The sequence below is a fragment of the Eucyclogobius newberryi genome, unplaced genomic scaffold (assembly GCF_026437365.1).
Source record: "Eucyclogobius newberryi isolate DKJ021-1_F unplaced genomic scaffold, fEucNew1.0.hap1 SCAF_9, whole genome shotgun sequence".
Taxonomy (NCBI): Eukaryota; Metazoa; Chordata; class Actinopteri; order Gobiiformes; family Gobiidae; genus Eucyclogobius; species Eucyclogobius newberryi.
In genome coordinates this window covers 39,413,649-39,485,150 of record NW_027316532.1, presented here as the reverse complement: position 1 = coordinate 39,485,150, position 71,502 = coordinate 39,413,649, and the positions used below count along the sequence as shown (strand labels likewise).

General features: G+C 44.8%; 3 protein-coding genes and 1 long non-coding RNA gene across 9 annotated transcripts; 1 reads left to right on the top strand and 3 right to left on the bottom strand.

The window, feature by feature from the left end:
* Positions 1-5,989: 5,989 nt before the first annotated feature.
* cldn34a (claudin 34a) lies at positions 5,990-6,823 on the bottom strand. The gene has a single exon (XM_072437871.1). It carries the CDS (start codon positions 6,772-6,774, stop codon positions 5,992-5,994), a length of 783 nt encoding a protein of 260 aa, XP_072293972.1. The 5' UTR covers positions 6,775-6,823; the 3' UTR covers positions 5,990-5,991.
* A 4,900-nt stretch (positions 6,824-11,723) lies between these two features.
* Positions 11,724-53,690, bottom strand: shroom2a (shroom family member 2a). The gene is made up of 13 exons (XM_072438097.1): positions 53,483-53,690; positions 35,967-36,115; positions 26,596-26,697; positions 25,591-25,713; positions 23,227-25,134; positions 22,579-23,117; positions 22,194-22,531; positions 21,392-21,480; positions 16,755-17,219; positions 15,573-16,070; positions 14,647-14,806; positions 13,291-13,563; positions 11,724-13,051 (listed from the first exon to the last, which is right to left on the bottom strand). Exons 1-13 carry the CDS (start codon positions 53,687-53,689, stop codon positions 12,779-12,781), a joined length of 5,124 nt encoding a protein of 1,707 aa, XP_072294198.1. The 5' UTR covers position 53,690; the 3' UTR covers positions 11,724-12,778.
* Positions 53,691-56,769: 3,079 nt separating this feature from the next.
* Positions 56,770-57,527, top strand: LOC140353360 (uncharacterized). The gene is made up of 3 exons (XR_011925921.1): positions 56,770-57,013; positions 57,105-57,223; positions 57,320-57,527. It is a non-coding gene; the product is annotated as an uncharacterized lncRNA (long non-coding RNA).
* A 106-nt stretch (positions 57,528-57,633) lies between these two features.
* LOC140353357 (AP-1 complex subunit sigma-2-like) lies at positions 57,634-70,837 on the bottom strand. Of its 6 annotated transcripts, XM_072437874.1 has the most exons (6): positions 70,652-70,837; positions 67,870-67,978; positions 67,188-67,325; positions 66,661-66,691; positions 62,138-62,203; positions 60,042-60,136 (listed from the first exon to the last, which is right to left on the bottom strand). In XM_072437874.1, exons 1-5 carry the CDS (start codon positions 70,828-70,830, stop codon positions 62,151-62,153), a joined length of 510 nt encoding a protein of 169 aa, XP_072293975.1. In that variant the 5' UTR covers positions 70,831-70,837; the 3' UTR covers positions 60,042-60,136; positions 62,138-62,150. The 6 variants fall into 6 exon arrangements, 5 of the variants coding, with proteins under 5 accessions (XP_072293977.1, XP_072293976.1, XP_072293975.1 ...); XM_072437876.1 differs by lacking the exons at positions 60,042-60,136; positions 62,138-62,203; positions 66,661-66,691 and adding exons at positions 57,634-57,962; positions 65,557-65,613; XR_011925920.1 differs by lacking the exon at positions 66,661-66,691 and having other exon boundaries at positions 60,045-60,136.
* Positions 70,838-71,502: the final 665 nt, after the last annotated feature.

The window sequence follows — 71,502 nt, the reverse complement described above, 5'->3', positions numbered from 1 at the left end:
CGTCCTGAACGTCCTGAACGTCCTGAACGTCTTGAACGTCCTAAATGTCCTGAACGTCCTGAACGTCCTAAACGTCCTGAACGTCCTGAACGTCCTAAATGTCCTGAACGTCCTGAACGTCCTGAACGTCCTAAACGTCCTGAACGTCCTGAACGTCCTAAATGTCCTGAACCTCCTGAACGTCCTGAACGTCCTGAACGTCCTGAACGTCCTGAACGTCCTGAACGTCCTGAACGTCCTGAACGTCTTGAACGTCCTAAATGTCCTGAACGTCCTGAACGTCCTAAACGTCCTGAACGTCCTGAACGTCCTAAATGTCCTGAACGTCCTGAACGTCCTAATTGTCCTGAACGTCCTGAACGTCCTAAACGTCCTGAACGTCCTGAACGTCTTGAACGTCTTGAACGTCCTAAATGTCCTGAACGTCCTGAACGTCCTAAATGTCCTGAACGTCCTGAACGTCCTAAACGTCCTGAACGTCCTGAACGTCCTGAACGTCTTGAACGTCCTAAATGTCCTGAACGTCCTGAACGTCCTAAACGTCCTGAACGTCCTGAACGTCCTAAATGTCCTGAACGTCCTGAACGTCCTAAATGTCCTGAACCTCCTGAACGTCCTAAACGTCCTGAACGTCCTGAACGTCCTGAACGTCCTGAACGTCCTGAACGTCCTGAACGTCCTAAATGTCCTGAACGTCCTGAACGTCCTAAACGTCCTGAACGTCCTGAACGTCCTGAACGTCTTGAACGTCCTAAATGTCCTGAACGTCCTGAACGTCCTAAACGTCCTGAACGTCCTGAACGTCCTAAATGTCCTGAACGTCCTGAACGTCCTAAATGTCCTGAACCTCCTGAACGTCCTAAACGTCCTGAACGTCCTGAACGTCCTGAACATGTCCTGAACGTCCTGAACGTCCTGAACGTCCTGAACGTCCTGAACGTCCTAAATGTCCTGAACGTCCTGAACGTCCTAAATGTCCTGAACGTCCTGAACGTCCTAAACGTCCTGAACGTCCTGAACGTCTTGAACGTCTTGAACGTCCTAAATGTCCTGAACGTCCTGAACGTCCTAAATGTCCTGAACGTCCTGAACGTCCTAAACGTCCTGAACGTCCTGAACGTCCTGAACGTCTTGAACGTCCTAAATGTCCTGAACGTCCTGAACGTCCTAAACGTCCTGAACGTCCTGAACGTCCTAAATGTCCTGAACGTCCTGAACGTCCTAAATGTCCTGAACCTCCTGAACGTCCTAAACGTCCTGAACGTCCTGAACGTCTTGAACGTCTTGAACGTCCTAAATGTCCTAAATGTCCTGAACGTCCTGAACGTCCTAAATGTCCTGAACGTCCTGAACGTCCTAAACGTCCTGAACGTCCTGAACGTCCTGAACGTCTTGAACGTCCTAAATGTCCTGAACGTCCTGAACGTCCTAAACGTCCTGAACGTCCTGAACGTCCTAAATGTCCTGAACGTCCTGAACGTCCTAATTGTCCTGAACGTCCTGAACGTCCTAAACGTCCTGAACGTCCTGAACGTCTTGAACGTCTTGAACGTCCTAAATGTCCTGAACGTCCTGAACGTCCTAAATGTCCTGAACGTCCTGAACGTCCTAAACGTCCTGAACGTCCTGAACGTCCTGAACGTCTTGAACGTCCTAAATGTCCTGAACGTCCTGAACGTCCTAAACGTCCTGAACGTCCTGAACGTCCTAAATGTCCTGAACGTCCTGAACGTCCTAAATGTCCTGAACCTCCTGAACGTCCTAAACGTCCTGAACGTCCTGAACGTCCTGAACGTCCTGAACGTCCTGAACGTCCTGAACGTCCTAAATGTCCTGAACGTCCTGAACGTCCTAAACGTCCTGAACGTCCTGAACGTCCTGAACGTCTTGAACGTCCTAAATGTCCTGAACGTCCTGAACGTCCTAAACGTCCTGAACGTCCTGAACGTCCTAAATGTCCTGAACGTCCTGAACGTCCTAAATGTCCTGAACCTCCTGAACGTCCTAAACGTCCTGAACGTCCTGAACGTCCTGAACATGTCCTGAACGTCCTGAACGTCCTGAACGTCCTGAACGTCCTGAACGTCCTAAATGTCCTGAACGTCCTGAACGTCCTAAATGTCCTGAACGTCCTGAACGTCCTAAACGTCCTGAACGTCCTGAACGTCTTGAACGTCTTGAACGTCCTAAATGTCCTGAACGTCCTGAACGTCCTAAATGTCCTGAACGTCCTGAACGTCCTAAACGTCCTGAACGTCCTGAACGTCCTGAACGTCTTGAACGTCCTAAATGTCCTGAACGTCCTGAACGTCCTAAACGTCCTGAACGTCCTGAACGTCCTAAATGTCCTGAACGTCCTGAACGTCCTAAATGTCCTGAACCTCCTGAACGTCCTAAACGTCCTGAACGTCCTGAACGTCTTGAACGTCTTGAACGTCCTAAATGTCCTAAATGTCCTGAACGTCCTGAACGTCCTAAATGTCCTGAACGTCCTGAACGTCCTAAACGTCCTGAACGTCCTGAACGTCCTGAACGTCTTGAACGTCCTAAATGTCCTGAACGTCCTGAACGTCCTAAACGTCCTGAACGTCCTGAACGTCCTAAATGTCCTGAACGTCCTGAACGTCCTAAATGTCCTGAACCTCCTGAACGTCCTAAACGTCCTGAACGTCCTGAACGTCCTGAACGTCCTGAACGTCCTGAACGTCCTGAACGTCCTAAATGTCCTGAACGTCCTGAACGTCCTAAACGTCCTGAACGTCCTGAACGTCCTGAACGTCTTGAACGTCCTAAATGTCCTGAACGTCCTGAACGTCCTAAACGTCCTGAACGTCCTGAACGTCCTAAATGTCCTGAACGTCCTGAACGTCCTAAATGTCCTGAACCTCCTGAACGTCCTAAACGTCCTGAACGTCCTGAACGTCCTGAACGTGTCCTGAACGTCCTGAACGTCCTGAACGTCCTGAACGTCCTGAACGTCCTAAATGTCCTGAACGTCATGAACGTCCTAAATGTCCTGAACGTCCTGAACGTCCTAAACGTCCTGAACGTCTTGAACGTCTTGAACGTCCTAAATGTCCTGAACGTCCTGAACGTCCTAAATGTCCTGAACGTCCTGAACGTCCTAAACGTCCTGAACGTCCTGAACGTCCTAAATGTCCTGAACGTCCTGAACGTCCTAAATGTCCTGAACCTCCTGAACGTCCTAAACGTCCTGAACGTCCTGAACGTCCTGAACGTCCTGAACGTCCTAAATGTCCTGAACGTCCTGAACGTCCTAAACGTCCTGAACGTCCTGAACGTCCTAAACGTCCTGAACGTCCTGAACGTCCTAAATGTCCTGAACGTCCTGAACGTCCTAAATGTCCTGAACCTCCTGAACCTCCTGAACCATGAAAACATCGTGGGATTAAATCCTCATCACAAGTGAAACTAACTCTGACCCAAACCATCACTGACCAATGGACTCAACTGGAAACCGGACAAATTTGACAGAAAGTGGACTAAATGGGAAATCTTTCTTATATATATTATTTATATATATATATATATATATATATATATATATATATATATATATATATATATATATATATATATATATATATATATACATATATATATAAACCCTTTATAATGTTTTTAACATATGGTGCTGTGCTCATGGCCCTTTCTTCTTACATTTCTGTATCAGCTGTTTCATTCTGATTTATAGAACTAATGATGGAGCAGATTAGATAAAGAAGAAACACATGAGTCTTATCTCTGACTGACGAGTGTACGGGACGTCCCTGAGCGACGTCCCAGAGCGACGTCCCTGAGCGATGTCCCTGAGCGACGTCCCTGAGCGACGTCCCAGAGCGACGTCCCTGAGCGACGTCCCTGAGCGACGTCCCTGAGCGACGTCCCAGAGCGACGTCCCTGAGCGACGTCCCAGAGCGACGTCCCAGAGCCTTAGCATGAGAAAGGGCTCTTTTAACTACAAATAATATAATAATAGTTTATTTTATCTAAAGAAACAATTGATGTCTGCCCAATGTTTGCTGGTCTCTTCAAATATAATTTGTTTATGTTTTTAAGTCTATTTTAATGATTTATATTTTCTAAATGAAGCCTAGAGTAATGGGACAATATGGATGAATCATAAAAAGATCATTTGATTGCATTTGTGGCGTGCAGGACAAACTTTCACACAATCGTCTGCTTTGTCCAACTAAAGCCAACAAACTGGAAACTCTTGTTGACTAAGTTTCCATTATTCATTGTTGTCACAAGAAATAGTGTCATATGTAACCAAGACATTTGGTCAAACAAATAAAAAGAGGAATATGTCAAAATGATTGTAACTTGTGCAGCAGTGAAGTGTCCAGCAGTGGTTTCCTGCCCCGTGCTGCGGTCACTGCAGGTCCACAGTTCAACCCTTCGTGGGACTTGTGTGTTTTTGAGAGAAAGATGTTGCTGGAGTGAAGAAGCCTTTTGTTCCTCAGCCGCTGGACGCCTCCGGAGAGGTGCACATGCCTGCTCTGGTCAGCCTCCCACTGGGTCACACGAGCAGCAGAAGCCCCCCCCTCCCGCTGGGACAGGTCTGAACCAGGACAATAATGATCAGACACGAACAACACAGAGAACAGATAATCTTTATTATGACATGTGCACACACCCAGCCATGAACTCTGGAATAATCATATGAGTTTACAGCACAGTCCAGAGCTGTGTCTACAAAACACACACAGTTCATGGTTTTTCACAACTAATGCACACACCTCCACCTGCACCTCCACCTGCACCTCCACCTCCACCTCCACCTCCACCTCCACCTCCACCTCCACCTCCACCTCCACCTCCACCTCCAACTCCACCTGCACCTCCACCTCCAACTCCACCTGCACCTCCAACTCCACCTCCACCTCCACCTCCACCTGCACCTCCACCTCCAACTCCACCTCCACCTCCACCTCCAACTCCACCTCCAACTCCACCTCCACCTCCAACTCCACCTCCACCTCCACCTGCACCTCCAACTCCACCTCCACCTCCACCTGCACCTCCACCTCCAACTCCAACTCCACCTGCACCTCCACCTCCAACTCCACCTGCACCTCCAACTCCACCTCCACCTCCACCTCCACCTGCACCTCCACCTCCAACTCCAACTCCACCTCCACCTCCACCTCCAACTCCACCTCCAACTCCACCTCCACCTCCAACTCCACCTCCACCTCCACCTGCACCTCCAACTCCACCTCCACCTCCACCTCCAACTCCACCTCCAACTCCACCTCCACCTGCACCTCCACCTCCAACTCCAACTCCACCTCCACCTCCACCTGCACCTCCACCTCCAACTCCAACTCCACCTCCACCTCCACCTGCACCTCCACCTGCACCTCCAACTCCACCTCCACCTCCACCTCCAACTCCACCTCCAACTCCAACTCCACCTCCACCTCCACCTGCACCTCCACCTCCACCTCCAACTCCACCTCCACCTCCAACTCCACCTCCAACTCCACCTCCACCTCCACCTGCACCTCCAACTCCACCTCCAACTCCACCTCCAACTCCACCTCCACCTCCACCTCCAACTCCACCTCCAACTCCACCTCCACCTCCACCTGCACCTCCAACTCCACCTCCAACTCCACCTCCAACTCCACCTCCACCTCCAACTCCACCTCCAACTCCACCTCCAACTCCACCTCCCACTCCACCTCCACCTCCACCAAGCCTATCTCACAATGGACATAAGGCCTATTTGAAGCTTATTATGCAATAGCAATATAGGAAGCCTGATATGGCAGAACTGTTTACTTTCATCTTACATTAGCAGAACAGGCTCAAATATTTCCTGTCCTGTATCGTAATGCGTAATCGTAATGAAAATCGTTATAAAAATTGTAATCAAATAAATCCATAGTCTGCTTTGTTCATTACAACAATGCTGTATCTCTGGGTGTCGTTAAAAACACTTTTAAGGGTTAAAGTTTCCCATCATGACACTTGTTCCATATGAAAAGCTGGATTATTTCTGCCCTTGTCTCCTCCTGTGGGCCGTTGTCCTGAGCTCGATCCGAGACTTGTTTGAGTCCAGGGACCATGAAGAGGGTCCGCCGGGTCATCTGGGGACTCTGTTTTTGGCGTTTGCCAGACGTAGCGATAGCGCAAGAAAATCAGACCACTTAAAAGCATTAGCACGGAGGCAAAAATGCCCACTCCTATGGCATTGCCCACTGTCTGTCTGACCGGAGCGGCAGGGAAGTGGTACTCTGGAGGAAAGTCTATTGTGCAGTTGTTGAGGACAGAGTTCAAGTTCCAGGCCAGCGGCAGCAAAGAGCAACAACCAGTGAATAAGTATGAAGTCCCAGCCAGGAGAAAGACTAGCTTGATTCTGCTACGATTTTCCACGGAGAAGTACGCCATTCTCATCCCATAAGCGGCGATCATGTTCCCGCTCAGTCCCGTAATCACAGCCAGCATCATTAGAACTTGCCCTAGTCTGATCTCTAGGGGTAAAAAGGATTGTGTAAGACTTAGATACTGGCAATACTCAATTTCAGACAGTACGTGGCTGTAGAAACACGCACTCCAAATGCCGACCCAAGCCACGCCCGAGTCTACGATTGTCGTGTCGTTGAGAAACCACACGCGCCATTCGTTCAGCCCGACTGTGGCTAAAGTGAAGATCCAGGAGAGGAACCCCAAAACCAGCGCCAAGAACTGCCAGTGGGCCGTGTGGGCGATGTGCAACATGCTGACCAGAGGCGGCGAACTCATGCACGGGCTGATCGAGTCAGGAAGGGCATCTGTGTCATCTTCAGACGTTACACCTGGAAGCAAGAACAAAATGTGTCACTAGATCATCCGGTTTAATCACGTTTTAAATGCAAAAGTCCCCAGAGCATTCTGCTAGCATCTATCTAATGTTGAGACTCTTGACTCCCCCTACTGGTTTCTAGGGTACAAAATTTGCACAACTGTTACCACAAATCAGAGCAAATTTGCATCACTTAAAGTCTTTCATTTCATTCAAAACACATGAACTTAGCCGTCTACGTAGCATTTTTTCCAAAGGTATTATCTAAGAAAAATGAATTCTTCGACCTGTTTATTTACTAATCCATTTGCCATATTGAGCCAAAGAAATGCACATATTGAGAATCATTTACAACTGAATCCATCAAAGGAAAGTCAATTGCACCAAATGATTATAAATGAATGTAATCCAAAGGCAAACTAGTTTATTCACATCACACATCTTACCTTATCCACTCTTTGACAGCGCATTATGAGCACCACTCCATTTGTCATCTTCGCCAGGTAAAGAAAGACAAGGATTGATGATAAAAACCTCCCGTTTGGTCGATAATGTACGACAGTTTGAGAAGACAGAAGTTCTTTGACGCTCTTGGCAGCTGCTACAGTCACTCCACACCAAACATGTGAATGTGGTTAATGATTGTCCGTTTAAACCTGCAGCAGCTGTAAAACACACACCTGTTATATTGTTACCTAAAGATAGACTTTATTCAGCTGCTGCAATTCACTGTCAAGGCTAATGTAACGAGTTATATGCACATTTATAAAGTTATAAAAGCAAATGTTATGTTTCCTAAGTAGATCAGGGATGGTCCAGGAGTCAGTGATTTACTACCGTTTTATGTCAAATAATAATCAGTTATTATTAAAAGTAGAAATGCTGAAGTGTGTCTTACTCTGGTGTCAATCACTACAATGTCTTGATTTATTCATATCCAGACAAACTAGTTTCAAACTGGTGTAATATCTGATACACACAAGTCCATAAGTCAAGTAAGACCAATGTATTATTAAGTCACATATTTATTAGTCCTCTCCTTGAACCGACACCTTAACGTGGTGGAGGGGTTTGAGCGCCCGAATGATCCCGGGAGCTATGTTGTCGGGGCTTCATGCCCCTGGTCGGGTCTCCCAAGGCAAACAGGTCCTAGGTGACGGGTCAGACAAAGATCGGTTCAGAAGCCCTCTATGATGACAACACGAACAAGGCAGTTTACGTCGCCCGGATCGGCGTCACCGGGGCCCCATCCTGGAGCCAGGCCTGGGATGGGTGCTCCATGGCGAGCGCCTGGTGGCCGAGTCTTACCCCACGGGGCCCGGCCGGGCACAGCCCGAAAGAGCGACGTGGGGCCACCCTCCCGTGGGTCCACCACCCGCAGGTGTAGAGAGATCTGGGCGGCAGTCGACGGCAGGGGCCTCGGCGACCAGATCTCCAGACACAGAGACTAACTCTGGGGACATGGAATGTCACCTCGCTGGGGGGGAAAGAGCCTGAGCTTGTGCGGGAGGTTGAGCGATATCGACTAGATATAGTCGGCCTCACCTCCACGCACAGTTTGGGCTCTGGAACCATCTCCTCGAGAGGGGCTGGACGCTCCACTTCTCTGGGATTGCCCGCGGGGAGAGGCGGCGAGCTGGTGTGGGCTTGCTTATAGCCCCTCAGCTCAGCCGCCACGTGTTGGAGTTTACCCCGGTGAACGAGAGGGTCGCGTCCCTCCGCCTTCGGGTGGGGGATAGGTCTCTCACTGTTGTGGCGGCCTACAGGCCGAACAGCAGTGCAGAGTACCCGGCCTTCTTGGAGTCCTTGGGAGGAGTACTGGACAGTGCACCGACCGGGGACTCCGTTGTTCTACTGGGGGACCTCAACGCCCACGTGGGCAATGACAGTGACACCTGGAGAGGGGTGATCGGGAAGAACGGCTTCCCCGATCTGAACCCGAGCGGTGTTCAGTTATTGGACTTCTGTGCCACGGATTGTCCATAACGAACACCATGTTCAAGCACAAGGGTGTCCATCAGTGCACATGGCACCAGGACACCCTAGGCCGGAGGTCAATGATCGACTTTGTTGTCGTGTCATCAGACCTCCGGCCGCGTGTCTTGGACACTCGGGTGAAGAGAGGGGCAGAGTTGTCAACCGATCACCACCTGGTGGTGAGTTGGATCCGCTGGCGGAGGAGGAAGCCGGACAGACTTGGCAGACCAAAGCGCATTGTGAGGGTCTGTTGGGAACGTCTAGTGGAGCCCTCTGTCAGTAGGGTATTCAACTCGCACCTCCGGGAGAGCTTCTCCCATGTCCCGGGGGAGGCTGGGGACATTGAGTCCGAGTGGACCATGTTCTCCGCCTCCATTGTTGATGCGGCTGCTCGGAGCTGTGGTCGCAAGGTCTCCGGTGCCTGTCGTGGCGGCAACCCCCGAACCCGGTGGTGGACACCGGAAGTAAGGGATGCCGTCAGACTGAAGAAGGAGGCCTATCAGGCCACTCTGGCTTGTAGGTCTCCGGAGGTCATCGACGGGTATCGGCAGGCCAAGCGAGCCGCGGCTCGTGCTGTCGCAGAGGCAAAAACCCGGGCCTGGGAGGAGTTCGGGGAGGCCATGGAGGAGGACTATCGGTCGGCACCAAAGAAATTCTGGCAAAACTCAGGAGGGGGATGCAGTGCCTCACCAACACCGTTTACGGTGCGGGTGGAGGCCTGCTGACCTCGACTGGGGATGTCGTCGGACGGTGGAAGGAATACTTTGAGGATCTCCTTAATCCCTCAGTCACGTCTTCCGAAGAGGAAGTAGAGACCGGGGACTCGGAGGCTGGCTCATCCATCACCCAAGCTGAAGTCACTGAGGTTGTTGGCAAACTCCTCAGTGGCTCCGGGGGTGGATGAGATCCGCCCTGAGTACCTAAAGTATCTGGATGTTGTAGGACTGTCTTGGTTGACACGTCTCTGCAACATCGCGTGGCGTTCAGGGACCGCGCCTCTGGACTGGCAGACCGGGGTGGTGGTCCCTCTGTTCAAGAAGGGGGACCGGAGGGTGTGTTCCAACTACAGAGGGATCACACTCCTCAGCCTCCCGGGTAAGGTCTATTCCAAGGTACTGGAGAGGAGAATCCGACCGATAGTCGAACCTCGGATTCAGGAGGAGCAGAGTGGTTTTCGTCCCGGTCGTGGAACACTGGACCAGCTCTATACCCTCCATCGGGTGCTCGAGGGTTCATGGGAGTTTGCCCAACCAGTCCACATGTGCTTTGTGGATCTGGAGAAGGCTTTCGACCGTGTCCCTCGGGGTGTCCTTTGGGGGGTGCTCCGGGAGTACGGGGTCCGGGGCCCTTTGCTCAGGGCTGTCCGGTCCCTGTCTGACCGGAGCAGGAGCTGTGTTCGCATTGCCGGCAGTAAGTCAGACCTGTTCCCAGTGCATGTTGGACTCCTCAGGGCTGCCCTTTGTCACCGGTTCTGTTCATTGTTATTATGGACAGAATTTCTAGGCGCAGTCAGGGGTCGGAGGGTGTGGTCAGGGGTCGGAGGGCGTCCGGTTCGGGGACCACAGGATCTCATCTCTGCTGTTTGCAGACGATGTTGTCCTGATGGCTCCATCAAACCCGGACCTGCAGCTGCACTGGGACGGTTTGCAGCCGAGTGTGAAGCGGCTGGGATGAGAATCAGCACCTCCAAATCCGAGGCCATGGTTCTCGACCGGAAAAAGGTGGCTTGTCCTCTCCAGGTGGGTGGGGAGTCCTTGCCCCAAGTGGAGGAGTTCAAGTATCTCGGGGTCTTGTTCACGAGTGAGGGAAGGATGGAGCGTGAGATCGACAGGCGGATCGGTGCAGCGGCTGCAGTGATGCAGTCGCTGCATCGGACCGTTGTGGTAAAGAGGGAGCTGAGCCGAAAGGCAAAGCTCTCTATTTACCGGTCGGTCTACGTTCTGACCTCACCTATGGTCATGAGCTTTGGGTAGTGACCGAAAGAACAAGATCGCGGATACAAGCGGTCGAAATGAGTTTCCTCCGCCGGGTGACTGGGCGCTCCCTTAGAGATAAGGTGAGGAGCTCGGCCACACGGGGGGAGCTCGGAGTAGAGCTGCTGCTCCTCCACGTCGAGAGGAGCCAGCTGAGGTGGCTCGGGCATCTGTTCCGGATGCCTCCTGGGCGCCTCCCTTGGGAGGTGTTTCAGGCATGTCCCACCGGGAAGAGGCCCCGGGGAAGACCCAGGACACGCTGGAGAGACTATGTCTCTCGGCTGGCCTGGGAACGCCTCGGGATCCCCCCGGAGGAGTTAGAGGAAGTGTCTGGGGAGAAGGAAGTCTGGGAGTCCCTGCTCAGACTGCTGCCCCCGCGACCCGGCCCCGGATAAAGCGGCAGAAGATGGATGGATGGATGGATGGATATTTATTAGTCCAATTGAATCATTTGTGCTAAATTCCCCTCAAAAAACATCTGGAGTTTTGTTAAATTTTCATGATCATGTCCCGTTATTGCAGAGTCCAGAGTCTTATATATAAGTCTTATATTATGAGGAAATGACTTTGAGAAGCTGAAGTCATGTTGGAGTATGTGATTTATTGTACAGTTAGTATCGTTCTTAAAACAAATCTATGCATTGACTCTGTGGAAAACATGACACAACAAAACACATGGTTTAAATTCTCAGCTGGTTTCTCATTTGTCTGTGATGCAAAGTGAAAAGACGCCGTGCAGTGGTGGATAAAAGGCCAAACATGAGGCGTTCCAGCCTCTGAACTGAGACACTTCTGTGAAGCGCCGAGTGGAACAAGTGCTCTTCAAAACAACATGAAAGCTGCACATTCCTCCCGTCTCCAAGGTTTATTATTGCAAAAGTATTGAGCATTTTCTTTAGGGCACAATCGTTTAGTAAAAAAGGCCACGGTTCTTTTTTTAGATAAATGACAAATGTTCATTAGACAAATGTTCATTCCATTGACTGAAATATACGGTCGAATGTTATAGATAGTTTTGTAACAATGTGGACTTAAATCTTGATAAATACTACTAAAAACTGAAATGGCAAAATCAGTTAAAGAAAATACTGTCCTCTCCTGCGCGGATTCAAAAAGCTACAATAAATTACTAAAAAAACAACATTAAAATAATAAAAACAAAGCAAAAACGGTGGTTAAGTAAAAGACAAATTGTAGTGGTTCATTGAGGCTTATAACATCTTTTATAATAGGATGTGGCTCCAAGTGTTTTTTATGACAGTTCATTTTAAAGTAACAGATAATCTTTGTCACAATTTGATAAGAAAAAACAGAGAAATAAAAATTGACTCATGAATTGTTGATACTTTGTCTGGACAAAGATGAACTTGATCTGATCAAGTGATTATTCTGCCTCTTCTGGACATATTCAACAAATAAACTCAGTTCTTCAGTCTCTCTTTTAAAGGTGCAGTATGACATTTTCCACAGACTGGTCTCCATGGCGATGTTAAACTTACAGTAGAACTCTAGCATTACAGGCGTTGCTCTTATTTATCCGTCTTGTAACTTATGAATACAGAGCGAGATAGTTTAATGGGATGTGGATGATTCTAGACACATAAATAACATCTCCATGGAGACGAGCAGATGGTGGACCCTCCCTCAGAAAAGTGACATGGTGCATCTTTAACAACAGATGAGAAAATGAACTGGAATACTTCAGAAACTCAAGCCATTGCAAGCGGCGTATCGTTGGAAACAGGAACTGAAATGTGTAAAAAATGTCAGAAGACGTATCTTTTAAACACAGTATTAGAGAAGACCACGATACAATACAATACATTACTCCATGTCTCCCCCTGGTGGACACAATGTACTGCAAATCACTCAGATAACGTGAAATTAAAGTCGGTCTCTTGTTGACATAGATCTGTCGCCTTAAATGAGAAACTGAAGACACAACCAAAGACATGTCCACTAGAAAGAGACACGAGGCGGTTTTGCAACTCAAAAATAAACGAGTCCTTTTTGTTCACAGGGAGAGCCTCTGCTCGATGGGCAGGCTGTCCAGCAGACACTTGAGCTGCTCCTCTCCCAGTTTGATCTTGTCTTCGAGTTTGCGCTGTTCAATGATCAGCGCTGACTTCATTTTGACAAAGTGCTCATAGTCCGTGAGAGTGTCCTCCTGAAGGTAGTTGGCCAGAATGTCGTACACAAGTCGCTCCCTCCGGTCCAGGTTCTCCTTCAGCTCCTTGGCGTCCTCGTGCTGCCGGATCAGCAGTTTCCTCTTCTCAGTTAAAGTGCGCTGGAGATAGAAACAATGACTGTCAGTGTCGGGAGAGTGGATTTGTTTGATAATGGTTAATCATATTAACATGAATAACACGCGCCATTTCAAAATGACAGTTGCATAATTATCTGGGAGGACTAAAGTTTAATCAAGGCAAAACAGTAAAGAGTCAATGTTTTTAGGGGCCATAAGTACATTTCTATACAAGCAGTGACACTCGACTTGTTGCTTTAATGATGGTACATTCTCCTTACCCTCTCCTCTGGTGTAGTGTCCTCCTCCAGACTGTTGAGGGCGTTCTCCACTCGGGCCAGTCGTCCAGACAGAGACAGCAGCAGAGACACCACTTTGTCCAAGTCTCCCACAAACATCCTGAACTTATCGAGCTCGTTGGGCTTACAGACCTGCTGCACCTGCACCTCCACCTCCTCTCCCAGAGCATTATTGTCCAGAATGTCCTCCTGGAGACTCTCCCGCGCCTCACGTAAGACCTGCAGCTTCTTAGTCAAGCTGTCGATAAGCTCTTGCTGCAAAACATACAAGATGATATTAGACTTCCTCAAACTGTGATCATGATGAGCTCTAACTCGAAGCCCACAGCAGCGTTTCTCACAGCTAAAGTTAATGAGCTAATGAAATGTCTATAATATAATTATATAATAATATAATCTATAAAACATTAAGTAAAGACAATCTGATTGTTTTATGTGAAGAGTTTTTTATTTGAAGTTTCAAGTGTCTTTGATGAAGTTTTAACCCGTTTAACATGTTGGACCTGGTCACTGAGGTCAGCACTGAGCAGGTCCATTTCCCTTCAGTGTTTCAATGCAAACGTCCCCATAAAACTGCACAATATAATAATGTGTTCAATTCAATTGTAATTAAATCCTAAACATAAACATTTATAACAATGATATTGTTAAAAAATATTGTGTCTAGTCTCAGCAGAAATCAATGAATCTTTGACCAGAGCCTGTCCTGCTGCAGCTGGAGGCGTGTCCACGCTGGACAGTGACTGCAGCTGGAGGCGTGTTCACGCTGGACAGTGACCAGTGACTGCAGCTGGAGGCGTGTTCACGCTGGACAGTGACTGCAGCTGGAGGCGTGTCCACGCTGGACAGTGACCAGTGACTGCAGCTGGAGGCGTGTCCACGCTGGACAGTGACCAGTGACTGCAGCTGGAGGCGTGTTCACGCTGGACAGTGACTGCAGCTGGAGGCGTGTCCACGCTGGACAGTGACCAGTGACTGCAGCTGGAGGCGTGTTCACGCTGGACAGTGACCAGTGACTGCAGCTGGAGGCGTGTTCACGCTGGACAGTGACCAGTGACTGCAGCTGGAGGCGTGTCCACGCTGGACAGTGACCAGTGACTGCAGCTGGAGGCGTGTTCACGCTGGACAGTGACTGCAGCTGGAGGCGTGTCCACGCTGGACAGTGACCAGTGACTGCAGCTGGAGGCGTGTTCACGCTGGACAGTGACCAGTGACTGCAGCTGGAGGCGTGTTCACGCTGGACAGTGACCAGTGACTGCAGCTGGAGGCGTGTTCACGCTGGACAGTGACCAGTGACTTCCTCCAGAGCCTGAAGACTCTAAAGTGAATTGTCATTACCTTTTTACTGGCCAGGTCCAGGTCCAGCTCCTCCTCAGAGTCCTCCTCTTCCTCTGGCATGTCCTTCATCTTGATGAGCAGCTCGGCTTTAGGAGCAGAAGTGCTGTAGTAAGTGGCACTGGTCACCATGGTAACAGCTGCCATCTTGTCTTCTTTTTCCCTGTAATTACATAAAATAGAGGATGTAATTAGTATAGTAATAGTAAAGTATAAATGAACTGTTGTAGACATCTGGAGTCATTCTCAATCTGGAACAAGTCTTAATGATAAAACTGAATATTTTCTACAATGGAACAAACTCTTGTACAAATGAGGATTAAACCGACTGTTAGAGACTAAAGGTTATTGACACGAGCACTTTCAACATTCATTCCACATATCAAATATCCATGGGTTTCAAAATGAGGAGGAATTAGCCACTGCGTTTTAACCATTTAAAACAGAATATTAAATCTTTTGAGTGGTGAAAACGTCCTCAGAATACACCGTGGCTGTGGCTGCAGTAGCAGCTCACCACCAGCAGGTGTGAAGTGAATGAATAATGCCATTTTGAAAGTACTAAAGCTAATTTATGGGAGTACTTTTAAGGACTACGACAGAGTCTGAGGAATAAAGTCTGGCGGTAATGCAACACTTGGATGCCAACCGCCATAAAACAACAACAACAACAACAACAACAAAGCTAATTTATGTGAGATAAATTTCAGGCCTTGACCATATGACATTTGTCATAATTTATGATAATTTGGGCCAATCTTAAAAATAACCTATTTATTACTACAATACTACCTACTACTTATTACATACACTTATTTTTACATTGCCACTGACTCTGCAACAGCAAAGTTGACAGAAAATGTTTTAGTTTCAGTTTTCCTCCAGCCTGACAGCGGAGCACATAAATGTTCAAAAGGCAGCAGACTCACCTGTTCTCCTGTGGTCGGGGCGCGGCTTGTTTCACTGAACCTTTACGCCGCTGGTGAGAGCCCTCGATGAGCTGCTCTCCTTCAGGGAAGATTCCCTCCATCAAGTCCATGGTGGTCTTCATCCGGCTCTGGTCCAGGATCTCGGCCAGGGTCTTGTCTTTGCCCATGATGTCCCTCGCCAACTCGGCCCTCTTCTGCTCCTCTGCAGAGCGGTGATTGTTATTAACCTGCTCGTCAGAGTTCATATTGTGGTCTCTTATAGTGTCTTTCTGAGGAAAGTAGTCCTGCTCTTTCTGCCGAGTGAAAGCACAAAACACAGAGTCCTGCCCTCCGGCGTTGAGGCTGCCGAGTCGGGCCACAGTTTGTCCCTCTGTCGGGACGGGGTCGGGTTGTCTCAAAAAAGGACAGTTCTCCTTCTCGGCGGCTCCTTCAGAGTGGACGATCCGAATGGGAACTTTCTTCACTGCTGGATTTTGGGCTTCCACCACGTGCTCGAATCTAAAAGAAGAATATAAAGAGACAAATGACTCTGATATCTCGGATTTGAGCAAATCTGTTCTTCAAATGGATGAGTTTGAAGGTTTACATAATCAGACAAATGTGAAATGTTTGTAAAATGAATCCCAAAAGTGTAAGAATTTCACCGTCACGCACCATTATTTAAAAGTTTACAGCAAAACCTTTCATTTTTATTTCTAATTAGCTCTTTTTGTAGCATTTTACTCCAAACAATATAGTCAATATTCAAATGTTGCATATCTTCAAAACTACATTCATGATATTGTCTAAATTTCAATATTGCCCACATCTATGACAATATTTTCAAACTCCCATCACCAGAATTCAAAACTGAACTAGAGACTCAATTACCACTTTCCAAAATGCTCCAGACCTGATGCCAAAAGGAAAACCCCAAACATCACTTTCCTATTTTTGCTCATTCAAAACATCAATTTCCCCCGTCATTGCAGCCGGCTGCTCTTTTCCAAGCCTCTGACTTTGTGCCAGCCTTAAATATCAAACTCTACAGTCACGCGCCAGCACAGATGACATCAATTAGTCCTGAATCAACAAACGTCTTAGCGATAGAAGAACTGCACTGATGTGGCGGTGGATTGTACAATACACTCCTTTGTACAACATGAATAGAATGAAATGCATTGCAGGCGTTCGTCTTCTTACCTGTTGCAGTTGGAGTCTTCGTGCAGAGAAACGGGGGGTTTGTCACTGAGCTTCTGTGGGGAAAACTGTGGAGAAGGGGATCGATGTGTCTCCATATTGTCTGACCCTGTGTGGGACAATGCTGGGACCGGCTGCTGCTGCTGCTGCTGCTCTGCCCCTTGTCCTTTGTCCACGAGTCCCTTTCCCGGCTCACGCTCTGTTTTTAGGAGCGGGGCGGGCGGAGAGGACGGGCTAGGATGACCCGCGATATCACAAGTATTAGAAGAAGTTATGTCTTGGCCCGCACTCCTCGGTTGGAATCCTCCGTCGTCTTGTCTGGGGTCTTGGAGGTTGTGGGAGAAGGCAGTGGGTTTATGGCTGCTTACAGTGGGACCACCTCTGGTAGACGCTGTCCCGGGACGTGTGGGCGGTGCCGCGTTGGGCTCCAGCTCGACAGGCTGCTGCTCCCTCAGTCTGTCGGCCGACCTAAAAGCAGAGACAAAGCTTTTAATTACACATCCCTGCACCGTGGGCTGTCATCTTCAGCTCAATGGAATAATACGCTGTGATGCATTGTGGGTAATATGGGTCGGCGTGACATGGCACACGTTCCTGTGCGAGAGTCTGCAGTGTTTGGTTGGCAGGGCAGACATGCATACTTCAGTCCCACAAGTCCACGCAGAGGAAGAAATAATCACTTTTTCCTCCAGTTTCAGGTTTAACTCTTTGGAGACGGAGATAATTCTTTACTTTTAAACGACTATTCATTTTAAAACAGATTGACCGATGCAAATATTCACGATTGCAAAAAGGCATCATTTAGATATGAATATGTCGGGTGTTTTGTGATTATGCAAACACTGAACTTTATGACACATCCGAACATATGAATTTCGAATTAAGGTTATTATTTATTTTTTGGCTGACTAGAACATACATTTAACTTATGTGATTCTGGACAGGATTTGCTACTATAACTGTACTTTAGTCAAGAAGAAAGAAATAAAAACTGCTCAAAGTTAAAATCGAGACATTTTGAAACAGCTACAAAAGCAAAGTCTGTTTTAGTGTTGTTTATTTCCTTAAGATTAAAACCTTCCAAAAAACAACTAAATATTTAAACCAAAACCCAGAAATTGCTACTGTTATAAATGCACTGCCTTCAGTTGTGTGGTGTAGATGGTGTAGATGGTGTAGATGGTGTAGATGGTGTAGATGGTGTAGATGGTGTAGATGGTGTAGATGGTGTAGATGGTGTAGATAAATATATTGTAGATATTCACAGGTGTCGTCAGCTCGATCACAAATGAACCATGGATCCTTAATAGAACATAGACTTCTTCTTTAGAGGAGTCTAGTCTGCACAGGAAAGACACACAAAGCCTTCGGACTCTCCGTCAGCACTAAAGTCCTTGTTCACATGTTAATGCTTTGGGGGAATAAATTAGCACCACTTAAAGCTCACATCAGTTCACAGCCAAGTCTTTAGTCTGAAAAGGCCATAATTCAAGCTGGACGGGAACGTGTCCCGACATGAAGACTTTAATGTGGATCATTTAGGATGAGATGAAACGTGATGCTAAAAGACCAGGACACTCCAGTAATACAAGTACATGCCATACATTATTTAACCTCATCTTCATTTGAAAACGCAGATAATAAATGTTTTACTCGATCAATTTTGGATGACACATATTTACATTGAGTGAAAAGAAAGTAGACTTTATAAAACATAATCAAGTTTGAGCAGCACTTTCTCTGAAGTAGTGATGATCGACCCACAAATCACTGAACCACTAAAAAGTCAGAATAATACCTTCAAATTTACTCGTACGCCTTGAAATCATCAGCCAATCAATTTAGACCTCGTACCTCAAAGTATCTATTTGAATTACAAAGGGAAGTCACGTCTCACCAGAACGCTTTCCTGACCGCGGTCATCTCCTCAGCACTGACACTATGAGCTGCTGCTGGGTCTCCTGGTGTCTCCTGGCTTTGTGACAGGGACCGCCTGTCCTCCTGTCCACAGATCAATATCAGTGGAAATGGGCGGAGCCTGACTTTTCAATGACAATAACTCTGCAGCTGTTGTTCTGATGCTAATGGTCGTCATATGGACGGGCCGGGACAATGGAGACACTCTACACGAGACACTCTACACCCTTCACTCAGTTACACCTCTGGGAGTTAAGAGACGGCATCAGGACTCCTGAAGAACCGGTTCTGAAGTGTGAAGTCATCTGGGTTAGTAGTGCTACAGGATGAATGATGCACGGTGGTCACGCCTTTATCACATCCGTCCAAGTTACAAGCTTCATTAAAAGCCGTTTACTGATTACTTTTAATCCACTTTAATGAAAAAGACAAACATCTTGTAGTAGGACGGACTGAGCGGAAAAAGTAATATTTACTGGTGCTGCTGGGAGACCCATTTAATGCCATTAAAAATAATGATCTGAAAATAGGGGTCATTTCATGTACTTTGGTAAGTGTGTTTTATTCATTATTTGATATGTTCCCATATCATATTACTTCAATGAGACGGTTCGTAAAAGGCCCATGTTTGGACAGGACGGTCTTAAATAAACTGAACTCAACTAATCCCATTGAAACTGTTCAGAGGGAGAAACATATGATATTGCACCGCCGCCACGCCTCTGGCACCGCCCGGCACTGCTCACCTCCTCTACGGCTCGGCCCGTTTACTCATCAGCCCAACGGGGAAATCCCCGAATGCCAGTCCAACCTGGCCCGTCACTGAATCACATTGTATATATTTTTATGTGTTCAGATTGTTTTCAATTCAGGTTGGATTTTTATTTTGTGCACAGTGCATATTTCCTGAGCAGTGCATATTTCCTGAGCAGTGCATATTTCCTGAGCAGTGCATATTTCCTGAGCAGTGCATATTTCCTGAGCAGTGCATATTTCCTGAGCAGTGCATATTTCCTGAGCAGTGCATATTTCCTGAGCAGTGCATATTTCCTGAGCAGTGCATATTTCCTGAGCGCAGAGACATTTGAAGAAGCAGCTTAAAGGGAATGGAAACAAACTGGAGTTTATCATAGAGCAAATATTTGGTCATCGTCAGAGAGAATAATGTGATTTAATTCTCGTAAAACTTAAGTGAATTCATAACAGTTCAGCTCAAGGTGACCTGAGAATTTAAGATTTAACATTTTCCCATCCAAATGCAAAATGAGAACATAAACATAAGCATCTTAATCCATACAACTGTGGGAAGACAGAGGTGGAAGAAGTACTCTAGTGTGTTACTTAAGTAAAAGTACAAAATACAAGTATTTCATACAGATTTTTGATGATAAACACATCTAATTAGAGATCTCGATTAATACGTGTGCGATATAGACATTGTTATGCATAACTTTGTGTCAAAAGAATTTAGTGAAGTAAAAGTATCGATGTAAAATTGACTTAAGGGCAGAATGTTTATTTTGTCTTTATACAGTTAACGAAGACAAACCTGGCACATTGTTTGACTTTATACATTGGTGTTTTAATGCTGTTAAAATCCCTCTGACAGAGCGACTGTAGGAGGATCACAGACTCACTGCTGTGCCCACAAAACAAACAGTAACCACGGCAACAAGCCAGCTCAAGCTGACTATACAGCAAATGTGCAATTTCATTCATTACAGATACAGAATACTGCGATTATTGAGTTTTCTATAAATATAACTGTCACATTTTTCTATATTGAGATTATAAACAATTTAAACCTATAAAAGAAAAATAAATAAAATGAATCTGATTGCAATGATGTGTAGCCTGCCATGAAATACTCACAAAGACAACACAACTAAATATGATAATTCACTTTGATAGTTTGTAGTTCAAAAATGGAAAAACTTGGGATTTTTATTGAATAAATAAATGGGACATTTTGACCGTGTCGTGAGGTCATTTTGTTGCGTTTGAAGAATGCTGCATCATTTCTGCCGTTATAAACTATAATAGATCTCAGTGATAAGTCCATGCCCTGAGGCCCCTGAGGCCCCTGAGGCCCCTGAGCTGCACAGTGCACTTCCTCTTTAACCCAGATGCCTCGCCCACAGTCGCTCCCTCTATGATCTTATTGTTCATCCAGTGTCTGCACAATAACTCAACTAAACGTCTTATTAATGATTAAATGTCAGTTCCAAACACACTAAAAACACACAGACATTATCACGGGAGGCTTTATACTTTTAAGATTTGATTTACACATCATTTATAAAACATATTTAACTGGACTCAGGGTAATGGAAGGGTCAGTACTGACCTCTTGTGGTTGAATGATCGATATTGATAATATTGATATGAATATTCAACAGTATGAAAAATAACACACTTTATCTGCTTTTATTGGCCAAAGTGTAAATACTTTATTTCAATACAAGCGTTTGACTTTTAATTGATTCAAAACAGATCTTCTGTCTGGCTTTACAACAAATCATCTTGTTTCACATTTAGTTTAGTAAATACTGCATGTACTTTTCATCTGTTCAGACTTTGGACTGGCATAAGAATATGCAGTTTATTACCCTGGATGTCTAGAATAATACTGCAGTTCAGTGTCTTATTGACTCAAAGGTGTAAATGTGTAAATCTACAGCTAAATGTGCCTCATGGGCCTGAGGAGTGTGAAAGTCACTCACCCTGTGGCTGCACGGAGCTGCTCAGCAGGTTTACAGTCCTCCGTCTGGGAATATTCACTCTCAGACTTTCGCGCAGGAGCAGGAAACTTCTATAAACAGAAAAGTAAAGCAAACACATGCGGTCATGCTAAAGTACACAAACCCCCACCTGCTAAAAGTGACACCTTCTGGATTCTGGCGAATTAAAAGCAACAAAGACCGGGATTTTAATGCTGAAGTGAATTTCCGCAGGTGGATGCCCCTTCCCTCAGAACCGGGTGTGTCCTTATGAGCAAACATGGATTCATATTTGACTTGGCTCCTTTACTTAAGCTTAATGCAAGATATGGCATTATTTCAAATCAAGGTAAACCATTTAATCCCCTAATAGCAGTGTAAAAGAAATCAGGTGAAAAGACGTCATCACAACTTAGCCACTGTGGATTTTAATATGAAAATGTGCAGACAGGAAGTTATGGTCAGTCACAGGCTTTGGTTAGATCATCCAATCACAGTGAACCTGCCAGTGCCCAATCAGATCACATAAAGAGTGACATTTTAGTTTTACGATTATTGTAAAAAGAAACATCACAATTTGACGATTATTGACACCAAGACCAAACAGCAGTAACATACTTGATAAAGTAAAGTTAATAATAAGAATAGGTTTACTTTTGTAGAACAGAACCTTGCTTCTAAAATGGTCACAACTAATTATATTTTTCGTACGATTACATTATGACCTGAATAATCCTGATTATCGATTAACTAAATAAAGTTGCTATAGTGTTATGAGAATGCAGTTGGGAGGAACATGCCTGACCTGTACATAGACGTCTGCTGTGGGGGAGGATCTGGACCTCTCGTGGAAGCAGGAGCTGCTCTGGTGTCTCTCCTCCGTCCCGTGATCTAAAATATTATCAGCCGATCTGTATCGTCCCGACGCCCTTTTCTCCACCGCTGGCTTCTTCTGTACGCTCCACCTCTCCTCATACTCTGCGAATGTCCCCAGCCTCTGGTGCTCGGGGACGGGCTGAGTGTTTGCGGAGCCTCCCTGGATCTCCTCCGGGCATGTTGGAGGAGGTGGAGCTGCAGAAGACTGTGGAGCTGCATGAGACTGTGGAGCTGCATGAGACTGTGGAGCTGCAGAAGACTGTGGAGCTGCAGAAGACTGTGGAGCTGCATGAGACTGTGGAGCTGCATGAGACTGTGGAGCTGCAGAAGACTGTGGAGCTGCAGAAGACTGTGGAGCTGCATGAGACTGTGGAGCTGCATGAGACTGTGGAGCTGCAGAAGACTGTGGAGCTGCATGAGACTGTGGAGCTGCATGAGACTGTGGAGCTGCAGAAGACTGTGGAGCTGCAGAAGACTGTGGAGCTGCATGAGACTGTGGAGCTGCAGAAGACTGTGGAGCTGCAGAAGACTGTGGAGCTGCAGAAGACTGTGGAGCTGCAGAAGACTGTGGAGCTGCATGAGACTGTGGAGCTGCAGAAGACTGTGGAGCTGCATGAGACTGTGGAGCTGCATGAGACTGTGGAGCTGCATGAGACTGTGGAGCTGCATGAGACTGTGGAGCAGCATGAGACTGTGGAGCAGCATGAGACTGTGGAGCTGCATGAGACTGTGGAGCTGCAGAAGACTGTGGAGCTGCAGAAGACTGTGGAGCTGCAGAAGACTGTGGAGCTGCATGAGACTGTGGAGCTGCATGAGACTGTGGAGCTGCATGAGACTGTGGAGCAGCATGAGACTGTGGAGCAGCATGAGACTGTGGAGCTGCATGAGACTGTGGAGCTGCAGAAGACTGTGGAGCTGCAGAAGACTGTGGAGCTGCAGAAGACTGTGGAGCTGCATGAGACTGTGGAGCTGCAGAAGACTGTGGAGCTGCAGAAGACTGTGGGCGGACGTCCGTGTGGCTCGTGGCTGTACGGCCGACATATGAAGTTGGTCCACTCTCTTCCTTCATCCCGACGTGATGGATTTGATCAGGTTCGGAGAATGATCGGACCTTTTTCTCGGTTGAAAATCGCTTGCGTCCTCCGATACGAGTGACTTGAACATTAACTGGGCCCGATTTGCTCCGCACCGACTCGGAAACAGGAGGCAAAGCAGGGTTCATTTCTTTGCGAACGACCGATGTATAATTTGTAGAAGGCTCTGAAATGGGGTGCTCTATCAGAACCGGCTCTAGGTCTCTCCTCCTGAACGATGTGGCTTTGAGGACCCGAGCTTGCATTTCCTTCAGATTGTCCTTGTAAGCGTTAGAAGTTGGCGTTGCGTTTTCCAATGACTTCCAAACATCTTGATCTTCTTCGATCTCGGTTTCGTTCGCCGGGATAGTCGCAGCGCTTTTACTTTTCTGCAGTTTAGCCCTTCTCATCTGGATTTCATTCCTCAACTTTGTGGCGAAACGATCATTACGTTGCATGTTCTTAGCGTCTCCCGGCTCGTCCAAGTTCGTGCCAGCATCCAGAGACAAGGAGTGGAGTATGGGCGTAGCTTTGGGGCAGATTTTGTTATTTACCGGTTGCTTTAGGTCTAGTTGTGCCGCGATGGGTTGAACTGGCATTGACCGGCGCTGTTCGGACGTCTTGTTAGCAGGATAACTCATGTAGGGCGTCTCTGAATTCGGGGCTGGGATTTCTCTGTCTTCCATGACCTTTGCTTGTGTGGCGTGTTGAGGCATGGGCAGACTGTACCTCATTTTAGAGACGGTTTGTGGACTGAGACACATGCTGCGCTCGCTGGAGGTTGAAATCCTCCTGTCCTCAGCTACAAACGGCTGCTGGACGCTGGGGTGCGTGGGCTGGTTCGCTGTGACGCAATAGTAACGGTTTGAGCTTTCGTTGCTTTGCTCTGACGCTGTGATTGATGAAGAGCTGCTTAAGTTTCGTCTGTGACTTGGATGTGAGGAGCCATTACTTTGCATTTCCTGTGTGTTACTGAAAGGTTTAACGGCAGAGGACGTCCACGGTTGAGGGTAGAAAGTGCTTTTGTCACTATGATGTCCCTGCTGAACATTACTGGGCTGCTGCTTGTTAAGGCCGGGGACATTTGGACTCAAATTGTCAAAGTCGTTTTTCGGGGAGAGATTGTAGCTCCGTCTATGATCCATGGCCATCTTACTGTGGTGATCTTGTGCCGCGTCAAAGTGTGCTACACCATGTCCCCTTTCGTGTTGCTTGGTGGCAGCAAAACTGTCACTGCGCGCGGGCGGAGCGGGCGGAGGCGGAGACGGGGACGAAGTCTTTTTGTTCTTTTCCGGGACGTGCCACACCGGGCCAAAGCTCGACCGGCTCGAGGTGGACATCCTGGAGCCCGCTTGCTCGTCATTGTGTTGCCCATCACATCCTGGCATTTGAAAGTACGTTACCCTGTCCTCCTGCCGCGCCCTGTCCTCCTGCCGCGCCCCGTCGCTTCTACTACTAATATGTTTGCCTCCCGTGTCCCATTGGCTGACTTTGTACAGGACGTTTTCTGTAGAGGCGGCGTTGCTTTTGGACAGAGTGTAGTCTGGAGTGCCTGAACTGGTGGAGAAGGAGCTGTAGGCAGAGTCCCTCTTCCCCCCACCTCCTCCACCTCCTCCACTTCCTCCTCCCCCCAGGTGCTCCATGCTGTTGTTAGACTTGGCGGGGGTGAGAAGGCCGGCTGAGTAAGGGTGAGAGGCATGTTCTAGACTGTCCATGCTGCCCAGGGAGCTGAACTGGTCTGAGACGCGCCGCAGGTTTGTCTGCTCCCAACTGGACGTGAGGTCAGCTGATGACGAGCTGGAGGCGGGAAGAACACGGCGTGTGAGGATATAGTGCTGACAGTAATAAAGCACACACACAACGGTAATATGTATACTAGAAGTTCATATTTATGGAGAAAGAACACTACAAGCTTTGATGCATTCATGTGTTTGGAGTAGGAAATGCCGTAGGCTTTGTCTACAGTGAGTGAGCCAAGTTTGCATAAGCTCGCAATGCAAAACGTTACAATAAGTTTCGATGCAGAGCTACAAGTTCAAGGCAAGATGTGAGTTTAAATTAATACGTTTTTCTAGAGTTCTACCATTTTTCTATGCGAAAACCACAATTTCCTAAAGGAAGTTCTTAAAGGTTAATCTTGGGGATGATATACAGACACTAAAATACACTTCATGTCAAACCTAATCAAATATGTGTATTTGGTGGATGCTCCTTTCACTGTAACAGATGCAAAGTTTCAGGCTGCACACTTACCTTGCATCATATCTGGTGTGCCAGGCTTGAGTGGACGGGGACTGCGTTTTGGCTGGCTCTGATTGGTTTTCGTTGAACTTGGTGGAATGCCAGGAGTGAGGCCTGCTTATGGGTTCATTCCGTCTGCAGAAAAGGCAAAAAAACAGCGCTGGGATTAGAGACTTGGCCTTATGGAAAACGCTGTGTGCTTCCGCTTATGAACTTCAAAAACGTGCATGCATGAAAAAATGGGGTGGTTTAAATGATACAACCACAGACACTGGGAACACAAACAACATTTTTGCAGCACAGAAAGTTTGGACTGGTTTCAACCTTACCCTTTGAAACAGTGCTTTCTGAGATGCATGTGGAAAAATGCATAGACAACTTTACTGAATTCAAGCTTAATATTTAGAGGATGTAGAAGAAATGACAGGATGCTGCACAATACACTCACAAAACACTCGCACAAATGTCAAAGCAAGCGATCATAGGGCTATGCCATTCATTTCATTACTATTTAGACTATTACTCAAATCAATTACAAAATGTTTTTTAAAACATGAATTTAAAGACATTAGTATTAAATTATATATATGAAATAAAGGTCTATGCTTTCTCTTCAGGTTAACTTTTGACAGACCATAAATAAGTGTTTCAAATGATCATGATTTTCATTACGATGCAATAATCATGATAGTGATTTCCCCCATAATCGAGCAGCAGCCCTGGGTAATAAGTTCCAGCAGAGGAAGGTTAGGCATGGTAAAGGATGAATGGATTTTATGATTCTAAGTGGAGATGGATGTGGGAGGGGCAGATGGATGTGGGAGGGGCAGATGGATGTGGGAGGGGCAGATGGATGTGGGAGGGGCAGATGGATGTGGGAGGGGCAGATGGATGTGGGCGGGGCAGATGGATGTGGGAGGGGCAGATGGATGTGGGCGGGGCAGATGGATGTGGGAGGGGCAGATGGAGGTGGGAGATGTACAGTGACACATTCATGGTTATGCTACAGATCCATACCTCATTGAACTGCGCAAAATCTTCGTGAGAAAGCTTCTGGCCACATGCACGTCATTCTCAGAGGGCATTTTCTGAGCTACAAAATCCACCATTTTCATTTTCCTGGGCAGCAGGGGAGGAACACAACACACTAAGAGCTTTGGCACAGCAAACTCGCTCTCGACAACTACGATAAGACAAACACAGCACGGGTCAACTTATAATGTTGCTGACAAAGTGCTTTTTGAGACTAAATTACAACTTCCACTCTGAGTTTACAAGTGGAGCTGTGGCGCCCTCTTGTGGCCACACCGGTCGCTCCTTTGATGGTTATTGGGGTTAAAAAACTTGACCGACATCACTCAGACAACAAAGAAGGCATCATTTTGCTCATCGATCATAAGCTCATGATTGGACCGGGGGCCGAGCGGAGGTGCAGACCTGTGCCATATGGTCCCAGAGGAGAGCACAAAGCCGGCATGGGGCAGGGGGCTTAGGAATGAAGAATCTTACACAATCAGATGGGCCCAAGCTGTCGTCTGAAGCCTGGTCTTCCTGTGCCGCTCTGAGCTGGCACCAACGCACAAGCCACGGTTTAACCTCTAACTTGGAACAGACAGGACGTGTTTGACGACAATTATTTACACTTTAGGGGCAGAGTTTTTTAAATATTGTACATTTCTTATCCACTACTTTATTTAGAGTGAGTATTTCACTTTATACTTCCATAATTATTCTGGGAGATCATTATTATGTATCGTTTTGAATGGGCGGCTAATAAAAATAATTACATTTGCATTTAGATTTGTATCCATCATGATTTGTTTAATGATTACACTCTATGACTTGTTGTGACAGGGCCAAAATGTGGTCTATTTTGAATTAGCTTTGAAAATGAATCTAGAGTTACTTTCTAGTCAAGACAATTTGAAAAGCAGTCCACTTGTAAGTGCAGTTGTAGATTTGAGACGGTCGTGTTATATTACTTCTTTTACGTGTTATTTTGAACGCAAACACACCTAAACTATGCTAATTTTACTCTACTTATTGGAGTTGTATACATTGACCAAAACGAAACATTCCAAGAGTGAGAAAGCCTGGACAAAGCTCTCTCTCGTCCTCTTGGACTGGGACAGGTCGACAAAGCTGAGGTCACGAGGTCCTGGCCCCTGAGTCACCTCCAAAGCCCTGAGCTGATCTGCACTGAAGAGGTGAGAACAACTGCTTCTTTCACCACTTTTTATTCACAGAATCATCTGCACCTCAAAAGGCTTCATAGTATTTTTGGAAAATTATATTAGATTCACAGAGTGAGAAATGATTTTCATACGATTTTATATTTTGTCTACAGCTTAAGTAAAGTACTTTACTGGAACAGTATATTACATGCTAACGTCTAGGGCTGCAGCGAATTGTATATTGAGACTTTTAGACAGAGAATAATTATGGAATAATGTATGATTGATGAAAATCTGAAATTGCTTATCCTTTGACTATTTGGTTTAATAATTCCACAGTCTTTGTTATAAAAGGGCCTTTTAAAATGTGTTTTAGAGCCTGTATAGTCCAGATAACAGTTAACAATAAATATATTAGTTATATTTTGATAATAGTCACAATTAGTGAATTTGTGGTTGTAGCCCCACTAATATTAAAACATGCAGATCATCACAGTTTCCCCCTCTATTCTCTAAAGTTAAACTAAACGATGCCCCTCTGATTAATTTAAGATGATTGAGAAGACAAATTTCCTCAAAATGTCATGGATTGGAGTACAGGCCTATGTAGGAGACAAAGGGGACCCGGAGCCTGGAGCCTCGCGTTGTGCCCGGCCAGCCCATGTTTGTGGGGCACTAGAGCCTGCCACACATGGCGCTGCTATTGGGATGTAAATGAGGCTGGTTTTATTAGGCCTATCGTCCGGGCTACAGCTGGGTCGGCACAGATATGCTCGGAAAGTGAATCAGGCTGACGGGATGGGGGGCAGGGGCGCACCACTGTTTTCTCTCACTGATCACTTCAGGAGCCACATCTCACTTCCATGTCAATCCAAGACCCCCAAAATACTACAATATGTGACTAATAGATATCAAAGCTTAATATTTGAATTTGGTTGGTAAGACTTCATAATAAAAACTAATGGAAAAGTAAAGTACAATACATTAGTTTGTTTTTAACCATTGAGATTTAAAGTGTAATATACTAATCTAAACTCAGACCCGAGTTTGGTGACAGTAATATTCAAAATTTGATTTCTATTCTGAGATAAACCTTTGTTTGAAAGAATAATTTGGTTTTGAAACGCTAAATCTTACTGATCATGGCTTAACCTACATGATGTCTGACCTCATGTCTGATGAGGAAACATTAACAGTATTAAGGTCATAAAATTAGGTAAGCCTCGTGTCTTTGCCTCCGCCGCTAATCTACAAATGTTAGAGCGAGGTGTGGGCGGTGGGCACGGTCAAAGACCACCAGATGAAAGCAACACAACTCACCCAACATCTGGATCAAAGTCTCACAGATTAAAGGAGGGAAGAGGTAGTCCCAAAGAGCATGAAAAACCTGGACTAGCAATCAATTTGGACCAAAGGAGGCGTCCAGTTGCAGGCGGCGACATTCCCTGCTCACTTCAAAGACGAACCAAAAGAAAAGAGACATGTTTAGGCCCAAGCACTTTGCAGCAACAAGTCCCTATACTCCCGTGCACGCAAGGAACTGCAGAGTGCTAATGCTGCTGCCCCAAAGTCCAACACATCAAGGACTTTTCACCAAACTAACTTGGATCAGATTGAGTTGGGGGGGTGAGATTTCCGAGTGGATTACAGAGATTTTGCCCCTGAAAAACGGGGGAGGAAAAGTGGCCAGGAGAAGGAGGAGGGCTATTGTCACGGCCAGGCGCTCCGGAGAGTCCCTGCACCTTGTGGCGTCTCATTGGCTATCGGGGCTAATATGCTAATGACTCCTCTCGTCCGTCTCCTGTTGTGAGAGAGACATGCATTCTTCCATTACTATGGCAACAGGTTGATCTTTAAGAGGGCGGGGCCAGTCGTGCTTCCTGAAATTGACACAGGGGTTTAAGCTAATGTTTACCAAGACAGAGTTCAGATTTTGTGAATGAATACATCGTCTACAAATTTAACCAGAATCTCAACTTGGACGATTGACAATAGTACATTTAAAAAGGCCGGTAGGTAAAAGAAAACCTTTATTTTGTGGTCTAAACAACACGTTGGTTAATCAAAGGAATACTTGCTAGATTAATTGAGTAAAACTAATTGTTGGTTGCAGCCGTCTCTCATCATTAGTTTTTAGCCTCTGAGGAGACTCCTTAAGTCACTCTAAAGCTTTTAGCAGTAGCAAATAGCCACATTATCCATGGCATCCGCGATGTACATCTCGATACATCATCAACGATATGATCTAGCCCCAATTACTGATCATTGTAATCTTTTCATTTCAACAATCTAGCTTTATTTATTTTTTGCAGTTTAAATATACCAGATTCTATTCAAAATCGGGTTTGTCCTTTTATGTAAACGTCACATACATCATACTGCATGTATAATTCCTTTGTGTGTTGTAACCTAAGCATAATCCACAAATCATATTGAAATGTCCAGTGTTCTGGGTGAAAAGGTCAGAACTATCCGAGCTTCAATAACACCATAAAAAGTCATTTGGAAAACAACATTTTCCCAACACGTGCCCCAGGGCCAAAACACACTGGGTAAGTTCAGCTCGAGCCTGGCATGAGTAACGACCTCCTCACCTGCTGCTTTAGAGCAGAACATTTGGCTCAGACAAAGATTCTCCCTCAGGAACTCATGGCTTTTATTGGTCAAACTCTTCTGGCAGCGCAAGAAATCTGGTGACGAGACGATTAGCGCTGGGAATAGTTGCAGTGTAGAGCCACTCAACCTGATCCATTGTGAGGGATTTAACTAAGGACTATTGGAAAAAGATGTTAATATTTAAACCTTTGATATTTTAGATATTTTATACCTCATCTATACGGTGAGAAATCTGTGCAATTTTGCACTGTAAAACTTTGACTCACTTGTAAAACAAAAATCAAGACTTATTCTAGACAGGGTTTAGTTCCAGGTTTTGAAATCTAAATATATTAGGAAAAGTTTTGCCTTTTAATCAAAATTGAATGATACAATCGTGGGGGAGAAAAAAGGTACTGGTATTTTCTTTTAGCTATAAAAATGTGTAAATTGGAACGAAAAGGGGTAATTTAAAGTAGCCAAAATAACCATGCAACCAATTCAAGACCCCCTCACTAAAATTAGGTTTATTAGGCACAAAAATGTTCACACCTCTAAAAATCGTGCCTCTCTACATTCTGTCTATTTCCCTTTTCTAAAATAAAAAAAATGTGCGCGTCAGCGCCCCCAAATGTACCAAAAATGCATTGAGAGATGGGAAATGACCCAAAAAAAATCTGATCGTAGAATCATGAAATTTGGCGCAGAGGTAGATGGTGACAAGAGAAGTAAAAAATATTATTACGGCAACGCCGTCCGCCCAACCAAATGTCGGCCATATTGCTTCAAAAATGGCTAAGCATGACTCGGGAGTTTTTCCATACGTTGTACTTTTACGAACTCCTCCCAGGGCGTTGGCCCTAAAAAGCTGAAATTTGGTGAAAATGGTGCTGAGGAGTGGGACATCAAAAGTTATCCAAATGACATTGACCCTGTCACGGTCTCTGTGCGGCGAAGCCACAAACTGTAGCTAGAATTTCAGAAATCTCCCAAATTTAACATTTCTGCCGTTTGCGCAGATAAAGTCTGAATTGCGTCAAATTAGAATCAGTTGTTAAACTCTTTGCCCTAAACCTACTTGAAGTGAAATTAATTAATTTGGCGCCACAGCGCCCCCTACAGATTTTATGTGGAGGTTAAATGTTTAGTTTAGCGAAATTTTACGAAATTTGACATAAAACTCAATTTTAGTATCCCCATCAAAAAAGTCAATGAGACCCATGTCATAATTGTTACGGATTTGCCGTAGCGATGACCGAATGGTCGCACGATCGCACGATATTCTAATGGGGAAATCGCCAGAACATGTTTATACTTTACACTTTCACAAACTCCTCCTCGGGCGTTAGACATATTAACCTGAAATTTGGTGAGACTCATCTTCGGGGGTAAAAGTTGTACAAATTTTTATTCAAAATAAAATAGCTTTTTGAATGGTAAAACAAAAAGGAGAAGATGTGACAGCGTCACAGATTCAGCTGTAGATGTAATAAAAGAACAATTGGGGCACGTTAGCAATTTCACTAAAACACAGTTTTCAATAATAAAATTGATTTAATACAGTGTCATAATTTTAAATGTACATCGTTGAAATCAACCTCGCGACCCCCACTTTGGGAACCACTGATTTGGAACACCAATTCTAATAAATATATTTTATATCCAACAAGTGACCATAACTGCTTGTCAACCATCAATCTCGTCAGATCTTGGATACATTTGAACACAAAATATAAAAATATGAAATGAATAAGACCAGTAAACTTTAAACAAGAATTTAATAATGCTTTTAAAGGCCTAAAATTTGGCACAATCAACTTTAATACGTTTTTTAATGCATTTAAGACCCCGTGCTCTGCTGGACCGCTCCCATCCCATAGCCCTAAAGTGCCCTTCCCTCTACAGGACTGTACCCCTCTGTGGCTGGTGCCCTTCCCTCAACAGGACTGTACCCCTCTGTGGCTGGTGCCCTTCCCTCTGCAGGACTGTACCCCTCTGTGGCTGGTGCCCTTCCCTCAACAGGACTGTACCCCTCTGTGGCTGGTGCCCTTCCCTCTGCAGGACTGTACCCCTCTGTGGCTGGTGCCCTTCCCTCAACAGGACTGTACCCCTCTGTGGCTGGTGCCCTTCCCTCAACAGGACTGTACCCCTCTGTGGCTGCTGCCCTTCCCTCAACAGGACTGTACCCCTCTGTGGCTGGTGCCCTTCCCTCTGCAGGACTGTACCCCTCTGTGGCTGGTGCCCTTCCCTCTGCAGGACTGTACCCCTCTGTGGCTGGTGCCCTTCCCTCTACAGGACTGTACCCCTCTGTGGCTTGTGCCCTTCCCTCAACAGGACTGTACCCCTCTGTGGCTTGTGCCCTTCCCTCTGCAGGACTGTACCCCTCTGTGGCTGGTGCCCTTCCCTCTGCAGGACTGTACCCCTCTGTGGCTTGTGCCCTTCCCTCTGCAGGACTGTACCCCTCTGTGGCTGGTGCCCTTCCCTCAACAGGACTGTACCCTTCTGTGGCTGGTGCCCTTCCCTCTGCAGGACTGTACCCCTCTGTGGCTGCTCTTACAATGAGTTTCTTCAGCGGCTCCTGACAATGGGGCCAGTCATGTCACAGGTGAGGGAGGTGAACCGTGAGCACTTTAGAAAGGCCAGCACATTCCAGAGGCGAGTTGCACACCAGCTGTCAAGTCCCAGTCCGCGCTGACCTCGGCCCCACAACAACAGCGGGGGCCCCCATTGTTTTAAATGCACTCTCTCACATACATTGACATTGTCTTCCCCTGCGCACACCGTCCTCACACATTGTTAACAGCAACAACAACAAACGTGTCGGACTTGAGGCCCTTTGTAATGATTTACCATAAAAGTGTAAAGTAATAGGAGTTAATAAATGCAGGATGTTTGAGGAAGGGCCAATGCCGACAAAATGCCTAAGGGTTTGTGGCACTTTAAAATGGTAATTATTTGCATAAAAGATTACAAATACTTCACAAAAACAGTGCATTGTGCTTCAAAATGAATATATGATTAGGTAACATGCAAGGACAAGTACTGGTAGATGCATTTTGCTTTTACAAAGCTGCTCAAATGGAAAACTGCTACACAAATTGCACATTTCTTTAAGAGATATACAGCATGGCCAATATTCAGAATGTCTAAATCACATTTTCATTTTATAATAAAACTAACGCTCTTCTCATAGGGCCACAAATATATTTAACCTACCTCATAAATGTATAATCAGCCTCTTCTTATGCCAAGCTGACAAAATATTTCACTTTATACCTTTGTTCCTGTCAGGACCGGCTTTAATGCCTCACCTTGGCTTGGAAGGAACCAAATGAAACCACGGGGGTGCATGTTTGACTAATCCACCTTGAAAAAACGCTGTATCCTTTTTGAGCGCACAGCAATTTTAAGAAATCCACTTACAGCAAGAATTCAGAGCAGTGCATACCAAACATACTGCGTCGGCTTATTAAGAAACACAAGCCCCTCCCTTTCATTAAGCTTTTCCAGGTATAATTGGATTGTGCATCAACGCCCATTAGAGCAGACGCCAGTGAACAGAAGAGAACACAATCTGTACAATTAGAACGGGCCAAATGGGTGTGAAATGCCTTGAACGACGACACGGCAGAATCAAGAGGCTGTGGGTCAGTTCCAAATGAACTCTTCCCTCAACTCTTCAGGAGTAAATTATTTTTCCATTGAGCCCCATCTCCTAATGCAAACGGATTGTTATATTAAGATCTTTTGTGGATTTGTCAGAGGCTAACTAAATGTTCACACATCACATAAGATTATCCAGCTCTTCAATTGAACCACTTATTTAACTACATTTGTAATATAAAGTAGGGCAGTGACCAGATAAAGATGGTCAGTCCAACATAAATGTGTTATCAACGTTTATACCCTTTTGAAATTGTATTATTTATTAAATTTTTGATCAGCCGTTTTTCTAGCATTTATTTTACTATAAACTATATAAAATTCTGAATATCATCTACATTTTAATATGTTGCCCATCTCAAATATAAAATATCTATCATGTATTCAAAGTTAAAGGCTGTCTTACTTCTATTTACCAGAAGGGGGAAACCAAATGCTTCCCCTGTTTAAAGAACCGGCTTCGCACTGTGTGAAATAAAAGCATGTTGCAATAACTGAATTAAAACAGCATTCATGATTTGGTAGTTTACATTAAAGTAACAGTGTACACGTTATCTATGGATCACACCCTTGAATATTACATATCATGAAGAAAAAATGCAGAATAAGTGTCAAATATGTGGAATTTTAAAGTATGGGAGAGTTTTGTCTAGACATGCACACGATAAATGATTTTAACAGGAGATGTTCCCACAGAAACCACACCTTTTGGGCCGCCGTGGCTGACGTGCAGCTGGCCGCGCCCTCGCGCCTGTGACATAGCAAACGGCACAGGTGAAACTCTGCCCCCTTCAGTAAAGAGGACACCTTTACAACGTTTGCAGAGCTGCAGGTCGTGACAGCTTCCTGATTGCACTTTGCCTGCTTTGACTAAGCATGAGCACACAAAGTGGATATGCTACTATACTTGGACATATTTTCTGACTGTAATGCTACCGTCACAACACACCGTCTCCAAAATCAGACACCAACTTGTGACTGTGGCCTAGACATGACTTGGCTGTAGCTGCTGTTGGACATGGACAAAACAAAGTCAAGCTAAAGCAGCAAGTCCGATGTCCCATGAGGCTAAACGTCTGCTAAACACAATCTGAACAAAGACATCGCCTTGTAAGGAAAGCCTTTTCATTACACGCTGAAAAAATGACAGTACCCAGATTGTCAGCCAGCAGCCTTTAAGGAGGATTATCTGCATGTTTTATAGCAATCAACTGGACTTTCAGATTGCCGTTACAAACAATTCTGTATCCTAGATTTCCCAGGCCTATTAAGAAGAATATACACTGTGTGAATAACAGGCTTGTCCTAAAGATAAATGGTGGGCTGACTTCCTTGTACGGTAGGATTTGTTTAGGGATTAGGTTCTGATATGACACAATGCAGAGTGAAACGTGCAGAGCCAGAGGAGACAATGAGCTCAGTGTTCACAAACAACAGGGTCATTTGCAGTTTGTCTCCAAGCCCTGTGTTGACAAATGATTCATCAGTTTAACATGATATGAATACAATATACTGGAGCGCATAAACCACGCAGCTGCCTCTGATAAAAAAGACTCAATGTAATCATTTATTGTGGCTAAAGAGCTACTGGTGAACTGGATACAAACAGCAGCGCTTATCACAGGTCCTGAGTGTGACCTGTGCGTCATGACTCCCACTGCTGCCCCGCCCACACCCGCGCACACCCGCGCACACCCGCCCAGTGGGTTGGACACAGGCATGACATCACCTGTAACACGCTGCTTCTTTTCACTCAAAAGTGCTGGAACTCGGGTGAGCTCAGGAGCAGGCAGAACAGGCCCATCCGGCTGACAGCGCAGCGTAGTGACAAGGAAGGACACGGCGGCCCTCAGATAAGCAGCTGCAGACAGGACCCACTTGTGTGTTGTTGTGGTCCGTTACCACGGTGACGAAGGGACCCTGACAGGCGCAGATGCAACAGACTTGGTAACCTACCTCTTCACTACCAGGCTGAGCGTCTTGTGGGAGCCTTTGACGAGGCAGATGGCCTCCTGCCTGTAGCCGCTCAGGGGAATCTCATTGATGTTGATGAGTTGGTCTGCCGCCTGGAGACCTACAGCAGCGGCTTTACTGCCCACCTCCACCTACGACACACAAGAGAACATTTAATATACACGTCACTGTAGGAGACCTACAGCAGCGGCTTTACTGCCCACCTCCACCTACGACACACAAGAGAACATTTAATATACACGTCACTGTAGGGACCTACAGCAGCGGCTTTACTGCCCACCTCCACCTACGACACACAAGAGAACATTTAATATACACGTCACTGTAGGAGACCTACAGCAGCGGCTTTACTGCCCACCTCCACCTACGACACACAAGAGAACATTTAATATACACGTCACTGTAGGAGACCTACAGCAGCGGCTTTACTGCCCACCTCCACCTATATTCTATATACTCCTACCATTATTCTACCCTACCACCACAACACTTGGTTTCCTGTGGAAAATGTACTTCTGGAACCAAGTGTTGAGGCCACAGGATATTTTTTTTAAAATTAAAAATATATATTAACAGTTTGAAAGAATTCTCTGTCTAATCAGTAACGATGGATCCAAACACCACAGGATCTATATCTTAATTTAAAATCCATTTCTGAAACTTCATGAACTGCCATGTTATTCAAATGTGTTTTTTGGATGGAAATCAACCGTAACTTCTGACTTTCTGTTGTCCATAAACTCTTCCAGCGATTAAACACATAAAACCAAACTAAACCGATCACGTGACGTAAACATTGTGAAAAACAGATTTAATGATGTAAGTCAGAGGTCAGAGGGACGTGTCACTCAGAGGGACGTGTCACTCAGAGGGACGTGTCACTCAGAGGGACGTGTCACTCAGAGGGACGTGTCACTCAGAGGGACGGGTCAGAGGGACGGGTCAGAGGGACGGGTCACTCAGAGGGACGTGTCAGAGGGACGTGTCAGAGGGACAGGGTCAGAGGGACAGGGTCAGAGGGACGGGTCAGAGGGACGGGTCAGAGGGACGGGTCAGAGGGACGTGTCACTCAGAGGGACGTGTCACTCAGAGGGACGTGTCAGAGGGACGTGTCAGAGGGACGGGTCTGAGGGACGGGTCTGAGGGACGGGTCAGAGGGACGGGTCAGAGGGACGGGTCAGAGGGACGTGTAGCGTAACCTCGGAGATTATAGGGAAAAGACTCCAGGATCAAACATTGCGATAAGAACATTTTAAAATTGTGCTTGTTGCTCACTCTAAGAATAACTAATAAATATAGCCGCAAGCGGCAATGATCGGCCCTCGCCACGCCGCCGCCACGCCGCAAGAGGAGGGGGCGCTAATGCGCCCCAATTGTCCTTTTATTGCGCCTACTGCTGAATCTGTGACGCTGTCACATCTTCTCCCCTTTGTTTTACATCAAAAAGCAATTTTATTTTGAATTCTTGGCACAATGTGTGGCTTTGCCGCACAGACACCGTGACTCTTTGAATAAAAATGTGGATCACTTTTGATGGTCCTGAAGATGAGTCTCACCAAATTTCAGGTTAATAGGGCTAACGCCCTGAGGGGGAGGAGTTTGTGAAAGTCTAAAGTGTAAACATGTTCTGGCGATTTCCCCATTGGAATAACATGGAAGGTTTCGGTCATCGTTACGGCAACGCCATAACAATTATGACATGGCTCTCATTGACTTTTTTGATGGGGATGCTAAAATTGAGTTGTGTGTCAAATTTCATATAATTTCGCAAAACTAAACATTTAACCTCCATATAAAATCTGTAGGGGGCGCTGTGGCGCCAAATGAATTTATTTCACGTCAAGTGGGTTTAGGGCAAAGAGTTTAACAACTGATTCTAATTTGACGCAATTCGGACTTTATCTGCGCAAACGGCAGAAATTTTAAATATGGGAGATTTCTGAAATTCTAGCTACAGTTTGCGGCTTCGCCGCACAGAGACCGTGAGAGGTATCAATGTAATTTGGATAACTTTTGATGTCCCACTCCTCAGTAGCATTTTCACCAAATTTCAGCTTTTTAGGGCCAACGCCCTGGGAGGAGTTCGTAAAAGTACGACGTTTGGAAAAACTCCAAAATCATGTTTAGCCATTTTTGAAGCAATATGGCCGACATTTGGTTGGGCGGACGGCGTTGCCGTAATAATATTTTTTACTTCTCTTGTCACCATCTACCTCTGCGCCAAATTTCATGATTCTACGATCAGATTTTTTTTGGGTCATTTCCCATCTCTCAATGCATTTTTGGTACATTTGGGGGCGCTGACGCGACATTTTTTTTTATTTTAGAAAAGGGAAATAGCCAGAATGTAGAGGCACGATTTTTAGAGGTGTGAACATTTTTGTGACTTTTCGTCAATGTTCACTGGGTGAAAAATAGGGGGGTTGGTCCCGAGAAGAAAGAAAGAAAGAAAGAAGAAAGAATTAAAGCCGCAAGCGGCATCCAACGGCCCTCGCGGGCCGCCGGCCTTCCGACTCTGCGCTTTCGACTTGATAAAGATGGCGCCCTTAGTGTGTGTTGAATTAAAAAAGAACTTGACAGACGGCGACACATTGGACATGGCCAATCCAGTGCAAATGAACACAAGTGTCAGTCAAATTTGCTGCGCCGCCGCACAGAGACCGTAGCACTTGGAATAAAAATATGGATAACTTTTGATGCCCCGCTTGTGTAGATGATATTTCCCAAAGTAAAGCTTGATCGGGCTATTGCCCACGGAGGAGTTTGTTAAAGTGTGAAGCATAAATTTGAACATTTTAAAGATTTGGCGTTTTCCCATTTGTGACATATATTTGCAACTCCACGGCACAGAGACCGTACCACTTAAAATCAAAATATGACTAACTTTTGATGCCCCGTTTGTGTAGATAATTTTCCCCAAATATGAGTTTGATTGGACAATCGCCCTAGGAGGAGTTCGTTAAAGTGTGAAGCGTAAAAATGGTCATTTTAGAGATTTCGCTGTTTTCCCATTCCTGACATATATTTGCAGGTCCGCCACACAGAGACCGTAGCACTTAGAATCAAAATATGGGTAAGTTTTGATGCCCCGCTTGTGTAGATGATTTTCCCCAAATATGAGTTTGATCGGAGTTTGTTAAAGTGTGAAGCGTAAAAATGTGGTGATTTGAGCGATTTTGCGATTTTCCCATAAGGATAACATGGGATGTTTCTGTCATCGCTACGGTTACGCCGTACAAAATATGACTTTGGCTCTCATACTCTTATGATCAGGATGGCAAATTAGAATTTTGTGCAAAATATCATGTCATTTGGAAAAACTCTATTGTTTATAGGCTACTCTGAAGGCCAAATAGTCAGAATTCTGGGAAACGTTTGCGGCTCCGTCGCACAGAGACCGTAAAAGTTATCCTTAAAATTTGGATAACTTTAGATGCCCCACTTGTCTACAGGACGTACACCGATTTTGAGGTTGGTGGGCAAAACGCACTAGGAGGAGTTCGTTAAAGTGTAAAACATAAAAATGTGGTAATTTGAGAGATTTTGCTGTTTTCCCATAGGGATAACATGGGAGGTTTCTGTCATCGCTACGACTACGCCGTAAAAATTTAGGCATTTTTGTGATTGGCTTTTGTGATCGGGACGGCAAAATAGAATTTTGAGTAAAGTTTAGACAATTTTGGTAAAACTAATTTTTGACCTTCAATGTTAATTTAAAGGTCACTCTGTAGGGGGCGCTATCGCGCCCATTTCAATTTTGTCATCCTAAACTGGTCCAAACTAGAAAGTTTAACAACTGATTCAAATTTGGTCCTAATCGGACTCGTTTTGATCAAATGGGAGCAATTTTTAGATCTGCAATATTCCAAAATAAGTTGTCCAACTTTGCGGCTGCGCCGCACACAGACCGTAAAAGGTATCTCAAAAAATTGGATAACTTTAGATGCCCCACTTGTCCAGAGAACGTACGCCGATTTTGAAGTCGGTGGGCAAAACGCCCTAGGAGGAGTTCGTCAAAGTTTGACATGAACAAAATGGCTAACACAGCGTGCTTCGCGGTCGTCATCTCAATGTAAAGTGCTCGTTTAGTGCGCACTTTTGCACGGGTTACAACGGTAATGTTCCATTTTCCTACTACTAATTAGTATGCACGGGGCGTGCATGAGTGGAGGAGTGCGTTAGTGAGTGTTTGGAAGTGGGCGAGAGCTTCGCGCTCGATTTCGTGCGCACTACGTGCGCACTTTTGCAGCCGTGCTTCGCACGGCCTTACGAGATTAATAGGCCTCTCGCCAGCTTGTGGCGCTCGGGCCTAATAATAATATGAATAATATGATCAGCAAGTTTAATTCCCACGATATTTATACGACTGACCGTTGTGATTGGTCCATGTCATCAGTGGTTTGGACAACGGACCAATCACAGGGCAACATTGTTTGGGTCAAAGCCAAAGTCCCAACGGACCAAAAGAAACGCAGATGGACAAACTACAACTATTTTAGACTTTATTGTTTTGCTTTTTTAAAATTCAGTCAGAGAATTAGATTTAAATATTCATGTGAACGTTCTGCCTTTTCCCGATGGCTTTAGTCTGTTTAATGCTTACTTATAATAAAGAAATACTTTAAATAGTTTGCATGTTCTCGTGTCGACGTAGGATTTATCTGGGTGCTCCGGTTTCCCCTCCCACTAAAAACATGTCCAATAGGCTTAAAACACTAAAAACATGTCCAATAGGCTTAAAACACTAAAACATGTCCAATAGGCTAAAAACACTAAAAACATGTCCAATAGGCTAAAAACACTAAAAACATGTACAATAGGCTAAAAACACTAAAAACATGTACAATAGGCTCCTCCCCTGCCAAAGTGGGACCTGGTTAAATAAAAGGTCAATAAATAGAAGGGTTACAACTGAACATCGGGACACAATATATTCTCACTACATCACGCATTAGTGTCAAATATAGGGAAAGTAAAAAAGGTAAAAGTTTTTCTTTGTGCTGCCCAACAGTCTTGTGTGAGAGGCTTCCAGTGAAAAGAGGGAACAGAGAGGGCATTTGGCACGTTAGCACGTTAGCACACACGCTCTGTGGAAGATGATCAAACCTGTGAGAGCGAGCGGGGCCGGCATGACTCAGCTCAGAAGTATGTGTACATTTACAGAGCGTTACGTCTTATATGGCCTTCTCCATCCTCTAAACACAGAGGCCAGATAGTGCTAATCACTTCTTTTCATGACTCCAGAATGGTGCATTTGGAGGCAGCACTGACGGAGGAATTCCGTGCAGCCTGGCGAGGTTCCTGCGATGCTCCTGATATGGTAGTGTTTTGTAGAGAAAAGGTCGACATTGTAGCCTCCTCTAAACCTCCATAAAGGAAACGGCTTAAAGAGTGTGAAGACAAACATTTAGAAGCAGTGTGATATTGGACAATCCCAAGCAGGTTTTGGAAAGTGTCGACAAAGGTTTATGAATTAAGTGATTCCAGAAACACTGGTCAAAATGGAGCAGAATGAAAAACAAAAAGCGTTTCCTCTTATTATCGTGAACATGTTCTTGTGATTTTCATGTTGGCGTTGATAATAATTCACCATAACCAATGATTATGGTGCGCTTCTAAATAAAGAAGTGCACTTTATGACGGCTTTAGACCCCAGCAGTGCCATCTAGACTCTCACGACAGCTTTTTTCAGCAGAGAAGAGCAATCAACGTGAGCCATGCCCCGTCTTTTGTTGACTTCTTCCTCCAGGCAGTAATCATTCCGCTGCAGCCATCATCCTGCCTCTTCAGAAAAGAAGCTCCTCTGAGGGACACTAAAGGAAGGATGTGGCGCTGATGGAGGCTCGGACGGAGCCTTTCTGCTGACAGACGTCCTGTGCTGACACCCAAACAACAGAACTCCAGCATAAGCGATATGTCTCTGTTTGCAATTAAGTTATGTTTTTCTGTGCATTTGGATTCATCACAAAAATAAACACTCTTCATGAACATGTGGGGACCAGTGGAAAGTGACTGGGTAGTGACATAATGAGGTTAAATAAAAGCATACAATAGTGACGACTAATATGACAGAAATATATGATGGTAATGTGTTTGTACTTTACTTTTCTTATTCTTTCAGTCTTTTAATGGCCAAACTTCAACTCCTGCATCTGTCTATTCAACACTATGTGAATATAAATGTGTTCAAACGAGTCTCATTGCACATGGATGAGGTTTCCTCATTGTTGAAGGAGCGGTGTGTGCGCCATAAAGATAACACTTTGTCCCCGTGTCCTGTCTTAGACCGTCTGACCCCTGGCACAGGGAGGAGGCCGTCTGACCCCTGGCACAGGGAGGAGGCCGTCTGACCCCTGGCACAGGGAGGAGGCCGTCTGACCCCTGGCACAGGGAGGAGGCCGTCTGACCCCTGGCACAGGGAGGAGGCCGTCTGACCCCTGGCACAGGGAGGAGGCCGTCTGACCCCTGGCACAGGGAGGAGGCCGTCTGACCCCTGGCACAGGGAGGAGGCCGTCTGACCCCTGGCACAGGGAGGAGGCCGTCTGACCCCTGGCACAGGGAGGAGGCCGTCTGACCCCTGGCACAGGGAGGAGGCCGTCTGACCCCTGGCACAGGGAGGAGGCCGTCTGACCCCTGGCACAGGGAGGAGGCCGTCTGACCCCTGGCACAAGGAGGAGGCCCTCAAACTGGAACAGCAGCCATAGTAAAGTCGTTTGGCCCCATCTGCTTATCCCACATTTCCTGTTTGTACATGATATACTTTCTAGGCGTATAAACATCTAGATGACCATGTATGTCCAAAATGTCCTTCAAATATTTGTAATTAGACCAACATTCCTCAAAGTGGGATTCATTGTTCCTCTTCTGGTGGAGTGTATCCACGAGGACGGTCCTGCACATTTACTGGAACAATAAAAGTGTGTGGCATCTGCAGGAAGTGGCCGAGAAAAGAGAACGTTAAGCTGTATTTGGAATATGGGAAGTTTTAGCATTAGAAACAAAGCAATATATTTTTGTGTAGCTTGGGGCTTGACAAATGACTAAATGCTTTTTAAATCCTGTTATATTTAAATAATGTGGTTTAGAGCATACTAACATACATAACCAGGACTAACAATGTCAATGTTTTTCAGTTAATCCGCAAATAAAAAAATAATTATGATTGTACGAAGTGTCAGAAGTAAATTTTAGTTATTCAATTTAAATATATGCACCAAAATATCTATAGCTAGTGACATCATTGAGGAATGGTGCTCCTCCTACTCCGACAACGTGATGAAAGAATCCAGGACTGTGCTTTTGTCGTGAACATGAATTATCATAAGCGCTGGCTTTTTACTGGGACAAGTTGTTCTTAATAAGACAAAAAACAAACAAATCGTGACATAGTTGGAGCGATGGGACGAAGACAAACAACCAGGTTTAACAAAGAGTAAGTTCTAATGAAGAAAAGATGTGCGTCTGCAGGTCCATCGCTGGATTAGATTGAGAACAAGTTTTCTTTTGCAACCAACAATGTTTTCCTTGGAATAAACGGTTCTTCTGGCAGAGAGACTGGTGCTGGAGGTGCATGCTCAGCTGCGTTGTGTAAAAGTGGATTATTCCAGTTTATTGAGACTAAGAAGTTGAAATCCACGAAGACCTGGTGTATAACCTGTGCTATGACAGAATGTGAGGAATTTTAATTAGATCCAGGGATATTTTTTAAAGCAATCCCCCTAAACCGCTCATCAAACCAAGGGAACACGTTATTATTGTTCATTCAAGACTGAGAGCAACACAAGACTAAAGTACAAATGAGAACATTGAGAGACTTTGGGCCGGGTAAAAGCAGTAGCTTATGTCCATTTCTATACATTAGATCCAGGGTGAAGACAGGATGTATGTCCAAACTGTCCAGTGACCCAGTAACGAGCGATGCCTTTAGGACCCCACGTGGCTGTAGGGCTTCTCTGTAGGACAGACTCTGTAGGACAGGCTCTGTAGGACAGGCTATGTAGGACAGGCTCTGTAGGACAGGCTCTGTAGGACGTCTCTGTAGGACAGGCTCTGTAGGACGTCTCTGTAGGACAGGCTCTGTAGGACAGGCTCTGTAGGATGTCTCTGTAGGACGTCTCTGTAGGACAGGCTCTGTAGGACGTCTCTGTAGGACAGGCTCTGTAGGACAGGCTCTGTAAGACGTCTCTGTAGGACAGGCTCTGTAAGACAGGCTCTGTAGGACAGGCTCTGTAGGACAGGCTCTGTAGGACGGCTCTGTAGGACAGGCTCTGTAGGACAGGCTCTGTAGGACGTCTCTGTAGGACAGGCTCTGTAGGATGTCTCTGTAGGACAGGCTCTGTAGGACAGGCTCTGTAGGACGGCTCTGTAGGACAGGCTCTATAGGACAGGCTCTGTAGGACAGGCTCTGTAGGACGTCTCTGTAGGACAGGCTCTGTAGGACGTCTCTGTAGGACAGGCTCTGTAGGACGGCTCTGTAGGACAGGCTCTGTAGGACAGGCTCTGTAGGACGGCTCTGTAGGACGGCTCTGTAGGACAGGCTCTGTAGGACAGGCTCTGTAGGACAGGCTCTGTAGGACGTCTCTGTAGGACGTCTCTGTAGGACAGGCTCTGTAGGACGTCTCTGTAGGACAGGCTCTGTAGGACGGCTCTGTAGGACAGGCTCTGTAGGACGTCTCTGTAGGACGTCTCTGTAGGACAGGCTCTGTAGGACGTCTCTGTAGGACAGGCTCTGTAGGACAGGCTCTGTAGGACGTCTCTGTAGGACGTCTCTGTAGGACAGGCTCTGTAGGACAGGCTCTGTAGGACAGGCTCTGTAAGACGTCTCTGTAGGACAGGCTCTGTAGGACGTCTCTGTAGGACAGGCTCTGTAGGACAGGCTCTGTAGGACAGGCTCTGTAGGACGTCTCTGTAGGACAGGCTCTGTAGGACGTCTCTGTAGGACGTCTCTGTAGGACAGGCTCTGTAGGACAGGCTCTGTAGGACAGGCTCTGTAGGACAGGCTCTGTAGGACGTCTCTGTAGGACAAGCTCTGTAGGACGTCTCTGTAGGACAGGCTCTGTAGGACAGGCTCTGTAGGACAGGCTCTGTAGGACAGGCTCTGTAGGACGGCTCTGTAGGACGTCTCTGTAGGACGGCTCTGTAGGACAGGCTCTGTAGGACGTCTCTGTAGGACAGGCTCTGTAGGACAGGCTCTGTAGGACGTCTCTGTAGGACAGGCTCTGTAGGACAGGCTCTGTAGGACGGCTCTGTAGGACAGGCTCTGTAGGACAGGCTCTGTAGGACAGGCTCTGTAGGACAGGCTCTGTAGGACGGCTCTGTAGGACGTCTCTGTAGGACAGGCTCTGTAGGACGTCTCTGTAGGACAGGCTCTGTAGGACAGGCTCTGTAGGACAGGCTCTGTAGGACGTCTCTGTAGGACAGGCTCTGTAGGATGTCTCTGTAGGACAGGCTCTGTAGGACGTCTCTGTAGGACGTCTCTGTAGGACAGGCTCTGTAGGACGTCTCTGTAGGACAGGCTCTGTAGGACGTCTCTGTAGGACAGACTCTGTAGGACAGGCTCTGTAGGACGGCTCTGTAGGACAGGCTCTGTAGGACAGGCTCTGTAGGACGTCTCTGTAGGACAGGCTCTGTAGGACGTCTCTGTAGGACAGGCTCTGTAGGACAGGCTCTGTAGGACGGCTCTGTAGGACAGGCTCTGTAGGACGGCTCTGTAGGACAGGCTTTGTAGGACGTCTCTGTAGGACGTCTCTGTAGGACAGGCTCTGTAGGATGTCTCTGTAGGACAGGCTCTGTAGGACGTCTCTGTAGGACAGGCTCTGTAGGACAGGCTCTGTAGGACGTCTCTGTAGGACAGGCTCTGTAGGACAGGCTCTGTAGGACGTCTCTGTAGGACGTCTCTGTAGGACAGGCTCTGTAGGACAGGCTCTGTAGGACGGCTCTGTAGGACAGGCTCTGTAGGACAGGCTCTGTAGGACGGCTCTGTAGGACAGGCTCTGTAGGACGTCTCTGTAGGACGTCTCTGTAGGACAGGCTCTGTAGGACGTCTCTGTAGGACAGGCTCTGTAGGACAGGCTCTGTAGGACGGCTCTGTAGGACAGGCTCTGTAGGACAGGCTCTGTAGGACGTCTCTGTAGGACGTCTCTGTAGGACAGGCTCTGTAGGACGTCTCTGTAGGACAGGCTCTGTAGGACAGGCTCTGTAGGACAGGCTCTGTAGGACGTCTCTGTAGGACAGGCTCTGTAGGATGTCTCTGTAGGACAGGCTCTGTAGGACGTCTCTGTAGGACGTCTCTGTAGGACAGGCTCTGTAGGACGTCTCTGTAGGACAGGCTCTGTAGGACGTCTCTGTAGGACAGGCTCTGTAGGACGTCTCTGTAGGACAGACTCTGTAGGACAGGCTCTGTAGGACGGCTCTGTAGGACAGGCTCTGTAGGACAGGCTCTGTAGGACGTCTCTGTAGGACAGGCTCTGTAGGACAGGCTCTGTAGGACGGCTCTGTAGGACAGGCTCTGTAGGACGGCTCTGTAGGACAGGCTTTGTAGGACGTCTCTGTAGGACGTCTCTGTAGGACAGGCTCTGTAGGATGTCTCTGTAGGACAGGCTCTGTAGGACGTCTCTGTAGGACAGGCTCTGTAGGACAGGCTCTGTAGGACAGGCTCTGTAGGACAGGCTCTGTAGGACGTCTCTGTAGGACGTCTCTGTAGGACAGGCTCTGTAGGACAGGCTCTGTAGGACGGCTCTGTAGGACAGGCTCTGTAGGACAGGCTCTGTAGGACGGCTCTGTAGGACAGGCTCTGTAGGACGTCTCTGTAGGACGTCTCTGTAGGACAGGCTCTGTAGGACGTCTCTGTAGGACGTCTCTGTAGGACAGGCTCTGTAGGACGTCTCTGTAGGACAGGCTCTGTAGGACGTCTCTGTAGGACAGGCTCTGTAGGACGGCTCTGTAGGACAGGCTCTGTAGGACAGGCTCTGTAGGACGGCTCTGTAGGACAGGCTCTGTAGGACGTCTCTGTAGGACGTCTCTGTAGGACAGGCTCTGTAGGACGTCTCTGTAGGACAGGCTCTGTAGGACAGGCTCTGTAGGACAGGCTCTGTAGGACGTCTCTGTAGGACAGGCTCTGTAGGACAGGCTCTGTAGGACGTCTCTGTAGGACAGGCTCTGTAGGACAGGCTCTGTAGGACGTCTCTGTAGGACAGGCTCTGTAGGACGTCTCTGTAGGACAGGCTCTGTAGGACGGCTCTGTAGGACGTCTCTGTAGGACAGGCTCTGTAGGACGTCTCTGTAGGACAGGCTCTGTAGGACGGCTCTGTAGGACAGGCTCTGTAGGACGTCTCTGTAGGACGTCTCTGTAGGACGTCTCTGTAGGACGTCTCTGTAGGACAGGCTCTGTAGGACAGGCTCTGTAGGACGTCTCTGTAGGACAGGCTCTGTAGGACAGGCTCTGTAGGACAGGCTCTGTAGGACAGGCTCTGTAGGACAGGCTCTGTAGGACGTCTCTGTAGGACAGGCTCTGTAGGACGGCTCTGTAGGACAGGCTCTGTAGGACAGGCTCTGTAGGACGGCTCTGTAGGACAGGCTCTGTAGGACGTCTCTGTAGGACGTCTCTGTAGGACAGGCTCTGTAGGACAGGCTCTGTAGGACAGGCTCTGTAGGACGTCTCTGTAGGACAGGCTCTGTAGGACAGGCTCTGTAGGACGGCTCTGTAGGACAGGCTCTGTAGGACGTCTCTGTAGGACAGGCTCTGTAGGACGTCTCTGTAGGACAGGCTCTGTAGGACGGCTCTGTAGGACGTCTCTGTAGGACAGGCTCTGTAGGACGTCTCTGTAGGACAGGCTCTGTAGGACGGCTCTGTAGGACAGGCTCTGTAGGACGTCTCTGTAGGACGTCTCTGTAGGACGTCTCTGTAGGACAGGCTCTGTAGGACGTCTCTGTAGGACAGGCTCTGTAGGACAGGCTCTGTAGGACAGGCTCTGTAGGACGTCTCTGTAGGACAGGCTCTGTAGGACAGGCTCTGCTCTGTAATAATGTAGTAAAAGTGCAGCGTTCAGCCTTTGGCACAGATTCAAGTGGAGCTGCTTCAGCTGTTGTTCTGGTTTAGTTTATGTTATGCACCATTATCTCTGAATAAAGACATATTCAATCCATATGAGACAATTGAACAAGCTTTTAGAATAAGGCTGCAGTTAATGATTATTTTGCTAATAAATGATTAACATTTATTCATCTGTTTAGAATGTGAAATGCTCGTGAATATCAGAATTCTACTCAATGAGGATGTCCTGATGTCTAATTAAAACTCATTTCCTGAACTTCCTTTGTCCGAGTCAGAAAAACCTCTTTGAGCCTGTGTAGCTTAAATAACAATTCTTTCATTACTAGATTTGTCAAGAATCATCAAAATACCGGTAATCAATTATTTGCAATTCATTAATGAACTTGTTTCAGACTTTTAGATCGAGTTGTTTTTAGGCCGAGTCCTTAGAATATATTTGGATCCTTGTTATTCAGCAAAAAAATGGCATGTTTGGGCAGGAAATCACATCAATCACGGGTTTACTTTATACATTACAGTAACTTTATACATTATTACAGTACCAAGAACAGTTGAGGGAAGCTCGTAGTGCTTTTATTATTTTTCTCATTCATTTCTTACAAATGACAAACGAACTCTCTTCCTTGTAGCTTCAGCTAACAAGCTGCAAATAACTAATCATATTATGATCATATTATGATCATATTCTGAATGGCTGCACCAAAAGGTCACAAATCACACATTCAGACTTCCCAGATCCAGTCATGCCATTCCTGCTTCAAGCTGTCACATAACTCTACATGTACAAAAATAAAATGTCTCTTCAACAGTCCTTGGTCCAAGATCAAGTGGACGAAAAACAAATCAATCCTTCACAAACAGAACCAAGACTGAAAGGAGAAAACTATGAAAAATAACCTTGTCAAAGGCACTCGACACTGGCACTCGATCAAACTAGATCTGCACCAACATGTTACAGTCTAATCCGATCAAACCATTGTTTTAAAGGTGCACTGTGTGTGTGGGTCTGACACCTTCTTGTTTCCATAGAGACGTCATTGCTTTGTGTCAGGAATGTTCCAAATTATGGCAATGAATGCAGCTCTATGGAGAGAAGCAGGCCAAGATACAGGTCAGATCTGTGGAGAGGTGACCCCTCCAACAGATTGAACAGGTTTGTTTTTTCTTAAAATAAAAAAAATAAAAAATAAATGAAATACTCTAGAGAGGAAAGGGCCAATGAGCAGCAATGGACAAAAACAGAACCCTCATGAAAAAAGTACCGTGATGCACCACTTTAACTAAAACAAAAACCTAAAAGGCTAAAACACAAATGCACTGGTCAAACCTCAGACTGAGAGTGCAAAGTAAAAGGTGTGATTTCATAAGCACAGCCTGCGCGGCGCTGCTAATGCTCAGGCATGTTAAGTTAGCTTGACCAATAATGTTAAGCCTATAACCATGAGCAATTGAACGTGCATGACTAATGCACTATAGGGTTGAGCAACTCTATAATATTAAGAATATCTGACCCGTAAAACCCAAAGGTCAATACAACTAGGTCAAGCTTTTCTTTGCTGTGGCAGAGGTTTTCAACCTTTGTCACCCAAACACTCCAAAAAGCCTTAAATAAGCCTCATTTCTGATTTTGTTCACCCAAAAAATAATAAATCTACATTTACCACTCCAGTGTCGAGCCGTGGTCAGACTATTGTAAATATAAAATATACATAAACAGCAAAGTAAATATAATGCAAGAATATATTTGAATTATATGGCATGGATTAATATATAAAAAGGTGTTTTATTTAAAAATAAGGTCTGTCCCAGATGTAAGGCACAATCTTACATCATTTAACGTTAAAACACAGTTTACATCAAAAACTACAGTTGTACATTGTGCCCATTATAATCACCAGTGACATACACTAGTGACTCATTTCAATTGAATGAAACATTTCTATAAAATGATCAACTCACCATTTGATGAAAATAGTGCAACTTGTTAGGCACAGTAGCGTTCCTTACAATGAGATTTTATAACTTCTTTTAAATAGCCAGAATTCAAGGCTTTGGTCGTCGAAACCAGGACAAGATCATGAAGTAGACGACTACTTCACCCGAAACTGTGCAGCACGTCCTCACACAAGTTTTACCCCTTCTGAGCTGGACTCTGGACCCAGTGGGTCAACACAGAAAGTGCAGTCGAGAATCAAAAAGTCAAACAGCTCCTGACAAACAGAGGCTGACGTTTTCACCACTTCAAATGAACCACAAGGTCTTTGTAGTAAATGATTAGACACAGAGAAGTGAGGCTGACGGTGTGTTTTAGTGCTGATTGTGAGGAGCGGCCTACATTAAGACTCTACAACAAGGTCAATGAGGCCAGTCCATAGAAATGTCAAAAAACATACATTTATTTATGCAATTCAGAACTAAATACAGCTGTGACCAGGACAAACTGAGTATTCTGTGATTGGAGATAATGGTTAACTACAATCAGACAAACTTAATGACTGCATGTATTGTCAGAAGTGCTTCATTTAACAGTAGAGATAAGTTAGAATTTGAGAAGGAACTTGGAAAGATTTTCCAACCAATTAATTCAATTATAGCAATAAAGACACAGCTTTACCAGCCAATGTAAAGATTTTCCCTTGAAACAATGTATACAACATGTTTTGGACTAGGTAAACATCTCATTATCCCAGAGCCCAAGAAATACTGTCCTTCAAAGTAAAAACACATTCATGTATTTTGTCAAAATTGTATTTTGGCTCTGATGCAAAGGAAAAATGCTGTAACTGCAGCTCGGAATGTTCAAACAGATGAATTCAACTGCAGATTCTGCACTTTTCTGTTGATTCACTGGAGAGTTCGATATTGCAGAATGATTTATGTCTAATTTTGAAATGAAGAGACAAAACAGATTTGAAACTTTCACAATTTAACAAAAACTAAAATACCTACTGTTTTTAATGGTAAAAATCTCCCCAAATATGTTTTCTCAGACCATCTTAAGTATCAGCTGTTATGGTTATTAATTATACTGAATTTCACTCATTATACAGAAACACAGAAACACACTAACATTAGTATATCTCACACACACAGAGAGACATTAAAACATTAAAGCCATTTTTCTCACTAAATGACAGTTACTGAGGTTTTACTTTATAGGGCAAATGGCCAGTCTACGTGGGGTCGTGTTAAACAATGTTAGGTCATGTTTAAGCATTTACACCTTGTAAAAAAGTCTGTCAGCAACTGCAATGACGCATAAAGTATCATTATTGTCTAAAAATATATATTTAATAAGCACCAAGAGAGTAGAAATGGGTTAAAATGGTTACAATGTGGTGTGTGGAATCTGATGAATACTTTAAACTGACTGAATGTCCAAATACCAATACAATGACAGAGACTAAAGACCTGGCTGGATTACCACTTTCACAGTTTAGTACTTTCACCATTTTCATGGCTGGAATGCAGATTATGTGCAAAAAATAAAGCCAGTAAGTGGGTTCACCAGTAAGTGGGTTCACCAGTAAGTGAGTTCACCAGTAAGTGGGTTCACCAGTAAGTGAGTTCACCAGTAAGTGGGTTCACCAGTAAGTGAGTTCACCAGTAAGTGGGTTCACCAGTAAGTGAGTTCACCAGTAAGTGAGTTCACCAGTAAGTGAGTTCACCAGTAAGTGAGTTCACCAGTAAGTGGGTTCACCAGTAAGTGAGTTCACCAGTAAGTGGGTTCACCAGTAAGTGAGTTCACCAGTAAGTGAGTTCACCAGTAAGTGAGTTCACCAGTAAGTGAGTTCACCAGTAAGTGGGTTCACCAGTAAGTGGGTTCACCAGTAAGTGAGTTCACCAGTAAGTGGGTTCACCAGTAAGTGAGTTCACCAGTAAGTGGGTTCACCAGTAAGTGGGTTCACCAGTAAGTGAGTTCACCAGTTAGTGGGTTCACCAGTAAGTGGGTTCACCAGTAAGTGGGTTCACCAGTAAGTGAGTTCACCAGTAAGTGGGTTCACCAGTAAGTGAGTTCACCAGTAAGTGGGTTCACCAGTAAGTGAGTTCACCAGTAAGTGGGTTCACCAGTAAGTGAGTTCACCAGTAAGTGAGTTCACCAGTAAGTGGGTTCACCAGTAAGTGAGTTCACCAGTAAGTGAGTTCACCAGTAAGTGGGTTCACCAGTAAGTGGGTTCACCAGTAAGTGAGTTCACCAGTAAGTGGGTTCACCAGTAAGTGAGTTCACCAGTAAGTGAGTTCACCAGTAAGTGAGTTCACCAGTAAGTGGGTTCACCAGTAAGTGGGTTCACCAGTAAGTGAGTTCACCAGTAAGTGGGTTCACCAGTAAGTGGGTTCACCAGTAAGTGGGTTCACCAGTAAGTGAGTTCACCAGTAAGTGGGTTCACCAGTAAGTGAGTTCACCAGTAAGTGAGTTCACCAGTAAGTGAGTTCACCAGTAAGTGGGTTCACCAGTAAGTGGGTTCACCAGTAAGTGAGTTCACCAGTAAGTGGGTTCACCAGTAAGTGAGTTCACCAGTAAGTGGGTTCACCAGTAAGTGAGTTCACCAGTAAGTGAGTTCACCAGTAAGTGGGTTCACCAGTAAGTGAGTTCACCAGTAAGTGAGTTCACCAGTAAGTGGGTTCACCAGTAAGTGAGTTCACCAGTAAGTGGGTTCACCAGTAAGTGAGTTCACCAGTAAGTGGGTTCACCAGTAAGTGGGTTCACCAGTAAGTGGGTTCACCAGTAAGTGAGTTCACCAGTAAGTGGGTTCACCAGTAAGTGGGTTCACCAGTAAGTGAGTTCACCAGTAAGTGGGTTCACCAGTAAGTGAGTTCACCAGTAAGTGAGTTCACCAGTAAGTGGGTTCACCAGTAAGTGGGTTCACCAGTAAGTGAGTTCACCAGTAAGTGGGTTCACCAGTAAGTGAGTTCACCAGTAAGTGAGTTCACCAGTAAGTGAGTTCACCAGTAAGTGAGTTCACCAGTAAGTGGGTTCACCAGTAAGTGGGTTCACCAGTAAGTGGGTTCACCAGTAAGTGGGTTCACCAGTAAGTGAGTTCACCAGTAAGTGGGTTCACCAGTAAGTGAGTTCACCAGTAAGTGAGTTCACCAGTAAGTGAGTTCACCAGTAAGTGGGTTCACCAGTAAGTGAGTTCACCAGTAAGTGGGTTCACCAGTAAGTGGGTTCACCAGTAAGTGGGTTCACCAGTAAGTGGGTTCACCAGTACACGGATCAAATATTAAAGTGTTACAGACAAACTCAGAATCAGAGTCAGTTTTTGATTAATTAGTCAAGTAAGTTAAATGATAACTGAGCAAAAACATCTGAAAATGAATGAGTTGCAAACAGTGTTGACCAATGGAGACAGAAAAGCATAGATACAAGTAAATATGAGCCATTACTCTTACATTTATCAAACGATTGTGCTCAATCTGAATGTTTGGTGTGTCAGAGAGCGTTTACCTTGGTAATGACCAGAGGTTCTCGGTGCTCCAGACCTCCTCTCAGCGTGAACCCCCACGGCGCTCCTCCGCTCAGACACGCCTCCACCAGCCTGAAGCCTTCTCCATCTCGGCCTCGCGGCTCCACATCCTCCGACCTGTGCATCACATGCCACACCGTCTCCGCTTCATCCAAATGCCCTTCACTTCTGTATCCCGCCGCATCCATGGCACTGACGCACACAAATATAAGAACATACCTTTAACAGGGTCATTTACTTTGAGGTAGTACGGCAATAAAATGAAGAAAACTCAATTACATTCAAATGTTTACCTTTTCCTAAAGCATATTAGCGTTTTTATCATTAGGCAACAGGATGGATGAGTTTTGTCCACTAACACTGCTTTTTACAGCAGAACTCTTCTATATATTATCTTATTGGGTCAACTTGAGTCATTATAATGGACTATATTATACAGTAGTGGTATAAACAACAGAAGTGGGAAAATATAATCTAAATCATTTATTTACAAATACATTTTGAATTTTAAAAATTAACATGGCAAAAACATTATCAAGTCAACTTGGTTTTCACAAGTTTTGCCAAGAGTTCTGGTCTAATAATGATCCACTAAGACATTGTACATTTGTAATATATTAAATATGAACTGTTTATTAGTTTAGTTTAGAATCCTGATGCTTTAGTCCAATGTTTACAGAGGACAACACGCCCAAATACCGCACGAACTGAACCAGCTCAAACACCTGTTGTTATAGAGTGTTATTCTGTCATAAATGTGACTGTTTATGACAGAATATTCATATTCTCATATTTAGAATGAGAACAAAAGAAACCATCTTCCTCTTGTGGATTTGTCCCTCAAACTGAGCCAGGGCTGTATTAAATGTAGCTTATCCCGCTGTCCACAAACAAACACGCACTTTATTCCAGCTCTGAGCCGTCTTTCGAGACACATGAAACTTGGCTGAAATCAATAAAAAGCCTCTAAAGTGTTTTTAGAGACTAAAGGACTTTAGTGGACTGAACGTGATCTTACCTGGGACTTGAACTGCAGAGGAACACGATCCTTTCATCGGACTGAGCCCTCTTCCTCCCAGCTTTAGGTTACGCACTCCTCATCTTTTTAAACCGACATTTGGCTGTCAAAGAAATCAACTGTAAGAAGTTTACAACTTCTGTGACAGTCTTCGCGCTCAGCCGCTGCTCCTGAAACCCGACAAGTAACGCGATCCCCGCCGTCCACCGGGTAAACGCGTGATGATACAACCCGACAACGACACGATACAACCCTCAGGAGACTTTAAATGGGCTAAGCTAACCTAGCTCCATCCTCACAGCAGGGATCAGTCCAGAGCAGCGCAAGTGCGCCACCTGCTGTTGGCCTCAAACTGTGTGTGCCATCTGCTGTTAGCTTCAAACTATGTGTGCTATCTGCTGTTAGCTTCAAACTATGTGTGCTATCTGCTGTTAGCTTCAAACTATGTGTGCTATCTGCTGTTAGCTTCAAACTGTGTGTGCCATCTGCTGTTAGCTTCAAACTATGTGTGCTATCTGCTGTTAGCTTCAAACTATGTGTGCTATCTGCTGTTAGCTTCAAACTGTGTGTGCTATCTGCTGTTAGCTTCAAACTATGTGTGCTATCTGCTGTTAGCTTCAAACTATGTGTGCTATCTGCTGTTAGCTTCAAACTATGTGTGCTATCTGCTGTTAGCTTCAAACTGTGTGTGCCATCTGCTGTTAGCTTCAAACTATGTGTGCTATCTGCTGTTAGCTTCAAACTGTGTGTGCTATCTGCTGTTAGCTTCAAACTGTGTGTGCTATCTGCTGTTAGCTTCAAACTGTGTGTGCTATCTGCTGTTAGCTTCAAACTATGTGTGCTATCTGCTGTTAGCTTCAAACTGTGTGTGCCATCTGCTGTTAGCTTCAAACTGTGTGTGCTATCTGCTGTTAGCTTCAAACTATGTGTGCTATCTGCTGTTAGCTTCAAACTGTGTGTGCTATCTGCTGTTAGCTTCAAACTATGTGTGCTATCTGCTGTTAGCTTCAAACTGTGTGTGCCATCTGCTGTTAGCTTCAAACTATGTGTGCTATCTGCTGTTAGCTTCAAACTATGTGTGCTATCTGCTGTTAGCTTCAAACTGTGTGTGCTATCTGCTGTTAGCTTCAAACTGTGTGTGCTATCTGCTGTTAGCTTCAAACTATGTGTGCTATCTGCTGTTAGCTTCAAACTGTGTGTGCCATCTGCTGTTAGCTTCAAACTATGTGTGCTATCTGCTGTTAGCTTCAAACTGTGTGTGCCATCTGCTGTTAGCTTCAAACTGTGTGTGCTATCTGCTGTTAGCTTCAAACTGTGTGTGCTATCTGCTGTTAGCTTAAAACTGTGTGTGCTATCTGCTGTTAGCTTCAAACTGTGTGTGCTATCTGCTGTTAGCTTCAAACTGTGTGTGCTATCTGCTGTTAGCTTCAAACTGTGTGTGCTATCTGCTGTTAGCTTCAAACTGTGTGTGCTATCTGCTGTTAGCTTCAAACTGTGTGTGCTATCTGCTGTTAGCTTCAAACTGTGTGTGCTATCTGCTGTTAGCTTAAAACTGTGTGTGCTATCTGCTGTTAGCTTCAAACTGTGTGTGCTATCTGCTGTTAGCTTCAAACTGTGTGTGCTATCTGCTGTTAGCTTCAAACTGTGTGTGCTATCTGCTGTTAGCTTCAAACTGTGTGTGCTATCTGCTGTTAGCTTCAAACTGTGTGTGCTATCTGCTGTTAGCTTCAAACTATGTGTGCTATCTGCTGTTAGCTTCAAACTGTGTGTGCTATCTGCTGTTAGCTTCAAACTGTGTGTGCTATCTGCTGTTAGCTTCAAACTATGTGTGCTATCTGCTGTTAGCTTCAAACTATGTGTGCTATCTGCTGTTAGCTTCAAACTGTGTGTGCTATCTGCTGTTAGCTTCAAACTACGTGTGCTATCTGCTGTTAGCTTCAAACTACGTGTGCTATCTGCTGTTAGCTTCAAACTGTGTGTGCTATCTGCTGTTAGCTTCAAACTAAAGTGACACCAGAGCCTTTATGTGTCTGTGTTTCATCCCCGGAAGCAAATGTCAAATAAATACTTATACTTTTACTTCTATCAATTTTATGCAGTAAGTTAAATGAAATAAAACATCATCATTTGAACTTTCTCTACGGCTAGTTTGCTAAACGCTAAAGCCGAGCGCGTTCTTTACCATGACAACCACTGAATGTACGGAAACGCAGAAGGACCAAAGTGTATTGTTTTGCGGAAGTAGGTGTCCCGAAACGTCACTAGTTTTTGTAACTAACGTTTCTTATTTGTTTTTGTCTATGTTAGTTAATCAAACTTGGCCAATTGAGCATGTTTAATACATTGGGAAGTTGGCTTGGGATACAAGACCAAAATGTGCCGGGCAGTCAAGAGAAAAGGGCTTTTAATAACGAGAATGGCGAAGTAAACAACCCAGAGGACGATCAACACATGAGTGAGCGTCATCAAGTTCAGCTTTTACAACAAGCCAGAGGTTCTAGCGCTGATTATTTCATGTAAAAGTGTATTTTTAAGGGACGTTCAAGTGTATGTCACTGTCTGCTTTCTCAATGACTTTTCTGCAGGTTACATTTATAATTATGCCAGCAGTGCCACCAAGAAACTATCAAATTCTGTTGTTGGAACTACAAAAACTTTTAAGAAAAGTGTGGAGGATGGAAATATTAACGCCATTCTTGATAAAGTAAGTTGTCTGCCTTATTATTTTTTTAAATCCTTAATCTTATTTCCTTCCAAAAACAGCCATATTATTTTGCACATTTATGTTATTTTTTTCCAGCAACGTGATTCATGTGACGGGAACTCAAACAGGCAACGAATGAAAGTACAATCCATGAAATATATTGTACGCTGCTATTGTATTTTTGTTGTAGTAAATATACAATATAAATTATTGTTTCACTCCCTCCAAATAACTACATTAGCACATCATTTTATTCTTACAAAACAGCAATGCAAATCTTTTTTTCCTCATTGTTACCTTCCCATTCCATGTCCAATAAAAGAAACACCATGAATGAAGAATATATCGACCTTTATTTTGAAAAGGAAATAGACTTAAAGTTCAGATGTAAACATACGACATGTGTAAAGTATTTCCCAGTTTATTCCTTCATCATCATCCACATAAATACTATGATAATAATAAAATAACACAAATCTTTGGCACTTTTAAACACTTTTCCCTTCGAATATAGAAATAAACCCAAGTCCTAACTCTGGACTTACAGTGGAACAAATGTGACGACAATGAAATGCTTCATGAGAGCGACAACGACAGGAAATAATGCCATGTTTTGTGTTGAGTTTGTAGTTTAAAGGTGAAATGGCTAAAAGCAGAGCAGATGTGGTGAAGGTGAAGGTGAAGAGAAGGTTTATGTGAGTCCGATCTCCTCCAGGACACTGCGCGGAGTCTCTCCTTCCTGTGAGCAGAGGAGCAGAGGGAGAAAGTACCTGCTTCAGCACCAAAAATACATAAATCAAAGTTTAAAATGAGCTGACGTCTCTCAGCCAATGTTCCCATAAGTGACAAGCTCTACACATGATTCAACACTACAAAATAGTATTATTTATATTATCATTATGTTTATTTAAAATGAAATGCATAATATAAAGCTCAAATTGGTAGAATTGAGTGTTTAAGCACGAAGCAGTCATTAATAATGAAGTCTAAACACTGGTCCCTTTGTGTGGACGGAGGTGAACGAGTGCAGCCGGCCTCACTGACCCGTACTGTGGTCATTATGTGTTCCTAATGTGGCCACGGAGGAATTTAGAGGGGAACAATTTAAAACACTTCTTTGTATAATAGCAAGGTGAGGGAAGGAGGATGAGGAAATGTAAAACCACATTTATCATGCACAGTTTAAATGACTTTCATTAGTGTTGACTGAAAGGACAAACGTGGATGTTTGTCCTTGACACAAAGAGTGTTTGGATTATACTGCATTCATTATTAACTGTTCAAGTCACTTTTCTAACCTTGGTGTTTACTTTTAAATACATTTAGGATAATAGAAGATTTAAACAGCATCAGCTGTAATTTGGGCTGGGAGATTTTTGAATTTTATTTCATTTTACATTGATTTCAATTCATTCGTAAACATGGCTTTTAGTAAGGATTTCATGAACATAAACTATACAGACTTTTAATCTGTGCCATTTAACATTTCTTCCTCTAAACTTCCTAAAGCTGCTTCAAAACCCTGTTTTCACTTCGGGCTTGACTGTCGACTCTACGTTAAAAACATAAAACTGACAGTTTCACATGAATCCATCTCCATCTGTGGATTCATTGACATCGTTATAATACCATAGAACAGATCACTTATAAGAGCCTCCAAAGTCTTTTGTATTGATGGAAACACGGGAGAAGTCAATGAAATGATGAAATGACAATGGAAAGAACATGGACTGTGACCACAAGAAGAAGCACTTACTTTTGAGTCCTACATCCAGGTTCAGCACAAAAAAGAGACAAAACAGTCAGAATTCAGCCACAACTCTCACATGAAGTGCTCATTATTCCTCTGCATTCGGAGTCAAATCCAGTTTCATATTTACATTTTAAAGAATGACGACATGCATGAGTTCCATTCAAATTGATTCAAACATTTATTTAAATATGATAAAGTAACAGACGATCAATAATCATGCTCAACTATTGCATAGAAGGACAGAATACAGTGCTTAGTCAAAGTGCATTTCAAATTTCAGAATAATCTCTACATTTTGTGGGATTTGTTGGTTCACCCAACGTGTAACACTTAGTTTTTAGTTTTAATACGATTAGCAGTTTTATTTCAGTAAGTACAGAGTCGTAAAGTGACAACTATAACTAAATATTAAGCTAATCAAAGTCATCCACACAAATACTGTCATTTCAATCCTGGTAAATAAACGTGTTATTTAAAGTAGTGAAGAGCTGTACTTTAAAACCCACAGGACGATAGCAAATACAGAATGTGTAACAAAAATAAGTATAATCATGTCACGTCCTCAGTGGGTCATGTACAAATCAAATGTGATCTGAGTTTTACAGCCACGACAAACGTTAGAAAAGTGCAAAGAAACTATCGACATTTAGAGACAAGCGTCACCAACACTGCCACAAACGACTCGCTCATGGATACGACATGTCAGGGGCTCTTTGGGAGGGCATCTGGCGTATGATGGATGCCAAATAAAGGGATTTGACTGTGATTGGATTAGGAGTTGGTTTTATGATAAAGTGACTTTGTGAATCTGAACATTGAAATTAATAGTTAGTTTGTGACTCTTGTGACAGTGTTGGTCGAGACGTGCCATGCGCTGCTGACGTGTGCACAGGGGCCCTCCACCATGAGTGTGCACAGGGGCCCTCCACCATGAGTGTGCACAGGGGCCCTCCACCATGAGTGTGCACAGGGGCCCTCCACCATGAGCGTGCACAGGGGCCCTCCACCATGAGCGTGCACAGGGGCCCTCCACCATGAGCGCAGGCACAGAGGGACAGCAGGGGTCAGAGAGGGGCTCATTCATGCAGATGTGACGCAGCAGCAGCACCAGCAGAGGGCGCCAGTCAGTACACAGGCACATTAAAGTACTCATGAAGAGGCTGAGGAGAGAAACACAGCTTAACACAGAAAACACCACGTGATCAACAGTGTTTAACCCTTTAAACTTGAGTCCAGAGTCATGACCTGGAGTTAGACTGTGACCCTGTGACCCTGTGACCCTGTGACCCTGTGACCCTGTGACCCTGTGACCCTGTGACTGTGAGGAGGAAAGTGCCTGGATCTGAGTCCAACAGAAACATGTTAGAGGACAATTCACCGTCAGTGTCGTCACCAGATTATGTCCATTGTCCGCTCCAAAGTAAAGCACCTTTCAGCTGTTATGTGTCTTAAAGGGCCTTTATATTATCCTAAACTGTCTTTTTGAGCCATTTATTATAATAACCTTATATTATCCCAACCAAGGCCATTTAAACAGCCTCAATAATGCATAATAAAGCCATCAAACAATAACTTTACAGGTGTTATTATAAACCAGGACTAAACCAGGACTAAACCAAGGCTAAACCAGGGCTAAACCAGGACTAAACCAGGACTAAACCAGGACTAAACCAGGACTAAACCAGGGCTAAACCAGGTCTAAACCAGGACTAAACCAGGGCTAAACCAGGTCTAAACCAGGACTAAACCAGGTCTAAACCTGGTCTAAACCAGGACTAAACCAGGACTAAACCAGGACTAAACCAGGACTAAACCAGGGCTAAACCAGGACTAAACCAGGACTAAACCAGGACTAAACCAGGGCTAAACCAGGACTAAACCAGGACTAAACCAGGGCTAAACCAGGGCTAAACCAGGACTAAACCAGGACTAAACCAGGACTAAACCAGGGCTAAACCAGGACTAAACCAGGACTAAACCAGGGCTAAACCAGGACTAAACCAGGACTAAACCAGGACTAAACCAGGACTAAACCAGGGCTAAACCAGGTCTAAACCAGGACTAAACCAGGTCTAAACCTGGTCTAAACCAGGACTAAACCAGGACTAAACCAGGACTAAACCAGGGCTAAACCAGGACTAAACCAGGGCTAAACCAGGGCTAAACCAGGACCAAACCAGGGCTAAACCAGGACTAAACCAGGGCTAAACCAGGGCTAAACCAGGACCAAACCAGGGCTAAACCAGGACTAAACCAGGACTAAACCAGGGCTAAACCAGGACCAAACCAGGGCTAAACCAGGACTAAACCAGGACTAAACCAGGGCTAAACCAGGACTAAACCAGGGCTAAACCAGGGCTGAACCAGGACTAAACCAGGACTAAACCAGGGCTAAACCAGGTCTAAACCAGGGCTAAACCAGGACTAAACCAGGGCTAAACCAGGACTAAACCAGGACTAAACCAGGACTAAACCAGGGCTAAACCAGGACTAAACCAGGACTAAACCAGGACTAAACCAGGGCTAAACCAGGACTAAACCAGGACTAAACCAGGACTAAACCAGGGCTAAACCAGGACTAAACCAGGACTAAACCAGGACTAAACCAGGACTAAACCAGGGCTAAACCAGGTCTAAACCAGGACTAAACCAGGTCTAAACCTGGTCTAAACCAGGACTAAACCAGGACTAAACCAGGACTAAACCAGGGCTAAACCAGGACTAAACCAGGACTAAACCAGGGCTAAACCAGGACCAAACCAGGGCTAAACCAGGACTAAACCAGGACTAAACCAGGACTAAACCAGGGCTAAACCAGGACTAAACCAGGGCTAAACCAGGGCTGAACCAGGACTAAACCAGGACTAAACCAGGGCTAAACCAGGACTAAAACAGGGTCAATCAAGGACAAGTGTGAACGCACCAAAGAGAGTGGACTGAGTCTGTGGACAGAGCCTTTTTGGTTGGACTAAGAACATGTTTCTAGTTTAGGTCCAAACTAATGCTGATAAAACCCTTATGTCCAGATGAACAACAGCGACTGAGACAGACAGGGCTCTCACTGGAGGGACAACTACCACAAACCACAAAGTACTGCATTGTTACTGATTCTAGCTCTACTCTAAGGAGCGGATGACCTACTTCCACAGACACACATTCACCTCAGCTCAGAGCCTAACTCTGGAACAGACCAGACGCTTCCGAGGCCAGACCAGGGACCATCACACCTGCAGGAGACACTGCATCAACACCTTCAGTCCAAGAGCGCTTTGCTTCATCCTTTGACTTTAATGACCTTTCAACCTCATCATTAGTTTACTTCTGGTTGTATTTTGATCCCTGCATGTTTGAGTAATCCTGTATCGTCTTGTATCGTCTTGTATCGTGCTGTATCGTCCTGTATCGTCCTGTATCGTCCTGTATCGTCCCGTATCGTCCTGTATCGTCCCGTATCGTCCTGTATCGTCCTGTATCGTCCTGTATCGTCCTGTATCGTCCTGTATCGTCTTGTATCGTCTTGTATCGTCCTGTATCGTCTTGTATCGTCCTGTATCGTCCTGTATCGTCTTGTATCGTCCTGTATCGTCTTGTATCGTCCTGTATCGTCCTGTATCGTCTTGTATCGTCCTGTATCGTCCTGTATCGTCTTGTATCGTCCCGTATCGTCCTGTATCGTCTTGTATCGTCCCGTATCGTCTTGTATCGTGCTGTATCGTCCTGTATCGTCCTGTATCGTCCTGTATCGTCCCGTATCGTCCTGTATCGTCCCGTATCGTCTTGTATCGTCCTGTATCGTCTTGTATCGTCCTGTATCGTCCTGTATCGTCCTGTATCGTCCTGTATCGTCCTGTATCGTCCTGTATCGTCTTGTATCGTCTTGTATCGTCCTGTATCGTCCTGTATCGTCTTGTATCGTCCCGTATCGTCTTGTATCGTCCTGTATCGTCCTGTATCGTCCTGTATCGTCCTGTATCGTCCTGTATCGTCCTGTAACAGAGGCTACAAAGGCTCAAGTGCTCTGTTTTCACCTACCCCCTATCCCCACCCACTTCCTTGTACTTGTACAATCATGACTCATCACTCAAGACATGTGGAGTTCTGAAATGCCAAGTTAAAAAAAAAAAAAAAGAATAAAATAAATGACAATCTGCAGGAAGTTAATGATCCTGTTTCTTACTAAGTCATTTTAGATCAATACTTTACAATGAACAAAAAGTAAAATGATGATCTCCTTCAAAAAGCATCATAACTAGTGTTTGAATGATTCAAATGATGCTTAAAGTTGGATTAGTATCAACTTGAAATGTCTCATGTAATCTTTTTCCATCTAAAATAAATGATTCTGATCAACATAAAACACTTAAAGGGAAAAATGAAGCTGTTCAAATCCAGTCAGAACAGAACTAGAGCAATACAGGACGATGGAGGGGGCAGGACGATGGAGGGGGCAGGACGATGAGGACGATGGAGGGGGCAGGACGATGGAGGGGGCAGGACGATGAGGACGATGGAGGGGGCAGGACGATGGAGGGGGCAGGACGATGAGGACGATGGAGGGGGCAGGACGATGGAGGGGGCAGGACGATGAGGACGATGGAGGGGGCAGGACGATGGAGGGGGCAGGACGATGAGGACGATGGAGGGGGCAGGACGATGGAGGGGGCAGGACGATGAGGACGATGGAGGGGGCAGGACGATGGAGGGGGCAGGACGATGAGGACGATGGAGGGGGCAGGACGATGGAGGGGGTAGGACGATGGAGGGGCAGGACGATGAGGACGATGGAGGGGGCAGGACGATGGAGGGGGCAGGACGATGGAGGGGGCAGGACGATGAGGACGATGGAGGGGGCAGGACGATGGAGGGGGCAGGACGATGGAGGGGGGCAGGACGATGGAGGGGGCAGGACGATGGAGGGGGCAGGACGATGAGGACGATGGAGGGGGCAGGACGATGGAGGGGGCAGGACGATGAGGACAATGGAGGGGGCAGGACGATGGAGGGGGGCAGGACGATGGAGGGGGCAGGACGATGGAGGGGGCAGGACGATGGAGGGAGCAGGACGATGGAGGGGACAGGACGATGAGGACAATGGAGGGGGCAGGACGATGGAGGGGGCAGGACGATGGAGGGGGCAGGACGATGGAGGGGGCAGGACGATGGAGGGGGCAGGACGATGGAGGGGACAGGACGATGAGGACAATGGAGGGGGCAGGACGATGGAGGGGGCAGGACGATGGAGGGGGCAGGACGATGGAGGGGGCAGGACGATGGAGGGGACAGGACGATGAGGACAATGGAGGGGGCAGGACGATGGAGGGGGCAGGACGATGGAGGGGGCAGGACGATGGAGGGGGCAGGACGATGGAGGGGACAGGACGATGAGGACAATGGAGGGGGCAGGACGATGGAGGGGGCAGGACGATGGAGGGGGCAGGACGATGGAGGGGGCAGGACGATGGAGGGGGCAGGACGATGGAGGGGGCAGGACGATGGAGGGGACAGGACGATGAGGACAATGGAGGGGGCAGGACGATGGAGGGGGCAGGACGATGGAGGGGACAGGACGATGAGGACGATGGAGGGGGAAGAATGGGGGTTTGACCTGACACTGCCCCAGTAACAAAGGCCCCTTTATGAAAACCGTTAGACATTTATCTGTGAGTAGGAAGTCTTCAGAGGCATCATTACAGGGAGAGTCCAGCACTGGCCAGCGCCACAGAAATGTTTCATTAAATCCTTATTAAAATAACTCCCATAATCCCTGGTGGTATTTTTCCTACATAATCACTGCACGAGTTGGACACTAAAGCGCTTAAAGCCACAGTCCACAGCAGGACATTTCCACTAATGAAAACGAACCCTGAACTGCACAATATTCAGAAAAAACAACCACATACCAAAGAAGTAACAAGATTAACACACAAAAAATAAAAAACACATACATATCTACTCTATGTATATTAAGTAACAATGAATTTACAAGTTTTATTTGGAGTAAAATAGGCAGTATAAAAATGTAAGACAACTTTAACTCAAAATGACACAATCAAATTATATTATATCATGTGTAAATGAAAGATGCAGCAAACTGATCTGCAAACAGTTTGGCCGCTGCTAAATATACAACATCATACACAACCTCAAGGGGAATGACTTTGGACACAGTCTCCCAGAAAAACTGAACAAACAGCCTTAAGAGCTCAGAGAAAAGGGAATAGGAATAAAAAAACATGAATAATATTAGAAACTGAACTAATATGTATCAAACAAGCGTTCGCCTCTTCAGTGATACAGTCGTTCCAAAGAGATGTAACCAAAGTCCTTCACTCATCACCTGTTACTGGGACATTAATCTTTCCATTTTGAACTATTTGCACTTGTCAAAATCCCCCCAGTTCTCACGACACATGAGAACCAGGTCTTCGTCACTGAATTCCCCCGTCAGGTAATGTTGGAGCCATCAGAGTGGTGCATGTTGTTGGTATGACCCTGATGCACACGCCACATGCAGTTCTAAAACCACAGCACACTTAGTTCAGCCCCATGCGCCGCCCCAGTGCACCAGGCCGGGCGTTACCAGAGTCTGGAGCCTCTATAAGATCTCGTCACTCTGCAAACTGCCCCAGTCTTCACTCTAGAACACAGAGGGTTCATCACGGGCCTGACCAGACGGCTTTGACTGGACCAGAGGGCGCCAAATACACAAGTACTTTTATTATTGCAGAATAAATTTACTCAAATCCAATAGAACTCTGCAAACATGCTCCTGAGATCAAGTCAACATGTATCAAACAGCTGAATATTGTTCAAACTAGAATTGTACATTTCGATGTTTGCTAGGATATTACACACATTATTATAGCCTTAGCAACAATTGTGTCGATTTGTGTGTGATTAATTGTGCAGCTTAATAAGTTAAAACTGTCACTACAACTGGTGCTGCTTGATTTAAGTATCTAAATCTACCCTTTTGCCCTTTACCATTTTAAAATGATTACATTAACCACAACAAAAGTAAAATATTCTTTTGTGAGCACACGAGGACCGCTCTGTCCTCGTGTCCTTGAGGACTTCACTTGATGTAAATGTGTTTGAGACTGACTCATAATATGTGGCTTTTTGCTTCAAGAACAGACAGAGTTGAACTAAAACCAACTGGAGACAAGATACAGAGCACTGGACTATTCGAATATATCCATCTATTCATTTAATATAGTCAATAATTATGCTTTTATTTTTGGCCTTAAAAAGACATATTTTGGCATTTTCCTCTTTCACAATAGATTGGACAGGAAATACACGGCACAGTGTGAGGGACCTCTGTCCTTTAGAGGACTCTGAAGTGACAGGATGTGCTACGACCCGGGTCGTCTGGAGGAGGAGCTAGTGCTGACCCGGGTCGTCTGGAGGAGGAGCTAGTGCTGACCCGGGTCGTCTGGAGGAGGAGCTAGTGCTGGAGGAGGAGCTGCATACACGCACAGCTTATCCATAAATATGTTTTCATGTGCAAACTGCAGATAATGTATTGTTTAATGAAATGATCGATATTAAAGCAGCAGCAGGAGGTCATTATGATGTCTCTTAGTCGGGCGTGGTCACTACGACACTTCTACAGGGCTCCATCTAACGCAGTGATACTTCTACTACACTGTGAGTACTGGGTTTGTTCTACTGACTGTACCTCCAAAAAGGCGCATCTGAAAGTCTATATTCTGAAATGAATCAAGAATCAAAGTCAGAAACATCAGCAGAAGAAATAAATCAAGCAAAATGAATGAAGGTAATGTAGAGAATCAAATGTATGTAAATGTACACATAATACATCAGTTTGAATATATTGCATATCAGGATATACACATTAGAGAGAAAGAAAAGTCATTCTAGATGCTTTGGGGAAAAGGTAAGTAAACCCACATTTTGCCATTAAGACATTAAGACTTTGATATTTAAAATGTTCCAGAAGCATCTGTAGCTCACTCTTTTCACATTTACACATTCATGAAGATTGGAATCATACATTTTGAGTAAAGGAGTAATTTGTTAAAACAATATGGATTATTTACAATTCTATTTGCTCATTTTGTTGAGACCACAGTACAGTGGCACTGTATTGATCTAAAATAGTGTTTCTCTGGTTTAGTCTGAACTGTGGAGCATAAACCAGTGTTTGCAGATGAACTGAAAGGTTCATCAGGTTCAGGGTCTTACCTCCTGCAGCAGGTCGGCCTGTTCAATGGCCTTTAACACGTTCTTCTTTGAGGTCTCCTGGGCCTCTCCACCAAGAAGGAACTCGTCTAGAATGAAGTAGGCCTTCTCGAAGTTGAATATAATGTCCAGCTCACAAACCTGAGAAATAAAACAAGGCAGAAAGTAGTATTAATGTAGAGAATAAGAAACAGTATTTTCAACAGATGATTTAATCACATCTATTTCCTTCTGTCTTAAATTAGTTGCAGTAAGTTTTTTTTAATCATTTAACCAGGAGAGTCCCATTAAGATTTAAAACCTCTTTTGCCAAGAGGCAGCAATGAACTATTGAACAAGTCGCAGTAGAATGTAGCATTAGCAATAACCATGCTAGAAGTGGTGACTGAATCATGAGTCATTGTAGTAGTTTTAAGATACTGTAAGTGGCCCACTTTAAATTCTACTTGAACATTATAATGCAGAAACGACACATTATGAGCAAAGGAAACGACACATTATGAGCAAAGGAAACTAGGAAACGACACATTATGAGCAAAGGAAACAACACATTATGAGCAAAGGAAACTAGGAAACTACACATTATGAGCAAAAGAAACTAGGAAACGACACATTATGAGCAAAGGAAACAACACATTATGAGCAAAGGAAACAACACATTATGAGCAAAGGAAACTAGACTCACACTGCCAAAGTATTTATCCAGCAGCTCAACATATCGGTGAATGATCTCCAGAGTGATCAGCTCGTTGTCCTTGCTCTCAATGGCACAGCAGAAGTAGAGACTGGCATATCTGAAAAAACACAAACAGATCAGCCCAACATAGGGAATAAAACCTTAAAATCACACAACGCATTGAAAGAATCTGAGGGAAGAAGCTCAAATGTCCATTTGAGAAGTGGCCTCACAAAAACACTGTTGCCAGATTTGTGTTATATTAAAGGTAGATGATGTGGACATGTCCTGTGCTGTCTTTAAGAGCGTGTTCGCACTTATTGGTCTGAATGACGTTGTGCTGAGGTCATGACGTCATCCGTCTGGTTCATCACATTGAGTTTTGGTAAATGAACTGAACTGCAGTACCACCACTCATCAGAGGGGGCAGTGTGTTGGCTTGAAACAAGAAGAAATTACAACAGTTTTATAAATGTTTCCTGAAACCTGAATATAAAGTATTATGCTGTTACATTTCAATGGTCAGGTTGGCTAACCTGTTAGTTAGTACAGTTAAGTTAGTACAGTTAACTAGTTAGTACAGATCTGAAGTCCATGTCCCCTCTCATGCTCTCGTTAGGTTGTAGGTAAAGGTCCTTGTTAGTTTACACACAAAGTCTGCACATTGTAGTCACTGGTCTAGGCCGGTGTGTTAATGCATCTGAAGTGAACTTCTACCACTTCCACTTGACGTCATGTTGACGGGCAGTATTTTGTAACGAAGGTGCAGCGAGTGTAGGAAGGACATTCATTTAACACGATGCAGAGGTATTTTTATGAGCAAAGCTTCATTTCACCCACAGCTCTTAATCCTCACTAATCCCAGAGGCTCTTGAGCATGTGATGATGGGCTAATGAAGGCAGTTGATCCTGATCACCAGCAGATCTGTGCTTACAAGAAACACAATGTGCATTCTAAAGCACACAATCATACAACAATGTATTATACAGCAAAGAGAATGATATAGAAGCATCTGCAAATCTACAGATTTAATACCGAACAAATCTATAATTCGAGAACCAGAATGACTAAACAATAAACTTTGGACTAGGACGTTTACATGAGCTGCAATCATGAAGTGAAATAGTAATAATAGGCTAATATGATAGTCATACACGGAGCTAACGGGAAGTGAGGCCATAATGTGGTTAAAACCTTTTATGGCAAATGCGTAATGTGCAGGAGAAAAAATCCCCTTTAAGTTTAAGAAGCATCAGCAGGAGATGGAAGTAAATGTATAATCGCTCCAGTTAATGTTTACTAGTCGTTAAGCTACTATTTTAATTTGAACAGAAAAAGAAAGTCTGTATTTTAAACACAATATATATATATATATATAATAAATAATTAAAATTATAAAATCATTACAATTCTGTAAAATCCTATATTTTTTTCATTAAAGAAATCATTAGCAAGACAATGAAGTTAGAGTGATTAGTTCATCACGGCTGCTCCAGGATTATGACTGAGTGCTTATAATATATTTATTTATTTAGATGGCAATTTTCAAAAGGAGCATCTATAAAAGGAATTGTTTTTTTTAATCTACATTTCATAAAACTGTCTATTTTGATGTAATCATTATTGTCTTTCAGTGAAGTACTTGAACAGTAGAAAAGATCATGCTCCGCCATAAGACACTCGTCAGGGACAATAATGTCTTCTATAAGTAACACAAGCTGCGATACACTTACAAATGTCCAGTGTTATTGTAACACATTTCTTCAAACCTTGTGTAGGAACAATTAATAAAGGGGGAGTATTTTTGACTAAACTAAATGTCTATAAAATCTACAATAGAAAGTAGAAGAACGCTGTAATCCAAATGGCTGTTCTATGGTGTAACATGACAGATCACACATTTACACCGAGCACCAAAACCAAAATGTGTCATTTACAGAACCAGCACAAGGATTTAAATCACACGACTAAAGAAATCATTTAGATATTCTTAGTTTTAAGAACATACATTTGTAAATGACTTTAACACATGTGTCGTGTGAGTCCTGGGGTGTGACAGGAAGCGTTACACCAGGATATGAGAAAGTATTATAAAATAAAGAAGTGACAACAACAATTCTGTCAAAAGCCTTTTTTACAATCGCTGTAAAACGGATGAGTCTGATTTAACTGCAAAGGTGCGTCACCCGACAGGAGAGGAAAGAGTAGTATCAGAACTATGTGTAGTCGAGCTGTGCTCAATATATCGATACTGATATGTATCGTGATGGACTTGATCCAGAGACTCTTAAACTACATGAGGTCATTCGAGTCTGAGGAGCTGAACATGTGACTATCATAGACAGTTATATTCTGATGCTGAAGACACTGTGAACATGAGATTCTAATGCTTTTAATTCTACTTATTCAAAACATAATTTTAGTAAACTTTTTTTAAGGGATATCCATGAATCAGGACACGCATCGTATCACGCTCTGTGTATTAGGATACGTATAGTATCGTGAGGTACTACAATGCTAATCTGTAGTACCAATGACACAGTCTGTAGTAGAAATGTAAAACTGTTTAGTCAAATAAGTAGTCCTTTTAGAATTACAAGCAGTTATAGTTATGTAGTTATGGAGGTTATAGTCAAATCAACTGTGTTTGAAACAAGAACATTATAATTAGGAGGTAATAGTTGAATAATTGTGTGGCATACTTTAAATTCTTGATTATTGACATCGTACAATGGTCAGTGTCCAGTGTAATAAGCCAAATAAGTTGATTTATGACTCTTTTTTCCTCACCTCTTATAAACAACCTTGAGATCTCTCCACTCTAAGAAGCTGCACATCTTGGGTTTCCGGGCCAGGACAGTTTGCACCAGCTCTCGTGTGATCTTCGTCTTCTCTTTATCCGACAGAGGCACGTACCATTTCTGAAGCCGGAGCTTTCCCTGGCGACTGAACAGGAGCATGAACTGCATCTGAAATGAAGAGACACAACACAGTGATGAAGGAGCAGTGGTGCTTAAAGGACAATGTTAGCATCACCTATAATGGCAAAAGTGTAATACACATTCATACAAAGAAGACTTGCAATTCAGTTCGAAAACAGAATAAAACCCTAAAAAAGCTGTGTTTTAGTATTTTGTAAAAATCCATAATTATGGCTGCAAAAAAAATAATACGTACTATATATATATATATATATATATATATATATATATATATATATATATATATATATAAAATAATTTGCGGGGGGAAAATACCAATAGTGACTATTTTGAGAGACTCGTGTTTGTGACTTTACCATATGTTCCACCTAAAGATGAAAACACAAGTTTGACAACATGCGTTAATGACACAACCAACAACTTCAAAACAGCTTCCACAATGAATAACATGAGTCCATATCCACAGGGACTGACCACAGGGACTGACCACAGGGACTGACCACAGGGACTGACCACAGGGACTGACCACCTCCCGCGGGACTTATCGCCGCTGTCACAGTTACTCCGTGGTTAGCATTAGCTCTTTTAGACAGTCTGCATTTTGCCATTTTGTCTCGTAATTCCAGAGTAAAATAAGAAGTTTGAAGGTGAAAAAGCTCGTGAATAAACCGCGGGACTTACCGTAAACACACGGGAGGC

Coding starts and splice junctions, on each gene's coding strand:
- cldn34a (XM_072437871.1), bottom strand. CDS start 6,774: ATGAGTTCGCCGCCTCTGGTCAGCATGTTGCACATCGCCCACACGGCC.
- shroom2a (XM_072438097.1), bottom strand. CDS start 53,689: ATGGATGCGGCGGGATACAGAAGTGAAGGGCATTTGGATGAAGCGGAG. Junction 23,118..23,226: donor CAGTCTTCTGCAGCTCCACA/GTCTCATGCAGC, acceptor GCTGCTCCACAG/TCTCATGCTGCTCCACAGTC. Junction 13,564..14,646: donor TGGACCTGGCCAGTAAAAAG/GTAATGACAATT, acceptor TATGTTTTGCAG/CAAGAGCTTATCGACAGCTT.
- LOC140353357 (XM_072437874.1), bottom strand. CDS start 70,830: ATGCAGTTCATGCTCCTGTTCAGTCGCCAGGGAAAGCTCCGGCTTCAG. Junction 67,979..70,651: donor CTCAAGGTTGTTTATAAGAG/GTGAGGAAAAAA, acceptor GTGTTTTTTCAG/ATATGCCAGTCTCTACTTCT. Junction 67,326..67,869: donor TGGATAAATACTTTGGCAGT/GTGAGTCTAGTT, acceptor TTTATTTCTCAG/GTTTGTGAGCTGGACATTAT.